The sequence below is a fragment of the Thamnophis sirtalis genome, unplaced genomic scaffold (genome assembly GCF_051295495.1).
Source record: "Thamnophis sirtalis isolate CommonGarterSnake01/CBP01778 unplaced genomic scaffold, rThaSir2_p1.2 scaffold_4, whole genome shotgun sequence".
Classification (NCBI taxonomy): domain Eukaryota; kingdom Metazoa; phylum Chordata; class Lepidosauria; order Squamata; family Natricidae; genus Thamnophis; species Thamnophis sirtalis.
Window position 1 is genome coordinate 133,990,340 of NW_028261384.1, and position 72,089 is coordinate 134,062,428.

Consider the following 72,089-nt stretch of genomic DNA (forward strand, 5'->3'; position numbering starts at 1 on the left):
CTGGAGTCACCGAATGCTCTTCAAGGGCAGCCCCATGTAGAGCACATTGCAATATTCCAGCCTGGAGGTCACAAGGGCACGAGTGACTGTTGTGAGGGCCTCCCGGTTCAGGTAGGGATGCAACTGGTGTACCAGGCGAACCTGGGCAAATGCCCCCCTGGTCACAGCTGACAAATGATGTTTGAAGGTCAGCTGTGGGTCCAGGAGGACTCCCAAGTTGCGAACCCTGTCTGAGGGGCGTATAATTTGACCCCCCAGCCTGAGAGATGGAGTACTTGGCCAATTCGTGGGAGGGAAACACAGCAGCCACTCAGTCTTTTCTGGATTGAGCACAAGCTTGTTGACCCCCATCCAGTCTTTAACAGCATCCAGCCCCTGGCTCATCACATCCATCGCTTCGTTGAGTTGGCACGGGGCAGACAGATACAACTGAGTATCGTCCGCATATTGATGGTACTTTATCCCATGCCGTCGAATGATCTCACCCAGCGGTTTCATGTAGATGTTGAAAAGAAGGGGGGACAGGACCGAACCCTGGGGCACCCCACACATTAGGGGCCTAGGGGTCGATCTCTGCTCCCCAACTAACACCGACTGCGGCCTGTCCGAGAGGTAAGAGGAGAACCACTGTAAAACAGCGCCTCCCACCCCCACCTCCCGCAGTCGTCGCAGAAGGATACCATGGTCGATGGTATCGAAAGCTGCCGAGAGGTCAAGGAGCACCAGGATGGAGGCGTGGCCTCCATCCCTGGCTCTCCAGAGATCATCGGTCAACGCGACCAAAGCGGTTTCTGTGCTGCAGCCAGGTCTGAAGCCAGACTGGAATGGATCGAGATAACTGGCTTCCTCCAAGGACCGCTGGAGCTGAAAGGCCACCACCTTCTCAACAACCTTCCCCACAAAGGGGAGTTTGGAGACTGGATGATAGTTGTTTAAAACAGCTGGATCCAAGGATGGTTTCTTCAGGAGGGGTCTCACCACCGCCGCCTTTAAAGCGGGGGGAAAGACCCCCTCCCGAAGAGAGGCGGTAACAACCGCCTGGATCCAGCCTCGTGTCACCTCCCTGCTGTTTACAACCAGCCAGGAGGGGCACGGGTCCACCACACATGTGGAGGCACCTACAGCTCTCATGGCCTTGTCCACATCCTCAGGGGTAACAGCTTGAAACTCAATCCAGCGATGGCTTACCAGATCATCCCTTAGTGCCTCGGCTGGTTCTGCAGAATTGGAGTCCAGGTCCGCCCGGAGGTGAGCAACCTTGTCTGCGAGAAATTGGACGTAGTCCTCAGCCCTGCTCTGCAGCGGATCGCCTGTATCCCTCCTATTTAGGAGGGAATGGGTTATCCTAAACAGGGCGGCTGGGCGCGACTCAGCAGACGCAACCAGAGAGGCAATGTGTGTTCTCTTAGCCGTCCTAATTGCCCAAACGTAATCTCTGGTGTAGGTTGTCAAAAATGCTCGGCTCGATTCGGATTTGCTGGACCTCCATAGGTGCTCTAGGCGTCTCCTTTGGCGCTTCATCTCCCGGAGTTCCTCAGTGAACCAAGGAGCCTTCCGGGATCCACTGCCTCGGAGCGGCCGTAGAGGCGCAATCCGGTTAAGAGACTTCGTCGCTGCCAAATCCCAGGCAGCAACCAGGGTCTCCGCCGGACTGCGGGAGAGAGTATCAGGAATAACCCCAAGCTCCGTCTGGAACCCCAAAGGGTCCATAAGTCGCCTGGGGCGGAACCACCTGGTCGGTTCCTTCTCCCTACAGTGGGGGTTTGGTCTCCGAAAGTCAAGCCTCAATAGGTAGTGGTCTGACCATGACAGGGGCAAGGTCTCGCTACCCCTCAGACCAAGATCACAATTCCACTGCTCCGAGAGGAATACGAGGTCAAGCGTGTGACCTGCTGAGTGGGTTGGTCCTCGGATTACTTGGGTCAAGCCCATGGTTGTCATGGAAGCCATGAACTCCTGTGCTCCATCAGAGTGTTCACCGAGCGAAGGCAGATTGAAATCCCCCAGAACCATAAGTCTGGGGAACTCAACTGCCAGCTCGGCTATCGACTCGAGGAGCGAGGGGAGGGCTGTTGCAATGCAGTTAGGAGGCAGGTATGTTAGCACCAAACCCACTTGACCCTTGAGGTCCAATTTACCAGCAGGGACTCATACCCAACAAGCTCCGGAGCAGGGATCCTACGAGGTGCTAGAGACTCTCGGATAACAATAGCCACACCCCCACCCCTTCTCTTAGCCCTCGGCTGATGGAGCACCTGAACACCCTCTGGGCACATCTCTACGAGGGGGACTCCTCCCTCCGGGCCCAGCCAGGTCTCAGTAATACATGCCAGGTCTGCCCTCTCGTCTAAAATTAAGTCCCGAACGAGAGGAGCTTTATGAACAACAGACCTGCCATTTAGCGACAGCAGCCTAAGGCCAGAGTCCTGATTACTCACACCACTTGGCCTTGGAGTGGGACTCGTAGGGCCAGAAGGAGGGATCTCTGTGACGTAGCGAGCCCTCCTTCCCCGGTAATGGCCTGCCCTAAAGTCCCCGCCATATCTGCCCCTCCCTGTTAAGACTGTAATGCTCCGGCCCACTCCCGTGTCCGTGGTCTCCCTATCCACCCCCACAACCCCCGCGTGCTCCGGCAGGCCCTTCGAAACAAGCATTCTGCGGCTGGGATTGACCCAGGTCCCTCCAGTACCTCTGCAGAGCACTCAGTATAGAGGGTGCCTGGGTGAGGCCCCAGCCTACTCAGACATACCCAATCACAACACCATTCATTCCCCACTGACAATTTAAAAAACACAGAGAAAATACAGCAATATAGGAGTTAAAAGTGGGCACATACACCAACAGTCACATCATTCACACCTCACTCATAAAATGCAGAGACTAAGTTGCGCAGTCTAGGATGGAACAAAGTGAGAAGGGGGGAGAGGGAGAGGTACTCCGCTCCTCTCCCTTCCTATGGCAGTTAGTTGATAAAATAGTTAATAAAATAATTAAGAGCCCAGCTCCAATCCATTGAGGGTATACAGGGGGGGGAGGGTGGCGTTTCCCCCCCTCTGGTAAGGTCGAAAAGTCCCAGAAGTCCAGATGGTTAAAAGGACCGCCAAAGATGTTGGATCCGGGTAGCCAAATGTGTAGCAGGACGTAGGGTCTGGATGGCCGGAGTGATGTCACTAGGGCAGCAAGAGGTAATGCTGATTGAGCCGGTATAGTTTGTTCGTGGATGTTAAACTCTGAGAGCTACAATTGTAGGCTGGGTGGATAAGTGCTAATTAAGAAGATGGTAAAAATGACACAGCAACAACAGAGAAGTAAGAAAGGCACCAGTAGTGGCCACTGGGGGGAGTCCAAGCTCCGAATACGCTGCCTCTCCGGAGTAATGGTGACTGATGTAAGGTGACTCAGTAAAAGGCAATAATACTGGTCAGCACAGCACTCCTGAGGCAGTGGTAACAGTTGATGGTATTGGTTGCCACAGAGGGCCTGTCGTTGAGTTTCTAAAGTTCCAGTCCCAGTCCCAGCAGGTAAATAGTCCGGCAATGTGAAGCCCAGCAGGAACAGTGGCGAGGTGGAAGAAAAACGCCGCACCAGGATGCAGGGGGGGGGAGTTATCGAAGCTGCAGTGGGGACAGGAAACTAGTTCCTCTGTCTCCCAGTCCAGTCTAGGCATCTCTCCTGGGCTACCCACCCCCTCTTCGGGGTGCAAACCAACCCCTCGGTGCTGCTTAATCCACAAAAGAGTTCGGCGTCTCTCAAAGCAGTGGGGCCGAAGCCACCGCCTCTCACACAGAGCCGCCGCCGCCGCTCCCCAGCTGTTCCAAAGGGCCGACGAGGGAAACCGCGCCGGAGGAGATAACGCCGTCTTGGAGCCGCTCAGAGGCAGCCCCCTCCTCAAACAGCCACCCCCCTGGACAGCCCGAACGTTGGAGCCCCACAGGAACCCCTCAATTACCATTTCAGGGGTCCTGGTCGCCAAAACCGGTCTTTCTCTTTCTTTCTCTTTCTTATAGCGATCGGAGCAACGAGGCTCGGCAGCCATTCCCGTTCTCACACAAGTTGGGGATTGACCAGACAAATATATGCGGATGAAGAAGGGAGAATATTAATGATGGAGATATCAATCAATCAGAAACAAATGCTCCTGATTGGAATCAGTGTTTCCTCTAAGCTGCGCGCATGAGCGGGCACGCAGGTAACAAAGAAACACCGCGCACAAATTTCAAAGTGCAGCGCAGTGTTTTTTAATGTCTTTAAATGTGACTGGAAATATCCCCCTTCCCTCCTTTGCAACTCTGAGTCTTTTGATTCTTAGTGTTACCAAATCTCCATGTTTCATTATTTTTAGAAATGTTTCTCCATTTTTATTCTTTCTATATCAATATATATCAATCTATATCAATATATATATATCAATATATCAATATATCAATATATCAATATATCAATATATCAATATATCAATCTATATCAATATATATCTATATCTATATCTATATCTATATCTATATCTATATCTATATCTATATCTATATCTATATCTATATCTATATCTATATCTATATCTATATCTATATCTATATCTATATCTATATCTATATCTATATCTATATCTATATCTATATCTATATCTATATCTATATCTATATCTATATCTATATCTATCTATCTCTATCTCTATCTCTATCTCTATCTCTATCTCTATCTCTATCTCTATCTCTCTATCTATCTATCTATCTATCTATCTATCTATCTATCTATCTATCTATCTATCTATCTATCTATCTATCTATCTATCTATCTACAGATATAGATATAGATATTTGAAACCTGAAGATAATATATATATTCAACCACCTCAATTCTGAACTTCTCTCCCTTCACTAGTAATCAGCCAAGGGAGGTAAACATTGGTCACTGGAAGCCTCCTTTCCCATATTTCCTCTGAGAATTCGTATTTTGGACTGTCTTCCTGCCTTTATGTGGTCGCTTGGTTGCTCCTGCTACAATTTCATATCGAAGAAATGGATGGGCTATGTTGACTTCCTCCCTAATAAGCTTTGGAGAGTGAATAAGACTTGAAGCCATTAATTATCTTCCTTAGCAGGGAAATTAAAGTGGAAACACAAATCCAATGGTCTCATTTTGTGCATCTTTAGTTTTTGACTGAATCAAAACAACAATATCCACGTAAATATTTAATGAAAAGCAACTCTTCCCGTTTTTCTCTGTACTAACAATTAAACATCTCTCTCTTGAGTTTCATATGGACTAGTCCCTAATCTCAAATTTGTTGCAAAGAGTTATATTGTGTCAATGAAGAGAACAGCGGTTGTATTAGGAAAAGAGGAATAGAGTTTGAAGAAATAAAGAAAAGTAACAGACAAGGAGCTACAATTATCATGCTATACTGATTTCCTGTCTGATCCTAGTCAATTCCACACTCACCCAATGGAAACAAAGGGGTTGAACAAGAGATGGGATGGAATAATTATCCTAGAAAATAAGTACAAAAGTGATACACAATCAATTTTGGTAAATGAAGCAGCTGTATCAATAGGAATAATGCTTATATATTGCTCTATAATGCTTACAGCAACCTCTAAGCTGTTTAATAAATATAAGTTTTATCAGCCAAAAACAATTAATGAATTAGGATTCACCACAATCCAGAGAGTTTTTTAGACTTTTTTGTGCTGGGAATCCAATTACAGAGTTTGTTGGGGAAAAAACAAAAAGTGGAAAAAAAAATAGCTTGAAAACTCCAATTTTACTTTCATTGTTTACAATGTGGTCTGGTTTTAGAAACAAACTGGAATTAAAAATAGTCCATTATTATCATGGTAGAAAAGAGGAAATGAAACTAGAGCATAATCTTTCTAAATATCCAAACTGCAATGAAGATGTTGAGGAAACATTAGAAAGATGCCTCCCCTCCTCACTTTGGACACTTGGGGGCAGTGTTGTCACATGAAACTCTGCACTCAGTGGGGGATGGGCTAGGGAATAAAACAAGTGTCATTAGATATTCTCTCATTTCTGAGACATGAATTTTTTTATTACTGTTTCCACAATAGTTCAATGAAATCTCTCAGGAAAATTTCACATGTCAGGAGGATATAATCCTCACCGTAAAGCCCAGAATTTTTGATAAAATGCTGTATTCATTGGTGTTTGGATCCAGAGGAAGTTTCTACAATGTATAACGGTGCCTCAGATCTTTGATGAAAATGAAAACTGCACGAAGGAACATTTTAACACACACACACACACACAAACACACACACACACACACACACACACACCAGGGATGGGTTCCAGCAGGCACTACTGCCAGTTTACTCATGGACATGCTTTGTACGCATTTGATGTGTGCTGTGCACGCATGTGCAGTACAATAAAAAGTGTTTTGCACATGAGAAGAAATGAAAAACAGGCTGGTGGCGCCTATGATGCTGCCCGGGTAACAACAGGTTCTAATATGAACCTGTTGTTTTTCCTATGAAATTATAGTTTAAAGAAAAGGAGTTTCCCTTTGCTTTTATTAAGAGTGGCATGCTATGTGAAAATCAGCTATAGAAACTGTGAGATTAATGCACTGAGGGGGCATCTTTATACCTAGAAATATGTAAATGAAGGCATTAATTTCCCCTTTAAAGGAGCCCCTTGGTTTCCCTTTTCAGGCTACACCCAAACACACAAAGTTTGTCCACTTTCCTCAATCCATTCCTATCCGTTCCTTTCATTGGTTACAGGGAGCAAAAAATGATCTTGTGGCTGAATTTGGTGTCCTTCTTAGCGTTCCTTCAAGGTAGTTTTTCCCCTCTATAAAGAATTTCTGTCCATATTCTCTTTTTGTATATAGAAGATTTCATAAAAATGTTTTTGGTTTTAGGAGTCCAGTCTCAAGTCCAATTGATGGAGTCTGGAGGGGATATGAGAAGACCTGGAGATTCCCTCCGTCTCTCCTGCCAAGCCTCTGGATTCACCTTCAGCAGCTATTGGATGACCTGGGCGAGACAGGCTCCAGGGAAAGGAGTGCAATGGGTGGCCAACATACGTACCGGCTCATCTCCTTCCACTCACTACTCAGACAAAGTCAAGGGACGCTTCACCATCTCTAGGGATGATTCTCGCAGCCAGCTGTATCTGCAAATATACAATCTGAAACCAGAGGACACAGCTGTCTATTACTGTGCGAGAAACACACAGTGAGAGGAAGGGAATCGGATGCCAAGCAAAAACCTTCTCTTCCTCTCAGTAGCTCTCCAAAGTTATTCAGTCAAAGTTGCGTATTTTAACTTAGAAGCAGAAGATAAATCTCCATGACATGTCTTGGACCTCAAATCTGATCTTTGAAGAAGTGAGAAACCTTGTTAGCACTTTCATTTTGAAAAAAGGTAATCTCTACATTGTGTTGTAGGAAGTTATCACCCAGCCCTCTCCCAGAAAAAATCAAATATCCTAGGAAATATAGAAAAGGCAGAATATTTCTCTGGATATGAAAAAGGAAGCAACATGTTTTAAAAGACAGAATAGCCGCCTGCAGGTTCCTGCCCTTCCCCCTTTGTCAATGAGCCATTAAAGCCTGAGCTAGTCCATTTTGCATAATGAGGAGTTCTCCCCTCAGCTCCAGAGTAATGGGATTAAGGCATGATTATATTGGCCCTTTACCAAACTCACCACATGGCATCTGAGAACTCAACCAAACCTGGATTCAAAACACAGCCTAGAGAGTTGCCCCTGCATGGCTCCATGGGAGTCTGACAACCAATCAGTACAGAAGCTCCAGATCAAAGGCCAAGGGGGGATGAAACCAGGGACTCAGCTTCTCTTCCTCCCTTGCCTTCCCTTCTTTTCTCTTCTCCACCAGCATTGAAGCATGTGATCACCTTTTCTGTTCAGGACTCAAGCCATGTGGTCCTGTCCACCATTAAAACCATCTTTCCAAGCAGCCTCCATGTTTCCAGTGTCTTTTTCCCTACTTGGAGCCCAACCCAGAAGGACATTTCTTCCAACAGTGGAATGAGAAATATGGATTGATGTCCCATAGATCTTGATATTTTTGCAACTCTGAGTCCCTTAAATTCTCAGGATTGCCAAATCGCTGTGTTTTATTATTTTTCTAGAAATTATTCTCCATTTTTATTCTATCTCTATCTCTATCTCTATCTCTATCTCTATCTCTATCTCTATCTCTATCTCTATCTCTATCTCTATCTCTATCTCTATCTCTATCATCTCTATCTCTATCTATCCATATCCATATCCATATCCATATCCATATCCATATCCATATCCATATCCCTATCCCTATCCCTATCCCTATCCCTATCCCTATCCCTATCCCTATCCCTATACCTATACCTATACCTATACCTATACCTATACCTATATCTATATCTATATATCTCTGTCTGTCTGTCTGTCTGTCTGTCTGTCTGTCTGTCTGTCTGTCTGTCTGTCTGTCTGTCTGTCTATCTATCTATCTATCTATCTATCTATCTATCTATCTATTTATCTATACATACATACATACATACATACATACATACATACATACATACATACATTCAACCACTCAATCCTGAATTCTCTCCCTTCACTAGTATTCATCCAAGGGAGGTAAACATTGGTCACTGGAAGCCTCCTTTCCCATATTTCCTCTGAGAATTCGTATTTTGGGCTGTCTTCCTGCCTTTATGTTGTCGCTTGGTTACTCCTGCTGAAATTTCATATGAAAGAAATGGATGGGCTATGTTGACTTCCTCCCTAATAACCTTTGTAGAGTGAATAAAACTTGATGTCTTCTTTAGCAGGGAATTTAAAGTGAAAATATAAATCCAACGGTCTCATTTTGTGCAGGTTTAGTTTTTGACTGAATCAGCCCTACAATGTTCATGTAAATATTTACTGAAAAGCAACCCTTCCCATTTTCCTCTCTGCTAATAATTAAACATCTCTCTGTCTTGACTATCGTAAGGACTTGCCCGTAATCTCAAATTTATTGCAAGGAATTCTATTATGCCAATGAAGAGAGCATCTGATATCTTAGGAAAAGAGGAATGGAGTTTGAAGAAATAAAAAAACTAACTGACAAGGAGCTACAACTATGATGCTATTGTGGCATCCTCTCTAATCCTCATGAAATCCACACTCACCCAATGGAAACGAAGCATTGGGGTGGAACAAGAGATGGGGTTGAAAGTTTATCCTAGAAAACGAGTACAAAACTGTTACACAATAAGTTTTGGTAAATGATGAGACAGTAACAAAAGGAATAACAGTTATATATTGCTCTATTATTCTTTACACTTCACTTTCAGCATATTGCCTCCAACAATCAGGGCCTTCATTTCACCCACCTCAGAAGGATGAAAGGCTGTGTCAACCTCGAACCTGTCAGAATCAAACTGCTGGCACTGGGCAGAGTTTTGCTGCAATATTGCATTCCAACCATTGTGTCACCAGGGAAATATTCATGCAATCCTCACTGGACAGAATAATATCAACAACTGTTGCTCTTTTTATATTTCTTCCATATAAATATATATTCAATGCCCTCAATACTGAAGCTCTGTCCACTCATTGATCCAGGGACAAGATTGGTCAAGAAGGAACTGTGTAGCTGATCTCCCAACTCTTGATGTAGTAAGGAGAATAAATTCTCTACTGCATTGATACCTTGTCTGAAGTTGTGGAATCATTCAAGACTTTATTATATCTATATATGAGAAGAAATGAAAAACAGGCCGGTGGTGCCTATGATGCTGCCTGGAGAACCAGTTCAGGGGCATGGCAGGCCTGGGTCACTGCCAGTTCCAGCCAAACCATTACCGCTTCAGCCAAACTGGTCAAAACCGGTGGGAAGCCATCAATGATACACCCTCACCGAGAGTATTTATTCTTCATTGTGAAGCCATGGCTGAGTTGAACATTAAATATGAGCCAACAGTGTCCGGTGGCAGCCAAAAAAGCCAATGAAATCCTAAATTGCATTAATAGAGGGCTACAATCAAGATCACATGAGGTAATAATACCACTCTATAAAGCCTTAGGGAACATTGCATCCAGTTTTGGTCACCACACTATAAAAAGATGCGGACACTCTAGAAAGAGTGCAGAGAAGAGCAACAAAGAGGATTAGGGGCCTGGAGGCTAAAATATATGAGGAACGGTTGCAGGAACTGGGTATGTCTCGTTTAATGAAAAGAAGGACTAGGGGAGACATGATAGCAGTCTTCCAATATCTCGGGGGCTGCCACAAAGAAGAGGGAGACAAACTATTCTCCAAAGCACCTAAACATAGAAGAAGAAGCAATGGGTGTAAACTAATCAAGGAGAGAAGCAACCTAGAAATAAGGAGAAAGTTCCTGACAGTGAGTGCAATCAACCCATGGAACAGAATTTGCCTTCAGAAGTCGTAGAAGCCCCATCACTGCAGGCTTTAAAGAAGAGACTGAATTGCCATCTGTCAGAAATGGTTTAGGGCATGTTCTATCTTAAAAATATCTACTTCCAAACTTTTTTATTCCACATTCACATCCTCTCCTTTTGAACCACTTTTGAGAATTTCTGAAATTTTGCAAGTCTTTGTTTTAATTACTCTAATATGATCCTGCTGTTTTTCCTATGAAATTATAGGTTAAAGAAAAGGAGTTTCCCTTCGTTTTTATTAAGAGTGGCATGCTATGTGAAAATCAGGCATATAAACTGTGAGATTAATGCACTGAGGGAACCTCTTTATAACCATAAATATGTAAATGAAGGCACAATTTCCCCTTTAAAGGAGCCGCTTGGTTTCCCTTTTCAGGCTACACCCAACCACACAAAGTTTGTGCACTTTCCTCAATCCATTCCTATCCATTCCTTTCATTGGTTACAGGGAGCAAAAAATGATCCTGTGCCTGAATTTGGTGCCCTTGTTAGTGTTCCTTCAAGGTAGTTTCCCCCCCCCCCCATCTTTAAAGAATTTCTGTCCATATTCTCTTTTTGTATATAGAAGATTTCATTGAAACACTTTTGATTTTAGGTGTCCAATGTGAGATCCAGTTGGTGGAGTCTGGAGGGGATGTGAGAAGACCTGGAGAGTTCCTCCGTCTCTCCTGCCAAGCCTCTGGATTCACCTTCAGCAGCTATGCCATGGGCTGGTTGAGACAGGCTCCAGGGAAAGGCCGGGAATGGGTGACCTTCATACGTACATCCTCAAGTCATATTTACTACTCAGACAAAGTCAAGGGACGGTTCATCATCTCCAGGGATGATTCCCAAAGCCAGCTTTATCTGCAAATGAACAATCTGAAACCAGAGGACACAGCTGTCTATTACTGTGCGACATGCACAGTGAGAGGAAGTGAATCTGATGCCAAGCAAAAACCTTCTCCTCCTCTGAGCAACTTTCGAAATTGATTCAGAATGTCAAATGTTTTTAAAGAGAGAAGCAGAAGGTAAATCTCCGAATACAATTTGGAACCTTAGGTCTGATCTTCTAAGAAGCCATGTAGAAGTTGAATGAGAAGAAAGAAATCTCTAGGCTGTGGAACAAAATGGCTAAGGTAGCTTGTAAAAATAGTTTCCTATCTAATCCTAATGCAATCAACACTTATCCAATGGAGACAAAACTTTGGTGTTGAACAAGAGCAAAAATTATTTATTACTGTTGCTCTTGCTACAATTTCATATCAAAGAAATGGATGTGCTGACTTGGATTACTCCTTAATAAACGTTAGAGAGTGAATAAGACTTGAAAGCCTCCACTGTCTTGTTTAACAGGGAATCTAAAGTGAAAATAAATATCCAACGGTCCCATTTTGTGCAAGTATGACGTAGGAGGATCAGCCCCAACGTGTCCACTTTGAAATGTACGAAAACATTTAGCGAAAAGCAACCCTTCCCATTTTCCTCTGCACTAATAATTAAATATCTCTGTCTTGACTATTGTAAGGACTTGCCCGTAATCTCAAATTTATTGCAAGGAATTCTATTAAGCCATATAAAGAGAGCATCTGATATATTAGGAAAAGAGGAATGGAGTTTGAAGAAATAAAGAAAACTTACTGACAAGGAGCTACAACTATGATGCTATAGTGGCATCCTGTCTAATCCTCATGAAATCCACACTCACCCAATGGAAAGGAAGCATTGGGGTGGAACAATAGATCGGGTGTAATGTTAATCCTAGAAAACGAGTACAAAACTGTTACACAATAAGTTTTGGTAAACGATGAGACAGTAACAAAAGGAATAACAGTTATATATTGCTTTATATAAATCCATAAATCCAACGGTCTCATTTTGTGCAGGTTTAGTTTTTGACTGAATCAGCCCTACAATGTTCATGTAAATATTTACTGAAAAGCAACCCTTCCCATTTTCCTCTCTGCTAATAATTAAACATCTCTCTGTCTTGACTATCGTAAGGACTTGCCCGTAATCTCAAATTTATTGCAAGGAATTCTATTATGCCAATGAAGAGAGCATCTGATATCTTAGGAAAAGAGGAATGGAGTTTGAAGAAATAAAAAAAAACTAACTGACAAGGAGCTACAACTATGATGCTATTGTGGCATCCTCTCTAATCCTCATGAAATCCACACTCACCCAATGGAAACGAAGCATTGGGGTGGAACAAGAGATGGGGTTGAAAGTTTATCCTAGAAAACGAGTACAAAACTGTTACACAATAAGTTTTGGTAAATGATGAGACAGTAACAAAAGGAATAACAGTTATATATTGCTTTATTATTCTTTACACTTCACTTTGAGCGTATTGCCTCCAACAATCAGGGTCTTCTTTTCACCAACCTCAGAAGGATGGAAGGCTGTGTCAACCTTGAACCCGTTAGGATCAAACTCCTGGCACTGGGCAGAGTTTGCCTGCAATATTGCATTCTAACCACTGTGTCAGCAGGGAAATATTCATGCAATCCTCACTGCACAGAGTAATATCAACCAATGTTGCTCCATTTGTATTTCTTCCCTATAAATATATATTCAATGCCCTCAATCCTGAAGCTCTGTCCCTCTCATTGATCCAGGGACAACATTGGTCAAGAAGGAACTGTGTAGCTGATCTCCCAACTCTTGATGTAGTAAGGAGAATAAATCCTCTACTGCATTGATACCTTGTCAGAAGTTGTGGAATCATTCATGACTTTATTAGACCTACCATAATAGAAATCTTTGCTTTCTCCTTTCAGTCCCAGGGAAGCAAGAACAGAGAATATCTGACATGAGTTTTCTTATAATTCAAAAATTATGTGAATATCACACATGTAAGTTCTGTCCAAAAAAGTCTGTAAGGCAATAAACTCAGAGGCTCTTTTATCCCAAGGAATATGTAAATCAGGGCCCATTGTTCCCTTTAAAGGAGCTGCATGGTTTCCTTTTTCAGGCTACACCAACCCACACAAAGTTTGTGCACTTTCTTTGCTATCGATTCCCTCGATTCATTACAGGGAGCAAAAATGATACCATGGCTGAATTGGGTGTCCTTGTTAGTGCTCCTTCAAGGTATTTTTCCCCTCATTAAAGTATTAGCTTCATTTTTTTTTCTTTTTGTATATAGAAGGTTTCATTGAAATGTTTTTGGTTTTAGGAGTCCAGTCTCAAGTCCAGCTGGTGGCGTCTGGAGGGGATGTGAGAAGACCTGGAGAATCCCTCCGTCTCTCCTGCCAAGCCTCTGGATTCACCTTCAGCAACCACTGGATGGACTGGGCGAGAAAGGCTCCAGGCAAAGGACTGGAATGGGTGGCCAACATACGTAAAGGTTCATCTCCTTCCACTCACTACTCAGACAAAGTCAAGCGACGCTTCACAATCTCTAGGGATGATTCTCGCAGCCAGCTGTATCTGCAAATGAACAGCCTCAAACTAGAGGATTCCGCAGTTTATTACTGTTTAGACACACAGTGAGAGGAAGTGAATCGGATGCCCAGCAAAAACCTTCTCTTCCTCTCAGCAGCTCTCCAAAATGATTCAGTGAAAGGAAGTTGTGTATTTGAACTTAGAAGCAGAAGATAAATCTCCATGACATGTCTTGGACCTCAGATCTGATCTTTGAAGAAGTGAGAAATCTTATTAGCACTTTGATGTTGAAAAAAAGGTAATCTCGACGTTGTGTAATGAGAAATATGGATTGATGTCCCATAGATCTTCCTCAATATCTTTGCAACTCTGAGTCTCTTAAATTCTTAGTATTGCCAAATCTCCGCCTCTTATTCTTTTTAGAAATGTTTCTCCATTTTTATTCTTTCTATATCAATAGATAGATAGATAGATAGATAGATAGATAGATAGATAGATAGATAGATAGATAGATAGATGATAGATTGAACTATCTCAATCCTGAATTTTCTCCCTTCATTAGGATTCCGCCAAGGAAAGGAAAGGAATCCCTTTCCGATATTTCCTCTGAGAATTCGTATTTTGGAATGTCTTCCTGCCTTTATGTGGTCGCTTGGTTACTCCTGCTACAATTTCATATCAAAGAAATGGATGGGCTATGTTGACTTCCTCCCTAATAACCTTTGGAGAGTGAATAAGACTTGAAGCCATCAACTATCTTCCTTAACAGGGAAATTAAAATGGAAACACAAATCGAACCGTCTCCTTTTGTGCAGGTTTAGTTTTTGTCTTAATCAGTCCTACAATGTCCATGTAAATATTTACCAAAAAGCATTTTTCTCTGTACTAATAATTAAGCATCTCTCTCAACTATCATATGGACTTGCCCTTAATCTCAAATTTCTGGCAGAGAGTCATATTATGTCAATGAAGAGAATAGCTGATGAATTAGGAGAAGTGGAATACAGGTTGAAAAAATAAAGAAAAGTTACAGACAAGGAGCTACAATTTTCACGCTATACTGATTTCCTGTCTGGTCCTAGTGAATTCCACAATCACCCAATGGAAACAAAGGGGATGAACAAGAGATGGGCTGGAATAATTATCCTAGAAAACAAATACAAAAGAGGTACACAATCAATTTTTGTAAATGAAGCAGCAAGAATAATCAATAGGAATAATGCTTATATATTGCTCTCTAATGCTTACAGCAACCTCTAAGCTGTTTACTAAATATAACATTTATCAGCCGAAAACAATTAATGAATTAGGATTCACCACAATCCAGAGAGTTTTTTAGACGTTTTTGTGCTGGGAATCCAATTACAGAGTTTGTTGGAAAAAAACAAAAAGTGGGGAAAAAAATAGCTTGAAAACTCCAATTTTACCTTCATTGTTTACAAGGTGGTCTGGTTTTAGAAACAAACTGGAATTAAAAACAGTCCATTATTATCATGGTAGAAAAGAGGAAATGAAACTATAGCATAATCTTTCTAAATATCCAAACTACAATAAAGATGTTGAGGAAATATTAGGAAGATGCTTCCCCTCCTCACTTTGGACACTGGGGGGCAGTGTTGTCACATGAAACTCCATGGCCTCTATTCTCAGTGGGGGATGGGAAAGGAATAAAACAAGTTTCATTAGATATTATCTCATTTCTGAGACATGCTTTTTTATTACTGTTTCCACAATAGTTCACTGAAATCTCTCAGGAAAATTTAACATCTCAGGAGGATATAATCCTCACCGTAAAGCCCAGAATTTTTGATAAAATGATGTATCATTTGTGTTTGTATCCAGAGGAAGTTTCTACAATGTATAACGGTTCCTCAGACCTTTGCTGAAAATGAAAACTACATTTTATTGACTTTTCAACACACACACACACACACACACACACACACACACACACACACACACGCAAACACAACCAGGGATGGGTTCCGGCAGGCACTACTGCCGGTTCACTCACGGACATGCTGTGTAAGCATTTGATGTGTGCTCTGCACACATGTGCGGTAGAATAAAAATTGTTTTGCACATGAAAAGAAATGAAAAACAGGCTGGTGGCACCTATGATGCTGCCCAGAGAACCGGTTCAGGGGCATGGATTCAAAGAGGGATTCAAACTATTCTCCAAAGCACCTAAACATAGAAGAAGAAGCAATGGGTGTAAACTAATCAAGGAGAGAAGCAACCTAGAAATAAGGAGAAAGTTCCTGACAGTGAGAGCAATAAACCCATGGAACAGAAGTTTCCTTCAGAAGTCGTAGGAGCCTCATCACTGATGGCTTCAAAGAAGAGACTGGACTGCCATCTGTCAGAAATGGTGTAGGGCATGTTCTATCTTAAAAATATCTCCTTCCAAACTTTTTATTGCACATTCACAACCTCTCCTTTTGAACCACTTTTGAGAACTTCTGACATTTTGCAAGTTTTTGTTTTAATTACTCTAATATAAAGCGGCTGTTTTTCCTATGAAATTGTAGTTTAAAGAAAAGGAGTTTTCCTTTGCTTTTATTAAGAGTGGCATGCTATGTGAAAATCAGCCATATAAACTATGAGATTAATGCACTGAGGGAACCTCTTTATAACCATAAATATGTAAATGAAGGCACAATTTCCCCTTTAAAGGAGCCGCTTGGTTTCCCTTTTCAGGCCACACCCAACCACACAAAGTTTGTGCACTTTCCTCAATCCATTCCTATCCGTTCCTTTCATTGGTTACAGGGAGCAAAAAATGATCCTGTGGCTGAATTTGGTGCCCTTCTTAGTGCTCCTTCAAGGTAGTTTTCTCTATTTAAATAATTTCCATCCATATTCTCTTTTTGTATATGGAAGATTTCATTGAAACACTTTTGTTTTTAGGAGTCCAGTCTCAAGTCCAGTTGGTGGAGTCTGGAGGGGATGTGAGAAGACCTGGGGAGTCCCTCCGTCTCTCCTGCCAGGCCTCTGGATTCACCTTCAGCAGCTATTGGATGAACTGGGCGAGACAGTCTCCAGGGAAAGGACTGGAATGGGTGGCCACCATACGTACCGGCTCATCTCCTTCCACTCACTACACAGACAAAGTCAAGGGACGCTTCACAATCTCCAGGGACAATTCTCGCAGCCAGCTGTATCTGCAAATGAACAGCCTCAAACTAGAGGATTCTGCAGTTTATTACTGTACTAGAGACACAGTGAGAGGAAGTGAATCGGATGCCAAGCAAAAACTATTTTTTCCTCTGAGCAGCTTTCTGAAATAAAATAGGAAAGTCAAATTTGCATATTTAAAGTGAGAAATGTAATGTATGTCCCCATATACAATATGGAACCTCAGATCTGATCTTTTTTTCTTTAATTAATTAATTATTTAGTTAAATTGTCAACAAGGAAACAAGTATGAAAACGCATAGAAAAAATAACACAAATGAATGGATATAAATAAGCAAAACATAGCCATAAACACACAGAAAGAGTACATGTAAATGGGGAGAGTAGGACAGGGACGGTAGGAACGCTGGAGTGTTTATGAACATCCTCATAGGGACCTCTTAATGAATGTGTAAGGTCCATGGTAGTCACTTTAAGGTAAATGCTATGTGGGTTAGATGAACTAACAACAGGAACAGGTTCGGTGTTCTCAGAAGCCGTGTGGAAGATGATTGACATTTTGATAGGTGAAAAGAAGGAAATCTCCAGGCTGTTTGAACAAATTGGGTAATTTGAAAATAAAATGGTTTCCTATCTAATCCTAACATAATCCACACTCATCCAATGGTAAAAAAATCATGGGTGTTGGAAAATAGACAGCAGGAATGATTATCTTAAAAAAAATGTTTATAAAAGTTATACAGAAAAGATTTTGAGGAATGAAGTAGCAAAAGCATTTTTATAGCACTTCATGGTAATTTTCCCTTTAATTAAGCTGCATGGTTTCCCTTTTCAGGCTGTACCCACCAACACAAAGTTTGCACGGTTCCCAAATTCTTTGGTTTGGATTCCCTCCATTCGATAAATGGAGCGAAAATGACCCCATGGCTGAATTTGGTGTCCTTGTTAGTGTTCATTCAAGGTAAATTTTCCTCCCTCTTTAAATAATTTCCTTCCATATTCTCATTTTTGCATATAGAAGGTTTCATTGAAATGTTTGTTCTTTTTAGGAAGCCAAGCTAAAGTCCAGTGGGTGGAGTCAGGAGGGGATGTGAGAGGTCCTGGAGAGTCCCTCCATCTTTCCTGCAAAGCCTTTGGATTCACCTTCAGCAACTGGGCTGGTTGAGACAGGCTCCATGGAGGGGACTTGAATGGGAGGCTGACATAAACTCTGGTTCCAGTAGGATATACTACTCAAACAAAGTCAAGGGGGGTTTCACCATCTCCAGAGACGATGCCAAAAGCCAACTGCATGATCAAATGAAGAGCCTCAAAGCTGAAGACACAGCTGTCTATTAATGGGCGAGAGACACAGTGAGGTGATGTGAATCTGAGGTGATGAAAGGACCTTCTTTTCCTCAGAGCAGCCCTTCAGCTACTTTTAGCCAAAAATTGTGGTTTAGTGAATTAGGATTCAACACCATCCAGAGAGAATTTTGGACTCTTTTGTTCTGGGAATCCAATGAGAGAGTTTGAAGAAAAATGAAAAGTGGAAAGTATAGTTTCTTTTAACATCACTGTTTACAACTTGATCTGGTTTTAGAAACAAACTGGAATTAAAAATAGTCCATTACTATCATTGTAGAAAAGAGGAAATGAAACTATAGCATAATCTTTCTAAATATCCAAACTGCCATATAGATATTGAGTAAATATTAGGAAGATTCCTCCCCTCCTCATTTTGGACACATGGGGGCAGTGTTGTCAATTGAAACTCTATGGCCTCTGCACTCAGTGGGGGATGGGGATGGAATAAAACAAGTGTCATTAGATATTATGTCATTTCTGAGATATGATTAGTTTATTCTTAATTCCATAATGGTTCATTGAAAACTGAGGATAGATGTGACTTTTCCTTCATGCTCTCTCTCCAGAGTAGCCCTTCCCAAAATTATAATTGCATGTTCCTTACCTCTCCCTTTGAATCACTTTGGAGAAGTGGTGAAATTTTGCAAGTCTACATTTTAATTACTCTAATATAAACCTGCCATTTCTGCTTTGAATTTACAGTAAGAGAAAAGAAAGAAATAGTTTGCCTTCACTGTTATGAAGACTGGAATATTTTGTGATAGTCCCCCATGTAAAGACAAGGAAAACTCTGAGATTCATGCACTGAGTGGCCCTTTTATCTGAAGCGATATGTAAATGAAGTAAAAATTTCACCTTTAAAGGATCCCCTTGATGTCTCTTTTCAGGCTACACCCACCCACGCAAAATTTGTGCACTTTCCTGAATTCTTTTCTCTCAATTCCCTCCATTCATTGCAGGGAGGCAAAATGATCCCATGGCTTAATTTGTTGTCCTCGTTAGTGCTCCTTCAAGGTATTTTTCCCAGTTTAAAGAATTAATTTCATTTTTTAATTTTTATTTTATTTTATTTTTATTTTTACGCATTAAAATCTAAGCTAATTGAAACCAAAGAACAGAAGAATCTAGCGGCGAATTGTTTTTTGTTTTTTTTTATGGGTTTATGGCCGGTGGTTACCCTATTTCTTAAATGTTTTGAATGCTGTTTACGTGGATAAAGGAAAGATTACTTTACTCCAACATTCCCTCTGACTCTCCTTAAGTGGGCTGTAAACCAATCTGCTATAATTTGGCTTCTTACAACTTGACACTTTTACTGCTTGGCTGTGTTGGTCTAAGATCAGATAAGATTGCACAGCTCCCAGCATGTTCTTACTTGCAAATATCTTAAAACTTCTAACTGCGTCACAACATGGCTTCTATACTTGCTTCAAATGATTCGTTTCAAATGATTTTCTCCGCATCTCAAAAGTTGTTTGACACATATGAAAAATCTGGAAAAAATCTGGACTATTTGTTGTTTTTAACATTAAAATATGAAGAAAAAAGTGAGAACGTTGAATGTTTGAATGCTCCTGAAATACAAATGAAGAATGTCAGAAATGAAGTCTCTCAACTTGCTGACACGCCGGGCGTCTGGTTTACTTCGGAGGGAGAAAGAGGTGCAACGCTTGAAAGGGGGGCAGCCATGCAGAAGATTTATTTCAAAAGACAGAGCGCAGGAGGAATGAGAAGCATTAAAGAATCTATACTTTATGAAACATTATTTGCAGAATTTTCGATACCACCCTTGAAAATTAAAGACAAACTGAAAAGTGCAACAAGTTGAGGACAACATTATTACATCAGAGGCATCCTAAGCAAAAAGGTGCGAAGATATTCCTGTTTGGACTTGCTTATAAAAACGTTTTGTGAACTTGTTCCAAGAATGGCAATAGGACTAAGGAAGTTTTGTTATTGGAGAGACATAGGCTGATAGATGGAAGAATACAATTGAAAATTAGCTAAATCTAATTTCTCTTATTTGTAATAGATATAGCTGAATAATAATTGATATTGATAGTAATGTATATAATGTGGAGTTGATATGATAAATAATAATTGGATATGAGAAGGGAAGGTTGGAAATATTTTTGGACTATATACAAAGGTTATTAATCACAATAATTATCACTATTAAAAATAAAATAAAATATATACAGTTAAATGTTAATTAATATGGGGAAAATGTTACGATATACGATATAATTACATAAAGAAGGGAGAATGATAATAAACTATACTGCATGGAAGTTGGAATTTTTGGTATTAAATATTATGGATGTTCAGCTAAAATAGGATATGAGGATTTGATGTTAATAGAGGATTTTAAAAACAAGTAAATGAAATGTCAGCATGTGGTTATGGATTAATTCTTTGGCATAGTTAAGGATGAAGGATGTTCAAATAACTGTAGTTAACTAAAAGTGGAGGTATAATGATGTCAATATGGTAAACATTTGAGTTAAGATATTTGGATTAATATGAATTAATGGAAGAGATGCACCAAAACATGTTGTAACAAGCTGATATACTTTTTTTTAATAATATATACCTGTGTTGTTTTTCTTTTTTTTTTTTTTGGTTTTTCTTTTGTTTTTCTTTTTTTCTCTTTTTTCTTCCCTGCCTTGTTTTTTGTTCTTTTTGTCTTCTTTGTCCCCCCCCCCCCACTGGTGTGGGCATGTATTGTCTAAGAAACAAAAATTATTATTATTATTATTATTATTATTATTATTATTATTATTATTATTAAATAACAATTATAGTCAAATGAAAATGGATATATGATGATGGTGACATGTATGAATATTTGAATTAAAATGCTCGAGTTAACATGAATTATGTTTGTTGATTGTGGAAGAGATGCACAAAAGTCTATTTGTAACCAACTGATACACTTTCTATAGCATGTAAAGAAAGATGTTGTATTTGTTTTAAATTAAAAATTTAAAAATTTTAATAAAAAAAAATATAAGCAAAATATAGCTACAAATACACAGAAAGAGTAAATATAAATGGGGAGAGTAGGACAGGGACGGTAGGCACGCTGGAGTGTGTATGAACATCCTCTTAGGGACCTCTTAATGAATGTGGAAGGTCCATGGTAGTCAGTTGAAGGTAAAAGCTATGGGGGGTTAGAGGAACTAACAACAGGAACAGGTTCGGTGTTCTAAGAAGCCGTGGGGAAGATGATTGACATTTTGATAGGTGAGAAGAAGGAAATCTCCAGGCTGTTTGAACAAACTGGGTATTTTTAAAATAAAATGGTTTCCTATCTAATCCTATCGTAATCAACACTCACCCAATGGAAACAAATCAGGGGTGTTTAACAAGAGACAGCAAGAATGGGAGGCTTCCTGGGAGGAGCTTACTGGTGGGGGCAGCAAAAAATCAGCTGCCTCCGAATTCCTGGCTACGTACCTATTTAGAGGATCTTCCATCTGACGTCTTATCAGGTTTTCTTATCCTTCAGGCAAGAGGGAAAGAAGAAACTGTTTTGCTGGCAAATGCTCTTCGATTTTTGCAGCTTTTGTGCTTGCAAGGAAAGGGGGGCTAGCCCAAGGCAGAACGGCTGTCCGTGCTGGGAACTTCAAACTGCCTTGTGCAGGACAAAGTAGGTCTCTCCCACTCTGCTCTAAGTTTTGTTTGATTTAATCTTATCACGAGCTGAATCCGTTTACTGCGAGGGCAATAATTGCTTATCAACATTTTAGCTTCTTCTCTTTTTCTCCTCCGAAAAATTATTTACTCAGAGGCTTTTAAAATGGCGCCGAGCAGGCTGGTTTCTCCGGTAATAACGAACACTTTTTGCTAATTCTCACAAGACTTCAAAAGAATTCAAAACAAAAGAGATAGCTTATCATATGTTTTGGTTTCACAATAGAAGAATTTTACTCCTTCATTAACTTTGCTTATTTGGAAGTTAAATGGTGATGAATCTGTTGAACGGTCTTGTTACAATGTTTACTCACTGAAAGTTTTGCCAAGCCTTAAACTTCAAAATAAAAGCCTCTTTACCTAAAGCTGCATATTTAGGTAATAGAGTTTTATTAACTGCAGGCAGACAAATTTTGAAATGGCCTCAAAACCAAATATTAACTTGAAGTCGTCACCCTCTACTTCCAGGGGCACATCCTCAGTGCCTGGCACAAAGCTGCAGCCTCCGCTTCCTACGCCCCCTGCTGGGGATGTGTTAACGAAAGAATTTTTTCTGAGTAATCTAAGCGAGGCTCTTAATGCACAGACAATTAAAATGGAAGATAAATTTAGAGATAATAGAGAGGAGAGAAAAGAGGAAATAAAAGAAATGAAAGAAGAAATTAAAAGTGAAATTAAAAGTGAAATAAAAGGACTTAAACAGGAGTTGTATGAGAAATTTGAGGCTAAGGCTAAAATTAGAGACGACATGCTGAGTCTTGTAACTGTATTAACAGAACATATTTCTGGAGTGGAAGATACTCTAGAGGTTCTTAATGATGCCAATGCTAACTTGACATTGAAAACAGAGGTGGTGGAACAAAAAGTGGAAAATGCTGAAAAAGTAATTATTATGATACAGTACCGACAAATGGAGTTCGCATTAAGAGTAAGGGGGCTGCGTGAGGAGAAACAGGAGAACCTGAAACAGATCCTATCGGAAGCTTTTGACCGCCTGATGGGAAGACCAGGGACCAACCAAGGCTGGCAAATTGACAAAGCTTACCACGTTAACTCCTGGCTGGCAAAGCAGAAGCAGCTTCCTCGAGACATCGTTATATATTTTACTACAAGAGAGTTCAGAAATATGGTACTGCAAGCGTCTTATAACACTAAGCTTCAAATTGGCGGTCAAGACCTGGCTGTTTTGAAAGAGATACCACCTCAAATGTTAAGAGCCAGAAGAGACTACGCTTTTTTGGTCGAAGAACTCAGAAATCGTCAGATACAGTATAGATGGGATGCACCATTCGGCATCATATTTACATTTGATAAGCAAAGGTACCGCCTCAACTGGAAAGCCCGAGATTTTTATTATAATATATTGAAGGCTGGATACCCTGCACCATCTGGACCTAGAGAAAGACCACAAGAAGGACAGGATAGACAGCAAACTACACAACCACCAGACAAGATGGAGCATCTCTCTTCTCTAGAAGTGCAAGGTGCTATGGAACCAAGACCTAGCCGCATGACTACTAGACGTATGGAGAAACAAGCTAAGAAGCAACAGCATCAACAATCATCGGCCATCGATCAAGGAACTACAACAACAAATCTGGAAGCAGTGGGAGGAGCTAGACCTAAGGTTAAACAGGCCGTGCAGGAAGCTCTAAAAATGCTTCAACCAACCAAAGATGACAACTAAGATTTTAACATGGAATGTCAACGGACTGAACTCTCCACAGAAGAGGAAGAAAATATTTCATTATCTTAAACAGTTTAAGAACGATGTAATTTGTTTGCAAGAAACTCATATCAAGTCAACTGATCAAAAATATTTGATCAACTCAAAACTTGGTCAACATTTTGCAGCTTCTGCTATGGAAAAGAAGAATGGTATAGTTGTATACTTAAGAAAAGATATGAAAGCTGAATTAATAGAAGCAGATCCCTTCGGAAGATATATTGCTTTAGACTTAATCTTAGAAGGGAAAAAGACATTACTTTTGGGAATTTATGCTCCTAATCAACAGCAAGATAGATTCTATAGAAATCTTCATGCTAAATTAGTACAGTGGGACTATAGTTCCTGTATACTATTGGGTGACTGGAATGGAGTGATAGACACTAAGAGAGATAAGAAGATTTCCCGCCTAAATACCAAGATGCGAGCAAAGTTACCCAAATCTTTCTTTGACATTATGGATGATTTTGAATTGAGAGATATCTGGCGAGAAAGAAATGCAGAGGAATATGACTTCACTTTCTTCTCGGACAGGCATCAATCCCTTTCAAGGATTGATTTTATTCTAACTACTAATGATTTGCTTTCTAGGGTCAAGAAAACAAAGATTGCAGCTAGAGTCCTTTCGGACCATAACCCAGTTTGGATGGAGTTGGGAAGGGTAGTGCAGGCAAGAAGGTTTTGGAGACTGAATGAAAATTTATTTAGATATGAAAACTATATTAATGATTGTAAAAAATTACTATCTGAATATTTTGTTTTGAATATGAATAAGGGTACATCTATGGAATTTGTATGGGATGTAAGCAAAGCGTATATGAGAGGAGTTTTGATGAATATAAATAAAACACATAGAAATAAGCAAGGGTTAAAACGAACAGAACTGGAAGAGGAAATTAAGAGAAAAGAGCTGGAGTTAACAAGGAAACCAGATGATACAAAGGTTAAGGAAGCTATTAACATATTAAAATCTCAATTTGACATGTTGATCTCTGACCAGGTAGCTACTAATTTATTATATGCAAAACACAATACTTTTTGTAATGCAAACAAACCTGGCAGATGGTTAGCTTATCAGATTAGGAAAAAAAGGAAAACTCGAAATATATCTAAACTGATTTACAGAGGGAAGGAGGTGTTCCAACAGGAAGAGATTCAAAAGGCTTTCTGGGAATTTTTTACAGAACTGTATAAAGGGGATAAAATTAATGGTTTAGACATAGACAAATATTTAGACAAGGAGAAAATACCTTCAGTTAGAGAAGAACACAGGCAAAAATTGAATCAACCAATAACCTCGGGGGAAATCCTGCAGGTAATTAAGCAATTAAAGCCAGGGAAAGCACCAGGTACAGATGGTTTGACAGCGGTTTACTATAAAAACTTACAGTTAGAAATGGTAGAACCTCTTAGAGAATTATTTAATATGATTCAAACGGAAGGTAAAGTCCCTCCATCTTGGAAGACAGCGTTTATATCTTTGATACCCAAAGAAGATCAAGATACTACTCAACCCAAAAATTATAGACCCATTTCATTACTGAATGTAGATTATAAAATTTTTACTAAAATATTAGCAAATAGGTTAATGTTGGTCATTCAACAATTGATACATACGGACCAAACAGGTTTTATACAAGGGAGACAGATGAAAAGTAATGTCAGATTAATTATTAATGCATTAGAATATTTGGGAAAGAACAACCAGATCCCTGCTGCGTTTATATTTTTGGATGCTGAGAAGGCCTTTGATCGAGTTAACTGGCAATTTCTGCTGAAGATATTGCAAAAAATGCAGATAGGAGATAATTTTTTACAGTCAATTAAAGCAATATACCAACAGCAAACAGCACAAATCATAGTCAATGGAAGTTTAACAGACTCTTTTCAAATTGGAAAAGGTACAAGACAGGGTTGTCCTTTGTCCCCATTATTGTTTATTATAACTTTGGAAGTATTGTTGAATAAAATACGGGGCTTGGATGGTTTAAAAGGGATCAAGATTAGGCAGCAAGAATATAGAGTCCGCGCTTTTGCGGATGATTTGGTCATAATATTGGAACAACCGCAGGAATCCAGTATGGTTTTAATGAATACGATTAATCAATATGGTCAAGTGTCTGGCTTTAAAATAAACTTAGGAAAAACCAAAATATTAGCTATAAATATGAATATTAAACAAAAGGAAGAATTAGGAGTGATGCTAGGATGTGAGGTAGTTAAAAAAGTCAAATATCTTGGAGTTAACATTTTAACTTCAAATGGGAAATTATATAAGCATAATTATGAACCACTTTGGCATAGCATACAGACAGAGATGAAAAAATGGGAGAAATTGCACTTATCTTTGCTGGGCAGGATAGCGGCAGTGAAAATGAACATTTTACCAAAATTTTTATTTCTTTTCCAAATGTTACCTATACTTAAAAAAGATGCGAACCTTTTAGAATGGCAGAAGGGTATCAACAAATTTGTGTGGGCAGGAAAGAAGCCGAGGGTAAAGATGAAAATAATGCAAGATGTACGTGAGAGAGGAGGATTGAAACTACCTAATTTAAAACTATATTATGATGCAGTGGCATTATCTGTAATTAGTGATTGGATTCATTTAACCAATGATAGAATATTGAACATTGAGGGACACGATCTGGTATTTGGTTGGCATGCTTACCTGTTATTCAACAAAAAATTGGATAAGAACTTTAAAAGTCATATTTTAAGAAATGCTTTATTGCGGGTTTGGAAGAAATATCAATATAAATTAAATGACAAGATACCCATGTGGGCAATTCCTAGACATGCAATTGAAAATATGAATACAGCACAAAAACAGGACAGATTTACTTACAGACAGCTTCTTACCTCGGAAAGGGGGGTATTACAATTAAAATCTTTAGAGGTATTAAAAGAGGAGAAGGTAGTTCAAACATGGTTCCAGTATGGGCAATTACAGGCTAGGTGGAAAATAGATCAAAAAATTGGTTTTATTCAAGTTGAGGATAATCTGTTTAAACAAATAAGAGATCAAAGCTTAATGCATATAAAGAGGATATATAATGTATTAATACAGATGGATTCGGAAACAGAATTAGTTAAAGATTGTATGATAAAATGGGCTCAAAATATTGAGGAACCAATAATGTTGGATACATGGGAAAGAATTTGGGTAAGAAATGTGAAATTTACACAAGCTCAAAATCTGAGAGAAAATTTTTACAAGATGTTCTATAGATGGCATTTAGATCCTAAAAAGTTGGCTTCTATGTATCCGAATGTACAGCCTAAATGTTGGAGGTGTGGTTCTCTCGATGCTACATATTATCATATATGGTGGACCTGCCAAAAGGTTAAGGCATTTTGGATAAAAATATGGTGGGTCATGCAAAATGTTTTTAAAAGAAGGATAAAGTTTATTCCTCAGTTATTTTTACTAGGTATATGTACTGATTTTACAGTGGTAGAGACCAATTTGATTCTGCACCTGATAACTGCAGCAAGACTGTTGGTGGCGCAATATTGGAAGAAGGAAGACTTGCCTACAATCCAAGAATGGACATTGAAAGTAACAAACTTAGCTGAAATGGCTAAAATATCGGCATATCTCAAAGATCATTCAAATGAGAGATATAAACGAGACTGGAAAAAATGGATTGACTATATACAAAATAAATACGGGACTAAGAAATTCCAGTTAGCCTATGCTTAAGATCAGAAATGATTTAAACTGTTAAAAGTCAGTTCAGTAAGAAGAAGCTAAGTTCAATCTAGAATGTCATTAATTTCTTTATTTCTTTTTTCTCAATAGATTTTAGACTGTGTTAGTTAAAAATCCATACCGTGTACGGGTTCTGGGAAGTCGGGGGGGGGGAAGGAGGAGGGGGGATGGGGGGGTGGAGGGAGGGAGGGGTACACACAACAAAAAAAATTGTACTTCAATGTCTTAATGATTGACAAATGATGACATATTTGTGTTTGTTTTTTTTTAAAGAAAAATAAAAAAGTTCTCTGTGAAGAAGAGACAGCAAGAATGATTATCCTAAAAAATAATGATTATAAAAGTTATACAGAAGAGATTCTGAGGAATGAAGTAGCAAAAATTTTTTATAGCACTTCATGGTGCTTTGCAGACCATTCTTAGCACTTAGAGAGTCAATATATTTCCCCCAACAATCTGGGTCCTGACTTTACCAACCTCGGAAGGATGGAAGACTAGGTGAACTTTGAAGCAGTCAGGATCGAACTCCTGGCAGTGGGAAGAATCAGCCTGCAATGTTGCATTCTAACCACTGTGCCACCAGGGAAATCCCCATGCAACCCTCATTGCATAGAGTAATATAAGCTATGTCTGACTTAGCTGTAGGGGTAATTTTCGAAATGTAGAGGAAACTGAATTATTCGTAGAATATAAAATTATTTCTTTGTAGAAGTAATTAATTTATAAGAGATTAATATCTTCTCCATCTATCTCATCTTTCATTCCAACTCTGACTTACTAATTGTGCCTCAAAAAGCATTTGGCTTTTGTAGTTCTTTTCAAAGGGCAATGGTAATGGGAGAGAATGTGAAAAGCTTCTACTGAATATACATGTGTGTTTCTCTTCATATCCTGTCCCCAGCGTAGCCCTTTCAAAAGTTATAATTGCATGTTCCTTCCCTCTCCCTTTGAATCACGGATAAGCCCTGAAACTTTGCAAGCCTTTGTTTAAATTACAATAATATAAATCTGCCATTTCTGCTAAAAAGAGAAAGAATCTGACTTCACTTTTATTAAGACTGGAATATTTTCTGAAAGTCCCCCATGTAAGGAGACTACAAAGAAAACTATGAGATTATTGCATTGAGGGACTCTTTTATCTGGAGCAATATGTAAATGAAGGCAAAATTTCCCCTTTGAAGGATCCACTTGATTTCTCTTTTCAGGCTACACCCACCCACACAAAGTCTATGCACTTTCCTGAATTCTTCCCTCTCAATTCCTTCCATTCATTAAAGGGAGCCAAAATGATCCCATGGCTGATTTTGTTCTCCTTGTTACTGTTATACTGCTATCATGCTATATTGATTTCCTGTCTGATCTTAGTGAACTCCACACTCACCCAATGGAAACGAAGGGATTGAACAAGAGATGGGATGGAATAATTATCCTAAAAAACAAGTACAAAAGTGATACACAATCAATTTTTGTAAATGAAGCAGCAGGAATAATCAATAGGAATAATGCTTATATATTGCTCTCTAATGCTTACAGCAACCTCTAAGCTGTTTACTAAATATAACTTTTATCAGCCGAAAACAATTAATGAATTTGGATTCACCACAATCCAGAGAGTATTTTAGACTTTTTTGTGCTGGGAATCCAATTACAGAGTTGTTGGGGGAAAAAAAGTTGGGAAAAAAAATAGCTTGAAAACTCCAATTTTACCTTCATTATTTACAACATGGTCTGGTTTAGTAGGATAAACTACTCAGACAAAGTCAAGGGGTGCTTCACCATCTCCAGAGACGATGCCAAAAGCCAACTGCATCCTCAAATGAACAGCCTCAAAGCTGAAGACACAGCCACCTGTTACTGGGTGAGAGACACAGTGAGGTGATGTGAATCTGAGGTGATGAAAGGACCTTCTTTTCCTCAGAGCAGCCCTTCAACTTATATTAGCCAAGAATGATTGATTAGTCAATTAGGATTCATCACAATCCAGAGAGAATTTTGGACTATTTTGTTCTGGGAATCCAGTGAGAGAGTTTGAAGAAAAGTGGGGGGGGGGGAACAGTTTGTCTTAACATCACTGTTTACAACGTGGTCTGGTTTTAGAAACAAACTGGAATCAAAAATAGTCCATTAGTATCATGGTAGAAAAGAGGAAATGAAACTATAGCATAATCTTTCTAAATATCCAAACTGCCATATAGATATTGAGGAAATATTAGGAAGGTCTCTCTCCTCCTCACTTTGGACACTGGGGGGGCAGTGTTGTCACATGAAACTCCTCTGCACTAAGTGGGGGATGGGCTGGGGAATAAAACAAGTGTCATTAGGTATTGTGTCATTTCTGAAACATGATTTTTTTTATTACTGTTTCCATAATAGTCACTGAAATCTCTCAGGAATATTTCACCTGTCCGGAGGTTATAATCCTCACCATAAAGCTCAGAAATTTTGGTAAAATGATGTATCATTGGTCTTTGTATCCAAAGGAAGTTTCTAGAATATATACTTCAGAACTTTGCTGAAAATGAGAACTACACAAAGGGACATTTTACCATACACAAACAGACCAAGAGTATATATTCCTCATTGTGAAGCCATATCTGAAGTGACAATTAAATATTAGCCAACAGTGTTCGTTGGCAGCCAAAAAAGCCGATGCAATCCTAAATGGCATTAACAAAGGGCTACAATCAAGATCACATGAGGTAATAATACCGCTCTATAAAGCCTTAGTAGGACCACACCTAGAAGACTTCAGTAAGTTTTAGTCACCATATTACATAAAGCGATTGAGACTCTAGAAAGAGTGGAGATTATTATTGATGAGTTAAAAATCAATCTAATATTCAAAGAACATTCCACAGGCTTGATCAATTTCTTCTGTCTGTGTCTTTTCTTTGATTCAATTCAAATTGTCTTACAAATTGATGCCTCATCGTTTGCTTTGCACTCATGTTTTGGGGTTTTTGTCAAGAGGACAGACTAAGAGGAGAAAATGTGGGGAGGAAAAATCTCATGAATTCAGATTTGATCTTGTTTTTCATGTTCCACCTCAAAATATCTCCTTCCAAACTTTTTATTGCACAATCCTCACCTGTCCTTTTGAATCACTTTTGAGAACTTCTGACATTTTTGCAAGTCTTTGTTTTAATTACTCTAATACAAACCGGATGTTTTTCTTATGAAATTATAGTTTAAAGAAAAAGAGTATTCCTTCACTTTTATTAGGAGTGGGATGTTATGTGAAAATCAGCCATAGAAACTGTGAGATTGATGCAGTGAAGGGCACCTTTATACCTAGAAATATGTAAATGAAGGCACAATTTCCCCTTTAAAGGAGCCGCTTGTTTTCCCTTTTCAGGCTACACCCAACCACACAAAGTTTGTGCACTTTCCTCAATCCATTCCTATCCATTCCTTTCATTGGTTACAGGGAGCAAAAAATGATCCTGTGGCTGAATTTGGTGCCCTTGTTAGTCTTCCTTCAAGGTAGTTTTTCCCCTATTTAAATAATTTCTGTCCATATTCTCTTTTTGTATATAGAAGATTTAATTGAAACACATCTGCTTTTAGGAGTCCGATCTCAGGTCCAGTTGGTGGAGTCTGGAGGGGATGAGAGAAGACCTGGGGAGTCCCTCCGTCTCTCCTGCCAAGCCTCTGGATTCACCTTCAGCAGCTATCCCATGGGCTGGTTGAGAGAGGCTCCAGGGAAAGGACTGGAATGGGTGGCTTACATAGGTACATCCTCATCTCCAATTCACCACTCAGACAAAGTCAAGGACCGCTTCACCATCTTCAGGGATGATTCTCGCAGCCAGATGTATCTGCAAATGAACAATCTGAAAGCAGAGGACACAGCTGTCTATTACTGTGCGAGACACACAGTGAGAGGAAGTGAATCTGATGCCAAGCAAAAACCTTCTCCTCCTCCGAGCAACTTTCCAAATTGAATCAGAAAGTCAAGTTTGGGCATTTAAACTGAGGAGCAGAAGTCAAATTCCCATCTACAGTTTGGAATGTTAGATCTGATCTTCTAAGAAGCCATGTGGAAGATGACTGACATTTTGATAGGTGAGAAGAAGGAAATCTCCAGGCTGTGGAAAAAACTGGATAGATTGTAAAAAGTGGCATCTCTGTCTTGACTGTCCTAAGGACTTGCCTGTAATCTCAAATTTGTTGCAAAGATTTTTATTATGTCAATGAAGCAGTTATCTGATATATTAGGAAAGATTTTGAAGAAATAAAGAAAAGTAACTGACAAAGAGCTACAAAAATGATGCTATAGTGACTTCCTGCCTAATCCTATAGAGATCCACACTCACCCAATGGAAACGAAGGGGTTGAACAAGAGATGGTGTGGAATAATTACCCTTGAAAACGAGTCCAAAAGTGGTACACAAGAGCTTTTGGTAAATGCAGCATCATTAGCAATTGGAATAGCACTTATATGTTGCTCTGTATTGTTTTACAGCATTCTCTAAGGTGTTTACTAAATATTACTTTTTTCAGCCGAAAACGATGGTTTAGTGAATTAGGATCCACAATCCAGAGAGAAGTTTGGACACTTTTTTGCTCTGAATCCAATTACAGATTTTGTTGGAAGAAAATGAAAAGTGGGGGAGGGGGGAAATAGCTTGAAAACTCCCGTTTTACCTTCATTGTTTGCAACGTGGTCTGGTTTTAGAAACAAACTGGAATTTAAAATAATCCGTTACTATCATGGTAGAAAAGAGGAAATGAAACTATAGCATAATGGTTCTAAATATCCAAACTGCCATATAGATATTGAGCAAACATTAGGAAGGTGTCTCCCCTCCTCACTTTGTTTTTTTTATATTTTTAATAAACATTTTTTTTTATTTTTACTAAACAAACAACACACAAAAATGATCATCTTACATTACATATTGTAGAAAGTGTGTCAATTGGTTACAATTAGCTTTCGTGCATCTCTTCCAGAATCATTACTTACATTCATATCGAATATCAAAGTTCTTAAGGAGTCTTACTTTCAACTTATCATAGTTCTCATTTAGCTGAAATTGTTTTAATGTCCTTTTGCCTAGAATAATCCATAGTTAAAATAAAAAAAACAACAGCCACCTAATGGCATTTCATTAATTATTACAACGTCATCCATGGATACTGGGGGGCAACGTTGTCACATGAAACTCCATGGACTCTATACTCATTGAGGGATGGGCTAGGGAATAAAACAAGTGTCATTAGATATTTTCTCATTTCTGGTATATGATTAGTTTATTATTATTTCCATAATGGTTCACTGAACGCTCTCAGTAAAAATTCACATCTCAGGAAATTATAGCTATAGCAATAGCAATAGAAATAGCAGTTAGACTTATATACCGCTTCATAGGGCTTTCAGCCCTCTCTAAGTGGTTTACAGAGTCAGCATATTGCCCCCAACACCAATCCAGGTCCTCATTTTACCCACCTCGGAAGGATGGAAGGCTGAGTCAACCCTGAGCCGGTGAGATTTGAACAGCCGAACTACAGATAACAGTCAGCTGAAGTGGCTGCAGTACAGCACTCTAACCACTGCACCACCTCGGCTCTTTTTTATAATCCCAATTGTGCCTCATCAAGCATTCAGGTTTGGGGTCCTTTTCAAAAGTCCATGGTAATGAGAGGAAATGTGAAAAGATTTTCCTGAATATCGATGTCTCCTTCCCTTCATGTTCTGTCTCCATCGGAGCCCTTCTGGAAGTGGGCAGAGTTCCCTTGCAATACTTCACTCTAACCACTGGGCCACCAGGGAATTACTCATACAATCCTCACTGTACAGAGTAATATAAACCAATGTTGCTCCATTTACATTTCTTCCTTATAAATATATATTCAGTATCCTCAATCCTTCAGCTCTGTCCCCTCATTGAGCCAGGGACAACATTGGTCAAAAGAAATTGTGCAGCTAATCTCCTAACTCAGATGTAGTAAGGAAAATAAATTCTCTACTGCATTGATAAAGGTGTCAGAAGTTGTGGAATGATTCAAGACTTTATTTTACTTACTGTAAAATAAATCTTCCTTTTCTCCATTCAGTGACAGGAAAGCAGGAACAAAGAACAAAGATGAGTTTCTTAGGACTCCAAAATTATGTGAAAATCACGCATGTGAGTTCTGTCCAAAAGAATTTCTAAATGAATGAACTCAAGGGCCCTTTTATCCCAAGCATTATGTAAATCAGGGACCAATGTCTCCTTTAAAGGAGCTGCATGGTTTCACTCTTCAGGCTACACCCACCAACACAAAGTTTGTGCACTTTCCTAACTTCTTTCCTATCGATTCCCTCCATTCGTTACAGGGAGTGAAAATGACCCCTTGGCTGAATTTGGTGTCCATATTAGTGTTCATTCAAGGTAGTTGTTTTCTCTTTTTCTAGAATTTCCTTCCATATTCTCTTTTTATATATAGAAGATTTCATTTAAATACTTTTGTTTTTAGGAGTCCAATCTCAAGTCCAGTTGGTGGAGTCTGGAGGGGATGTGAGAAGACCTGGGGAGTCCCTCCGTATCTCCTGCCAAGCCTCTGGATTCACCTTCAGCAGCTACTGCATGGACTGGGTGAGACAGGCTCCAGGGAAAGGCCTGGAATGGGTGGCCCGCATATGTACAGGATCATCTCCTTCCATTTACTACCCAGATAAAGTCAAAGGACGCTTCACCATCTCTAGGGATGATTCTCGCAGCCAGCTGTATCTGCAAATGAACAGCCTCAAACTGGAGGATTCTGCAGTTTATTATTGTGCGAGAGACACAGTGAGAGGAAGTGAATCGGATGCCAAGCAAAAACCGTTTTTCCCTCTATGCAGTTTTCCAAATAGAATCAGAAAGTCGAATTTGCATATTAAAGGTGAGAAATGGAATATATATTTCCATATATAATATGGAAGCTCAGATATGATCCCTTTTTTTGTTTTATTTATTTATTTGTCAACAAGTACAAGGAAATAAGTATGAAAATACATGAAACAATCGCACAAATAAATGGATATCAATAAGCAAAGCATAGCCATAAACACACAGAAAGAGTACATATGAATGTGGACAGTAGGATAGGGACGGTAGGCACTCTGGTGCGCTTATGCATGTTCCCTTAGGGACCTCTTAATAAATGTGTAAGATCCACAGTAGTCAGTTGAAGGTAAAAGGTATGGGGGTTAGAGGAACTAACAACAGGATCAGGTAGGGTGTTCTAAGTAGCCATGTGGAAGATGATTGACATTTTGATAGGAGAGAGGAAAGAAATTTCCAGGCTGTGGAACAAACTGGGGAGTTTGTAAATAGAATTGTTTCCTATCTAATCTTAATATTATCCACACTCACCCAATGGAAATAAATCAAGGGTGTTGAACAAGAGACAGCACGAATGATTATCCTAAAAAAACTATAAAATTTGTACAGAAGAGATTTTGAAAAATGGAGTAGCAAAAGCATTTTTATAGCACTTCATGGTACTTTGCAGACCTCTCTGAGTAGTTTGGAGAGCCAGCACATTTCCCCCCTATAATCTGGGTCCTCATTTTACCAACCTTGGAAGGATGGAAGACAAGGTCAATGTTGAGCCAGTAAGGATCGAACTTCTTGCAGTGGGCAGAGTCAGCCTGCAATTCTGCATTCTAATGACTGTGCCACCAGAGAAATACCCATGCAACCCTCAATGCAGAGAGTACCCTAAGTCATGTCTGATTTAGCAGTAGACTTGTTTGTGAAATATACAGGAATCTTAATTATTTTTAGAACTTACAGTTATTTATTTCTAGAAGTAATTAATTTATAGTCGATGAATATCATCTCTGTAGTTTGTTTTAACATCACTGTTTACAACTTGATCTGGTTTTAGAAACAAACTGGAATTAAAAATAGTCCATTACTATTATAATAGAAAAGAGGAAATGAAACTATAGCATAATCTTTTTAAATATCCAAACTGCCATATGGATATTGAGGGAATATTAGGAAGGTGCCTCCCCTCCTCACTGTGGACACTGAGGGGAAGTGTTGTCAAATGAAACTCCATGGAGTCTACACTCTGTGAGGGATGGGGAGGAATAAAACAAAATGGTCACTAAGTGTGAAAAATTGTCATCAGTCACTTTTTTCAATGCCATTGTAACTTTGGTCACTATGCCACCTTTCTTGCCACAGTTCTTAAGTGAATAACTGCAGCTGGTATTTTGTATTTTGGATAGAATCTTTTTTAAAATAGTTTAAGACAATTTAAAAAAAGATTCTATCCAAAATACAAAATACCAGCTGCAGTTATTCACTTAAGAACTGTGGCAAGAAAGGTGGCATAGTGACCAAAGTTACAATGGCATTGAAAAAAGTGACTGATGACCATTTTTCACACTTAGCGACCATTTTCACACTTAGCGACCATTGCAGCATGCTCATGGTCACGCGATCAAAATTTTGATGTTTGGCAACAGATTCATATTTATGATGATTTCAGTGTCCTGGGGTCATATAATCACCTTTTGACAAAGTCAAATGGGGAAAACAGATTCACTTATGTTACTAACTTATCACCTGCAGTTATTCACTTAAGAACTGTGGCAAGAAAGGTGATATAATGGGCTTAGTGACCAAAGTTACAATGGCATTGAAAAAAGTGACTGATGACCATTTTTCACACTTAGCAACCATTTTCACACTTAGCGACCGTTGCAGCATCTTCATGGTCATGTGATCAAAATTTTGATGTTTGGCAACAGTTACAATTTATATTTGTAAATTGTAGTTATGTTGAAATAAAAAAAAATATTACCATACTATTTTTGCGTTGTATGAAAATTTTTGTTGCTCCGTATAAAATTTTTAATGAAGCCCCCACCCCCAGTCAAAGGTGTCCCTCTTTACTGAAAATCTGGTCACCTTGCTTTTTAGGATGCTGTCTAGATTTGCCATAGCTTTCCTTCCCAGGAGCAAGCATCTTTTAATTCCTTGGAATTGGGTATGTCTAGTTTAATGAAAAGAAGGACCGAGGTATTGTATTCTGGTTGCTGCAATTAATATACTTAATAACTCCATTTTTATTCTTTATTTTTTAATAATAATTTTCATAACAGTTGCTCCTGTTTTTGTAATTACTGTTTTATATTATTATTTTAGTGGATTGTTGTCACCCCTGAGAGTCATTTCTATTGAGATGTACACATTTGAACAATAAATGTATTTATTTTCATATTTAAGGAAAGGCATCATCTATAAACTAAGCAAAGGTGTAGCTTCCAAGATGTGCCCTTGGGATCTTGAAGTTGGTGGGAATCTACTCAGAGATTAATTGAGGAAAGCTTAATAACAGGGAGTTCTTAACTTAAATCCACACAAAATAAAACTGTTTTAATAAATCCTATGCACAATAAATAAAATATTATTTTAGAATACATTAAAAAATAAAAGAAAAAACCCACTAACCAGCAGGCTTGCACTCCAAGTAAACCCAGAATGATGTAGATGTTAATACAAAGAACTGAGCAAATTGAAATGGGGAAAAATGCCACCATTTTTCGGAGCAGAGCTCCAACCTCTGTGCCCCTACCCTCCGGAAAATCCAGGAAGTAACCTCTCTAGCCATTTCCTGCAGCTCTATGGTACTAGATCATTTTTTTTTCTTATAAAATGAGGTAAAAAGGGGGCGCGCGGGGGGGAGGTCCGTTTTGTTGCTTTAACGTTTTAATATCTTCAATGAAAGTACTGAGACAGAGAGAGAGAGGGAATTTAGACAGATATCTTTTGTCTTGCCCCGGTTAAGACTTCTTAAAGAAATCCACTGGGCTTTCAACATGAAGCCAGAAAATGATCGGGACTTTTTTAAAACGGGGCGGGAAACGGGAAAAATTGTTATAAAGCATGTTTGTCACGCTGAAATCGGTACATCTGGTCACCTTATACAATGTATAATGGTACCTCAGACTTTTGCCGAGGTGGCGCAGTGGTTAAATGCAGCACTGCAGGCTACTGCTAGATCAGCAGTTCAGCGGTTCAAATCTCACCGGCTCAGGGTTGACTCAGCCTTCCATCCTTCCGAGGTGGGTAAAATGAGGACCCAGATTGTTGGGGGCAATATGCTGACTCTCTGTAAACCGCTTAGAGAGGGCTGAAAGCCCTATGAAGCGGTATATAAGTCTACTGCTATTGCTATTGCTGAATATGAAAACTACACGAAGGGACATTTTATCTATACACACACACACACACACACACACACACACACACACACAGAGACACAGACACACACACACACCGAGAGTATATATCCCTCATTGTAAAGCCATGTCTGAGTTGACAACTAAATATTACCCAACAGTCTATGGTGGCAGCCAAAAAGATCACGTCAGTTAATAAAACCACTCTATAAAGCCTAGGTAGGACCACATCTAGAATACTGCACCTCGTTTTAGTCACCACATTATAAAAAGAGGTTGAGACTCTAGAAAGAGTGCAGAGAACAGCAACAAAGATTATTAGGGGATCGGAGGGTAAAACATATGAAGAACAGTTGTAAGAATCGGGTATGCCTACTTTAATGAAAAGAAGGACCAGGGGAGACATGATAGCAGTGTTCCAAAATCTCAGGGGCCTCCACAAAGAAGAGGGAGTCAAGCTATTCTCCAAAGCACCTGAGGGTAGAAAAAGAACCAATGTGTGGAAACTAATCAAGGAGAGAAGCAACCTAAGAATAAGGAGAAAGTTCCTGCCAGTGAGAGCAATAAACCCATGGAACAGAAGTAGCCTTCAGAAGTTGTGGACTAGATACCAATCTGTAGACAACTCCGAGCAAAGAATAATTGATGAATAGCAACCCCAAACAAGCAATATATAAAAAGAATATTATTGATGAGTTAAAACCCAATCTAATAAGCAAAGAACATCCCATAGGTTTGATCAATTTCTTCTGTCTGTCTCTTTTCTTCGATTCAACTCAAATTGTCTTACAAAGTGATGCCTCATCATTTGCTTTGCACTGATGTTTTGGGGTTTTCTTCAAGGGGACATACTAAGGGGAGAAAATGTGGAGAGGAAAAATCTCATGAATTCAGATTTGAATTTGTTTTTCATGTTCCACCTCAAAATATCTCCTTCCAAACTTTTTATTGCACATTCCTCACCTGTCCTTTTAAATCACTTTTGAGAACTTCTGAAATTTTGCAAGTCTTTGTTTTAATTACTCTAATATAAACCAGTTGTTTTTTTCCCCTACATAATTTAAAGAAAAGGAGTATCCCTTTACTTTTATAAGGAGTGGCATGTTATGTGAAAATCAGCCATATAAACTGTGAGATTAATGCACTGAGGAAACCTCTTTATAACCAGAAATATGTAAATGAAGGCACAATTTCCACTTTAAAGGAGCCACTTGGTTTCCCTTTTGAGGCCACACCCAACCACACAAAGTTTGTCCACTTTCCTCAATCCATTCCTATCCATTCCTTTCATTGGTTACAGGGAGCAAAAATGATCCTGTGGCTGAATTTGGTGCCCTTGTTAGTGCTCCCTCGAGGTAATTTTTTCTCCTCCCTAAAGAATTTCCATCCATATTCTCTTTTTGTATATAGAAGATTTCATTGAAACACTTTTGTTTTTAGGAGTTCGATCTGAGGTCCAGTTAGTGGAGTCTGGAGGGGATGTGAGAAGACCTGGGGAGTCCCTCCGTCTCTCCTTTCAAGCTTCTGGATTCACCTTCAGCGACTATGGGATGCACTGGGTGAGACAGGCTCCTGGGAAAGGACTGGAATGGGTAGCCACCATACGTACAGGATCATCTCCTTTAACTCACTACCCAGACAAATTCAAGGAACGCTTCACAATCTCCAGGGACGATTCTCGCAGCCAGCTGTATCTGCAAATGAACAGCCTCAAACTAGAGGATTCTGCAGTTTATTACTGTGTGAGACACACACAGTGAGAGGAAGCCAAGCAAAAACTGTTTTTTTTTCCCCTCTGAGCAGCTTTCTGAATTAAATCAGAAAGTCGAATTTGCATATTTAAAGTGAGAAATGTAATGTATGTCTCCGTATACAATATGGAACCTCAGATCTGATCTTTTTTTGTGTGATTAATTAATTAAATTGCCAACAAGTACAAGGAAACAAGTATGAAAAGACCTGAAAAAATCACACAAATGAATGGACATAAATAAGCAAAACATAGCCATAAACACACAGAAAGAGTACATATAAATTGGGAGAGTAGGACAGGGACGGTAGGCACGCTGGAGTCTTTATGCACGTCCTCTAAAGGACCTCTTAATGAATGTGTAAGGTCCATGGTAGTCAGTTTAAGGTAAAAGCTTTGGGGGTTAGAGGAACTAACAACAGGAACAGGTTCGGTGTTCTAAGAAGCCGTGGGGAAGATGATTGACATTTTGATAGGTGAGAGGAAGGAAATCTCCTGGCTGTTTGAACAAACTGGGTATTTTTAAAATAAAATGGTTTTTAATGTAATCCACACTCACCCAACGGAAAAAAATTCAGAGGTGTTGAACAAGAGACAGCAGGAATGATTATACTAAAAAAAAAAAAAAATGATTATAAAAGTTATACAGAAGAGATTTTGAGGAATGGAGTAGCAGAATCATTTTTACAGCACTTCATGGTACTTTCCAGACCTCTCCGAGCAGTTTAGAGAGTCAGTATATTCCCCCCAACAACCTGGGTCCTCACTTTACGAACCTATGGTGGATGGAAGAGTAGGTCAACTTTGAGCCAGTCAGGATCGAACTCCTGGCAGTGAGCAGAGTCAGCCTCCAATGCTGCATTCTAGCTGCCGCATCACCAGGAAAATACCCATGCAACCCTCACTGCACAGAATAATGTAAGCCATGTCTGATTTAGCAGTAGGTGTACTTTTCGAAATATAGAGGAAACTGAATTATTCGTAGAATATAAAGTTATTTCTTTGTAGAAGTAATTAATTTATAAGAGATGAATATCTTCTCCATTTATCATTTCTTTCATTCCAACTCTGACTTACTAATTGTGCCTCAAAATGCATTTGGGTTTTGTGGTTCTTTTCAAGGGTAAGTGGGGAGAATGTGAAAAGCTTCTACTGAATATACATGTGTGTTTACCTTCATGTCCTGTCCCCAGCGTAGCCCTTTCAAAAGTTATAATTGCATGTTCCTTGCCTCTCCCTTTGAATCATGGAAAAGCCCCGAAACTTTGCAAGCCTTTGTTTTAATTACAATAATATAAACCTGCCATTTCTGCCAAAAAGGGAAAGCATCTGACTTCACTTATAGCAATAGCAATAGCAGTAGACTTATATACCGCTTCATAGGCCTTTCAGGCCTCTCTAAGCGGTTTACAGAGAGTCAGCATATTGCCCCCAACAATCTGGGTCCTCATTTTACCCACCTCGGAAGGATGGAAGGCTGAGTCAACCCTGAGCCGGTGGGATTTGAACCGCTGACCTGCTGATCTAGCAGTAGCCTGCAGTGCTGCATTTTAACCACTGCGCCACCTTGGCTCTTATTAAGACTGGAATATTTTCTGAAAGTCCCCCATGTAAGGAGACTAGAAGGAAAACTGTGAGATTATTGCATTGAGGGACACTTTTATCTGGAGCGATATGTAAATGAAGGCAAAATTTCCCCTTTAAATGATCCACTTGATTTCTCTTTTCAGGCTACACCCACCCACACAAAGTTTGTGCACTTTCCTGAATTCTTCCCTTTCAATTCCCTCCATTCATTACAACGAGTCGAAATGACCCCATGGCTGAATTGGGTGTTCTTGTTAGTGCTCCTTCAAGGTAGTTTTTCTCCTCTTTAAAGAATTAAGTTCATTTTTCCCATTTTGTATATAGAAGATTTCATTGAAAAACTCTTGGTTTCAGGAGTCCAGTCTCAAGCCCAGTTGGTGGAGTCTGGAGGGGATGTGAGAAGACCTGGGGAGTCCCTCCGTCTCTCCTGCCAAGCCTCTGGATTCACCTTCAGCAGTTACTGGATGAACTGGGCGAGAAAGGCTCCAGGGAAAGGTCTGGAATGGGTGGCCACCATACGTACCGGCTCATCTCCTTCCACTCACTACTCAGACAAAGTCAAGGGACGCTTCACAATCTCCAGGGATGATTCTCGCAGCCAGCTGTATCTGCAAATGAACAGCCTCAAACTAGAGGATTCTGCCGTTTATTACTGTGCAAGAGTCACAGTGAGAGGAAGTGAATCTGATGCCAAGCAAAAACCTTCTCTTCCTCTCAGCAGCTCTTCAAAATGATTCAGTCTAAGGAAGTTGTGTATTTGAACTTAGAAGCTGAAGATAAATCTCCATGATATTTCGTGGAACCTCAAATCTGATCTTTGTAGAAGCAGTGTGGAACCTTGTTAACACTTTGATGTTGGGAAAAAGGGAGTTTCCAGGTTATGTAATAAGAAATACGGATTGATGTCCCACAGATCTTCCCTGATATCTTTGAAACGCTGAATCCCTTGATTCTCAGTTTTACCAAATCCCCATGTTTTATTTTTTTAGACATGTTCCTCCATTTTAATTCTTTCTATATCAATATATGTATTCAACCTCCTCAATCCTGAAGATCTCTCCCCTCAGTAGTATTGAGCCAAGGGATGTAAACATTGGTCACTGGAAGCCTCTTCTCCCTGAATCCCTCTGAGACTCCATATTGTTAAACTGCCTTCCCGCCTTGATATAGTCTCTTGATTACTCCTTCCGCAATTTCACATCAAAGAAATGGATGGGTTTACCTGACTTACTCCCTAATAACCTTTGGAGAGTAAATGAAACTTGGAGCCACCCATCAACTATCTTGCTTAAGAGCAGAATGATTTGAAATTCACAAGTGTAAATTCTGTCTGAAAAATCTCTAAAAAATGGACTTTTTTATCCTAATCAATATGTAAATCAGAACATGATTTCCCTTTAAAGGAGGTGCATGGTTTCCCTTTTCAGGCTTCACCCACCAACACAAAGTTTGAACGGTTCCTAAATTCTTTGCTTTCGATTCCCTCCATTCGATAAATGGAGTGAAAATGACCCACTGGCTGAATTTGGTATCCTTGTTAGTGTTCATTCAAGGTAAAGTTTTCCCCCTTTTTAAATAATTTCCTTCCATATTCTCATTTTTGCATATAGAAGGCTTCAGTGAAATGTTTCTCTTTTTAGGAGGCCAATCTCAAGTCCAGTTGGTGGAGTCAGGAGGGGATGTGAGAAGTCCTGGAGATTCCCTCCATCTCTCCTGCAAAGCCTTTGGATTCACCTTCAGCAATTATAGCATGGGCTGGTTGAGACAGGCTCCATGGAAGGGACTTGAATGGGTGGCTGACATAAACTCTGGTTCCAGTAGGATAAACTACTCAGACAAAGTCAAGGGGAGCTTCACTATCTCCAGAGACGATGCCAAAAGCCAACTGCATCCTCAAATGAACAGCCTCAAAGCTGAAGACACAGCCGTCTATTACTGGGCGAGAGACACAGTGAGGTGATGTGAATCTGAGGTGATGAAAGGACCTTCTTTTCCTCAGAGCAGCAATTCAACCTATATTAGCCAAGAATGATTAATTAGTGAATTAGGATTCATCACCATCCAGAGAGAATTTTGGACTATTTTGTTCTGGGAATCCAATGAGAGAGTTTGAAGAAAAGTGGAAAAAAAACAGTTTGTCTTAACATCACTATTTACAAGGTTCTCTGGTTTTAGAAACAAACTGGAATTAAAAATAGTCCATTACTATCATGGTAGAAAAGAGGAAATGAAACTATAGCATAATCTTTCCAAATATTTAAACTGCCATATGGATATTGAGGAAACATTAGGAAGATTCCTCCCTTCCTCACTTTGGACACTGGGGGGCAGTGTTATTAATTGAAACTCCATGGACTCTGCCCTCAGTGGGGGATGGGCTAGGGAATAAAACAAGTGTAATTAGATATTCTCTCATTTCTGAGACATGATTTTTTTTTATTACTGTTTCCACAATAGTTCACTGAATTCTCTCAGGAAAATTTCACATGTCAGGAGGTTATAATCTTCACCATAAAGCCCAGATTTTTTGATAAAATGCTGTATTCATTGGTGTTTGTATCCAGAGGAAGTTTCTACAATGTATAATGGTACCTCAGATCTTTGCTGAAAATGAAAACTACACGAAGGGACATTTTAACACACACACACACACACACAGACACACACACAGACACACACACAGACACACACACACACACACACAGACACACACACACCAGGGATGGGTTCCGGCAGGCTCTACTGCCGGTTTACTCATGGACATGCTGTGTGCGCATTTGATGTGTCCTGTGCACGCATGTGCAGTACAATAAAAATTGTTTTTGCACATGAGAAGAAATGAAAAACAGGCTGGTGGCATCTATGATGCTGCCTGGAGAAGCGGTTCAGGGGCATGGCAGGCCTGGGTCACTGCCAGTTCCAGCCAAACCATTAACACTTCAGCCAAACCGGTCAAAACCAGTAGGAAGCCATCACTGATACACACTCACCAAGAGTATTTATTCCTCATTGTGAAGCCATGGCTGAGTCGAACATTAAATATGAGCCAACAGTGTGCGGTGGCAGCCAAAAAAGCCAACACAATCCTAAATTGCATTAACAGAGGGCTACAATCAAGATCACATGAGGTAATAATACCACTCTATAAAGAATTAGGGAACTCTGCATCCAGTTTTGGTCACCACACTATAAAAAGATGTGGGGACTCTAGAAAGAGTGCAGAGAAGAGCAACAAAGAGTATTAGGGGACTGGAGGCTAAAACATATGAGGAACAGTTGTAGGAACTAGGTATGTCTAGTTTAATGAAAAGAAGGACCAGGGGAGACATGATAGCAGTGTTCCAATATCCCAGGGGTTGCCACAAAGAAGAGGGAGTCAAACTATTCTCCCAAGGACCTGACCGTAGAACAAGAAGCAAAGGGTGTAAACTAATCAAGGAGAGAAGCAACCTAGAAATAAGGAGAAAGTTCCTGACAGTGAGAGCAATCAACCCATGGAACAGAAGTTGCCTTCAGAAGTCGTAGGAGCCTCATCACTGAAGGCTTTAAAGAAGAGACTGGACTGCAATCTGTCAGAAATGGTGTATGGTATATTCTATCTTGAAAATATCTCCTTCCAAACTTTTTATTGCACTTTCACAATCTCTCCTTTTGAGAATTTCTGAAATTTTGCAAGTCTTTGTTTTAATTACTCTAATATGAACCTGCTGTATTTCCTATGAAATCATAGGTTGCTTTTATTAAGAGTGGCATGTGATGTGAAAATCAACCATATAAACTGTGAGATTAATGCACTGAGGAAACCTCTTTATAACCATAAATATGTAAATGAAGGCAAAATTTCCCCTTTAAAGGAGCCGCTTGGTTTCCCTTTTCAGGCTACACCCAACCACACAAAGTTTGTGCACTTTCCTCAATCCATTCCTATCCATTCCTTTCATTGGTTACAGGGAGCAAAATATGATCCTGTGGCTGAATTTGGTGTCCTTCTTAGGGTTCCTTCAAGGTAGTTTTTTCCACTCTATAAAGAATTTCTGTCCATATTCTCTTTTTGTATATAGAAGATTTCATTGAAACACTTTTGTTTTTAGGAGTTCGATCTGAGGCCCATTTAGTGGAGTCTGGAGGGGATGTGAGAAGACCTGGAGAGTCCCTCCGTCTCTCCTGCCAAGCCTCCGGATTCACCTTCAGCAGCTATGCCATGAACTGGGTGAGACAGGCTCCAGGGAAAGGCCTGGAATGGGTGGCCTATATAGGTAGAGGATCATCTCCTTCCACTTACTACCCAGACAAAGTCAAGGGACGCTTCACCATCTCCAGGGATGATTCTCGCAGCCAGCTGTATCTGCAAATGAACAGCCTCAAACTAGAGGATTCTGCAGTTTATTACTGTGTGAGAGAGACACAGTGAGAGGAAGTGAATCTGATGCCAAACATAAAACCTTCTCTTTCTCTAAGAAGCTCTCCAAAATGATTCAGTCTAAGGAAGTTGTGTATCTGAAAGCTGAAGATAAATCTCCCTGAAATCTCTTGGACCTCAAATATGATCTTTGTAGAAGCAGTGTGAAACCTTGTTAGCACTTTCATGTTGAAAAAAAGGTAATCTCCACATTGTGTAATGAGAAATATGGATTGATGTCCCATAGATGTTCCTCAATATCTTTGCAACTCCGAGTCCCTTAAATTCTCAGTATTGCTAAATCTCTGTGTTTTATTATTTTTAGAAACATTTCTCCATTTTTATTCTTTCTATATCAATATATATATTCAACCACGTCAATCCAGAACTTCTCTCCCTTCACTAGTAATCAGCCAAGGGAGGTAAACATTGCTCACTGGAAGCCTCCTTTCCCATATTTCCTCTGAGAATTTGTATTTTGGAATGTCTTCCTGCCTTTATGTGGTCGCTTGGTTACTCCTGCTACAATTTCATATCAAAGAAATGGATGGGCTATGTTGACTTCCTCCCTAATAACCTTTGGAGAATAAATAAAACTTGAAGCCATCAACTTTCTTCCTTAGCAGGGAAATTAAACCGGAAGTACAAATCCAATGGTCTCATTTTGTGCAGGTTTAGCTTTTGACTTGATCAGCCCCACAATATCCACGTAAATATTTAACGAAAAGCAATCCTTCCCGTTTTGCTCTGTACTAATAATTAAGCATCTCTCTCTTGATTTTCATATGGACTTGCCCCTTATCTCAAATTTGTTGCAAAGAGTTATTTTATGTCAATGAAGAGATTAGCTGATGTATTAGGAAAAGTGGAATAGAGTTTGAAGAAATAAAGAAAAGTAACTGACAAGGAGCTACAATTTTCATGTTATACTGATTTCCTGTCTGATCCTAGTGAATTCCACACTCACCCAAAGGAAACGAAGGGGTTGAACAAGAGTGGGATGGAATAATTATCCTAGAAAACAAGTAAAAAAATGATACACAATCAATTTTTGTAAATGAAGCAGCTGTATGAATAGGAATAATGCTTATATATTTCTCTATAATGCTTACACCAACCTCTAAGCTGTTTACTAAATATAACATTTATCAGCCAAAAACAATTAATGAATTAGGATGTACCACAATCCAGAGACTATTTTAGACTTTTTTGTGCTGGGAATCAAATTACAGAGTTTGTTGGAAAAAAAAAACATTTAAAAAATAGCTTGAAAACTCCAATTTTATCTTCATTGTTTACAAGGTGGTGTGGTTTTAGAAACGAACTGGAATTAAAAATAGTCCATTACTATCATGGTAGAAAAGAGGAAATGAAACTATAGCATAATCTTTCTAAATATCCAAACTGCCATATAGATATTGAGGAAATATTAGGAAGATGCCTCCCCTCCTCACTTTGGACACTGGGGGGCAGTGTTGTCAATTGAAACTCTATGGCCTCTGCACTCAGTGCGGGATGGGCTAGGTAATAAAACAAGTGTCATTAGATATTGTGTCATTTCTGAGACATGATTTTTTTTTATTACTGTTTCCACAATAGTTCACTGAAATCTCTCAGGAAAATTTCACATGTCAGGAGGTTATAATCCTCACCGTAAAGCCCATATTTTTTGATAAAAGGATGTATCATTTGTGTTTGTATGCAGAGCAAGTTTCTAGAATGTACAGCGGTGCCTCAGACCTTTGCTGAAAATGAAAACTACACGAAGGGACATTTTAACACACACAGACACACACACAGACACACACACAGACACACACACACACACACCAGGGATGGGTTCCGGCAGGCTCTACTGCCGGTTTACTCATGGACATGCTGTGTGCGCATTTGATGTGTCCTGTGCACGCATGTGCAGTACAATAAAAATTGTTTTTGCACATGAGAAGAAATGAAAAACAGGCTGGTGGCATCTATGATGCTGCCTGGAGAAGCGGTTCAGGGGCATGGCAGGCCTGGGTCACTGCCAGTTCCAGCCAAACCATTAACACTTCAGCCAAACCGGTCAAAACCAGTAGGAAGCCATCACTGATACACACTCACCAAGAGTATTTATTCCTCATTGTGAAGCCATGGCTGAGTCGAACATTAAATATGAGCCAACAGTGTGCGGTGGCAGCCAAAAAAGCCAACACAATCCTAAATTGCATTAACAGAGGGCTACAATCAAGATCACATGAGGTAATAATACCACTCTATAAAGAATTAGGGAACTCTGCATCCAGTTTTGGTCACCACACTATAAAAAGATGTGGGGACTCTAGAAAGAGTGCAGAGAAGAGCAACAAAGAGTATTAGGGGACTGGAGGCTAAAACATATGAGGAACAGTTGTAGGAACTAGGTATGTCTAGTTTAATGAAAAGAAGGACCAGGGGAGACATGATAGCAGTGTTCCAATATCCCAGGGGTTGCCACAAAGAAGAGGGAGTCAAACTATTCTCCCAAGGACCTGACCGTAGAACAAGAAGCAAAGGGTGTAAACTAATCAAGGAGAGAAGCAACCTAGAAATAAGGAGAAAGTTCCTGACAGTGAGAGCAATCAACCCATGGAACAGAAGTTGCCTTCAGAAGTCGTAGGAGCCTCATCACTGAAGGCTTTAAAGAAGAGACTGGACTGCAATCTGTCAGAAATGGTGTATGGTATATTCTATCTTGAAAATATCTCCTTCCAAACTTTTTATTGCACTTTCACAATCTCTCCTTTTGAGAATTTCTGAAATTTTGCAAGTCTTTGTTTTAATTACTCTAATATGAATCTGCTGTTTTTCCTATTAAATTATAGTTTAAAGAAAAGGAGTTTCCCTTTGCTTTTATTAAGAGTGGCATCTTATGTGAAAATCAGCCATATAAACTGTGAGATCAATGCACTGAGGGGGCATCTTTATACCTAGAAATATGTAAATGAAGGGACAATTTCCCCTTTAAAGGAGCCGCTTGGTTTCCCTTTTCAGGCTACACCCAACCACACAAAGTTTGTTCACTTTCCTCAATCCATTCCTATCCATTCCTTTCATTGGTTACAGGGAGCAAAAAATGATCCTGTGGCTGAATTTGGTGTCCTTCTTAGGGTTCCTTCAAGGTAGTTTTTTCCACTCTATAAAGAATTTCTGTCCATATTCTCTTTTTGTATACAGAATATTTCATTGAAACACTTTTGTTTTTAGGAGTTCGAACTGAGGTCCAGTTGGTGGAGTCTGGAGGGGATGTGAGAAGACCTGGGGAGTCTCTTCGTCTCTCCTGCCAAGCCTCTGGATTCTCCTTCAGCAGCTACTGGATGTACTGGGTGAGATAGGCTCCTGGGAAAGGACTGGAATGGGTGGCATCAATAGCTACAGGATCATCTCCTTCCACTTATTACCCAGACAAAGTCAAAGGACGCTTCACCATCTCCAGGGATGATTCTCGCAGCCAGCTGTATCTGCAAATGAACAGCCTCAAAGTAGAGGATTCTGCGGTTTATTACTGTACTACAAACACAGTGAGAGGAAGTTAATCGGATGCCAAGCAAAAACCTTCACTTCCTCTCAGCAGCTCTTCAAAATGATTCAGTCAAAGGAAGTTGTGTATTTGAAAGCTGAAGATAAATCTCCATGATATTTCGTGGAACCTCAAACCTGATCTTTGAAGAAGCAGTGAGAAACCTTGTTAGTGCTTTGATGTTGGGGGAAAAAAGGGAGTTTCCAGGTTGTGTAATACGAAATAGGGGTTGATGTCCCACAGATCTTCCTCCATATGTTTGCAACACTGAGTCCCTTGATTCTCAGTATTACCAAATCTCCATGTTTTATTCTTTTTAGAAATGTTTCTTCATTTTTATTCTTTCTATATCAATATATATATATATTCAACCAGGGACGTGCAGTCACTAGAGGCAAGGGAGGCAGAGCCTCCCCAGTCTCCTGAGAGAAAGGAAAGAGTTTTAAATATATATTTTTTAATGAATTTAAGCCAGGATAGTTGCTACCAGATTTCAAGTCACAGTGGCTTGGTGTCTGCTCTCAGTGTTAACTAGGAGGAGGCCAGAGAACTCGGGGCCTCTTTTGCTTAAGGAATTTTTCGCCTTTTAAAAGTTAAGGCGGAGTTAAAAAGCAAAAGATTTAATATGCAAAAGAGGCACTGATTCTCCCGCCTCCTGATCTGGGAACAGCGAATCATGTCTTGCACTTGAGCGACTGCGCAAGTGCAAGGGTGATTCTGGAGAGGTTTTTCTTTGACCACTAGCCACCATTTCTTCAGCAGCCAGCCCAGCACCGAGCGGGGGGGGGGGAGGACGAGGAGGAGGACGAGGAGGAGGAGGAGGAGGAGGAGGAGGAGAAGAGCGGTGAGCCCTTGTCGGGTGGTGGTGGGTGGCTGGCTGGCTGGGAGGAGAAGAGCGGTGAGTCTTTGTGCCAGCCGGCTGGCCTGCCAAGCAGGGAGCAGGTCGGGTGGGAGTGAGTGGCTGGCTGGCTGGGAGAAGAGCGGTGAGTCCCTCCCCAGCCAGCCAGCCACTCACCCCCACACAACCTGCTTGGCCAGCCGGCTGGCCGGCACAAAGACTCACCGCTCTTCTCCTCCCAGCCAGCCAGCCACCCACCCCCACCCGACCTGCTCCCTGCCTGGCCGGCCAGCCGGCACAAAGACTCACCGCTCTTCTCCTCCCAGCCAGCCAGCCAGCCACCCCCACCCGACCTGCTCCCTGCCTGGCCGGCCAGCCGGCACAAAGACTCACTGCTCTTCTCCTCCCAGCCAGCCAGCCACCCACCCCCACCCGACCTGCTCCCTGCCTGGCCGGCCAGCCGGCACAAAGACTCACCGCTCTTCTCCTCCCAGCCAGCCAGCCAGCCACCCCCACCTGACCTGCTCCCTGCCTGGCCGGCCAGCCGGCACAAAGACTCACTGCTCTTCTCCTCCCAGCCAGCCAGCCACCCACCCCCACCCGACCTGCTCCCTGCCTGGCCGGCCAGCCGGCACAAAGACTCACCGCTCTTCTCCTCCCAGCCAGCCAGCCAGCCACCCCCACCCAACCTGCTCCCTGCCTGGCCGGCCAGCCGGCACAAAGACTCACTGCTCTTCTCCTCCCAGCCAGCCAGCCACCCACCCCCACCCGACCTGCTCCCTGCCTGGCCGGCCAGCCGGCACAAAGACTCACCGCTCTTCTCCTCCCAGCCAGCCAGCCAGCCACCCCCACCCGACCTGCTCCCTGCCTGGCCGGCCAGCCGGCACAAAGACTCACTGCTCTTCTCCTCCCAGCCAGCCAGCCACCTGACCTGCTCCCAAGAATATCAGCGGGGATGGAGGAGGCGGGGGGCGATGCGGCAGAGTGTGGCAGCGGCGAGAAGCAACACCCCCGCCGCTGTGTCTGACAGGCATCTCGCGTTTATGTCCATCATAAACGAGAGACGCCTGTCGGACACAGCGGCGGGGACGTTGCTTCTCGCCGCTGCCGTGCTCTTGCCTCACCAACGGTATCCCTCACCGCACGTCACTGTATTCAACCGCCTCAATCCTGAACTTCTCTGCGTTCACTAGGATTCAGCCAAGGGAGGTAAACATTGGTCACTGGAAGCCTCCTTTCCCATATTTCCTCTGAGAATTCATATTTTGGACTTTCTTCCTGCCTTTATGTGGTCGCTTGGTTACTCCTGCTACAATTTCATATCAAAGAAATAGATGGGCTATGTTGACTTCCTCCCTAATAACCTTTGGAGAATGAATAAAACTTGAAGCCATCAACTATCTTCCTTAGTAGGGAGATTAAAGTGGAAACACAAATCCAATGGTCTCATTTTGTGCAGTTTTAGTTTTTGACTGAATCAACGCCACAACATCCACGTAAATATTTAACGAAAAGCAACCCTTCCCATTTTCCTCTGTGCTAATAATTAAACATCTCTCTCTTGACTTTCATATGGACTTGCCCCTAATCTCAAATTTCTTGCAAAGAGTTATATTATGTCAATGAAGAGATTAGCTGATGTATTAGGAAAAGAGGAATAGAGTTTGAAGAAATAAAGAAAAGTAACAGACAAGGAGCTACAATTATCATGCTATACTGATTTCCTGTCTGATCCTAGTCAATTCCACACTCACCCAATGGAAACAAAGGGGTTGAACAAGAGATGGGATGGAATAATTATCCTAGAAAACAAGTACAAAAGTGGTACACAATAGGTTTTGGTAAATGAAGCAGCAGTAACAATAGGAATAGCAATGATATACAATGCTCTTTAATGCTTATGGAAATCTTTTTTTTAAAATAGTTTTTATTAAACATTATTACCTTTAAAAACAGAAAGAAAAATACAACAACATAAGAAAAGACAAAACATACATAACAATATAAAGTAAATATACAGCCTTTTGTATCGGCATTCATTAGTTATACATTTTTTTAAGCGTAAAACCTACAGATACAAATACAGTTTTAAACACATAATCCCCATCCCCCCCCCCCCCGCGGTGACAGTCATTCACAGCCCAACTTTTTTCTTTCCTTCCTGCTTATGGAAATCTTTAAGCTGCTTACTTAATATTACATTTTTCAGGCAAAAACGATGGATTAGATAATCAGGATTCATCCCAATCCAGAGAGAATTTTGGAATCTTTTGTGATGGGAATCCAATTACAGAGTTTTTTGGAAGAAAACGAAAAGTGAAAAAAAAGCTTGAAAACTCCAGTTTCACCTTCACTGATTACAAGGTGGTCTGGTTTTAGAAAGAAACTGGAATTAAAAATAGTCCATTACTATCATGGTGGAAAAGAGGAAATGAAACTATAGCATAATCTTTCTAAATATCCAAACTGCCATATAGATATTGAGGAAACATTAGGAAGGTCTCTCCCCTCCTCACTTTCGACACTGGGGGGCAGTGTTGTCCCATGAAACTCCTCTGCAGTCAGTGGGGGATGGGCTAGGGAATAAAACAAGTGTCATTAGATATTGTGTCATTTCTGAGACATGATTTTTTTTTATTACTGTTTCCACAATAGTTCACTGAAAATTCTCAGTAATTTCACATGTCAGGAGGTTATAATCCTCAGCGGAAAGCCCAGAATTTTTGATAAAATGATGTATTCATTGGTGTTTGTATCCATAGGAAGTTTCTAGAATGTATAAAGGTACTTAAGAACTTTGCTGAAAATGAAAACTACACAAAGGGACATTTTAAAACACACACACACACACACACACACACACACACACACACACCGTGAGTATATATCCCTCACTGTGAAGCTACGTCTGAGTTGACAATTAAATATTACCCAAGAGTATATGGTGGTAGCCAAAAGGATCACGCCAGTTAATAAAACCACTCTATAAAGCCTACGTAGGACCACACCTAAAAGACTGGATCTAGTTTTAGTCACCACATTATAAAAAGATTTTGAGACTCTAGAAAGAGTGCAGAGAAGAGCAACAAAGATGACTTAGGGGACTGGAGGCTAAAACATAGGAAGAACGGTTGCATGAACTGGGTATGTCTAGTTTAATGAAAAGAAGGACTAGGGGAGACATGATAGCAGTGTTCCAATATCTCAGGGGTTGCCACAAAGAAGAGGGAGTCAAACTGTTCTCCAAAACATCTGAAGGTAGAACAAGAAGCAATGGGTGGAAACTAATCAAGGAGAGAAGCAAGCTAGAAATAAGGAGAAAGTTCCTGACAGTGAGAGCAATCAACCCATGGAACAGAAGTTTCCTTCAGAAGTTGTGGGAGCCTCATCACTGAAGGCTTTCAAGAAGAGAGTGGACTGCCATCTGTCAGAAGTGCTGTACCGTCTCTTGCTTAGAGGGATTGGACTAGATGACCTACAAGGTACTTCCAACTCATTTAATCTGTTATTACTTAACACCTCAATCTTTGCATCACCTGATATTGCAATATTAATAAACCAGACCCCCCATCTTTTCCATAAAAGTAATATCAGGCATGTTGTGGACCAGATGACAATCTGTACTACTATTATTTCCATTTTTATCCATCTTGGTGAATCAACACTCAGCAATGAATAACTGATCCATAGCAACCCTGAACAAGCAATATATAAGAAGAATATTATTGACGAGTTAAAACCCAATCTAATAAGCAAAGAACATCCCACAGGCTTGATCAATATCTTCTGTCTGTCTCTTTTCTTTGATTCAACTCAAATTGTCTTACAAATTGATGCCTCATCATTTGGTTGGCATTCATGTTTTGGGGCTTTCTTCAAGGGGACATACTAAGGGGAGAAAATGTGGGGAGGAGTGGCATGTTATGTGAAAATCAGCCATAGAAACTGTGAGATTAATGCACTGAGGGCCATCTTTATACCTAGCAATATGTAAATGAAGGCACAATTTCCCCTTTAAAGGAGCCCCTTAGTTTCCCTTTTCAGGCTACACACAACCACACAAAGTTTGTCCACTTTCCTCAATCCATTCCTATCCTTTCATTGGTTACAGGGAGCAAAAAATGATCCTTTGGCTGAATTTGGTGCCCTTGTTAGTGTTCCTTCAAGGTAGTTTTTTCTCCACTTTAAAGAATTTCTTTCCATATTCTCTTTTTGTATATAGAAGGTTTCATTGATCCACTTTTGTTTTAGGTGTCCGATGTGAGGTCCAGTTAGTGGAGTCTGGAGGGGATGTGAGAAGACCTGGGGAATCCCTCCATCTCTCCTGCCAAGCCTCTGGATTCACCTTCAGCAGCTATTATATGGCCTGGATGAGAGAGGCTCCAGGGAAAGGCCTGGAATGGGTGGCTTACATAGGTACATCCTCATCTCCAATTTACTACTCAGACAAAGTCAAGGGCCGCTTCACCATCTTCAGGGATGATTCTCGCAGCCAGATGTATCTGCAAATATACAATCTGAAAGCAGAGGACACAGCTGTCTATTACTGTGCGAGACGCACAGTGAGAGGAAGTGAATCTGATGCCAAGCAAAAACCTTCTCCTCCTCTGAGCAACTTTCCAAATTGAATCAGAAAGTCAAGTTTGGGCATTTAAAGTGAGGAACAGAAGGCAAATTCCCATCTACAGTTTGGAATGTTAGATTTGATCTTCTAAGAAGCCATGTGGAAGATGACTGACATTTTGATAGGTGAGAAGAAGGAAATCTCCAGGCTGTGGAAGAACCTGGATAGATTGTAAAAAGTGGCATCTCTGTCTTGACTATCCTAAGGACTTGCCTGTAATCTCATAATTGTTGCAAAGATTTTTATTATGTCAATGAAGCAGTTATCTGATATATTAGGAAAGATTTTGAAGAAAAGTAACTGACAAAGAACTACAAAAATGATGCTATAGTGACTTCCTGCCTAATCCTATGGAGATCCACACTCATCCAATGGAAACGAAGGGGTTGAACAAGAGATGGGGTGGAGTAATTATCCTTGAAAACGAGTCCAAAAGTGGTACACAATACGTTTTGATAAATGAAGCATCATTAGCAATTGGAATAGCACTTATATATTGCTCTGTAATGCTTTACAGCATTCTCTAAGGTGTTTAATAAATATTACTTTTTTCAGCCGAAAACGATGGTTTAGTGAATTAGGATTCACAATCTAGAGAGAAGTTTGGACACTTTTCTGCTCCAAATCCAATTACAGATTTTGATGGAAGAAAATGAAAAGTGGGGGAGGGGGGAAATAGCTTGAAAACTCCTGTTTTATCTTTACTGTTTACAAGGTGGTCTGGTTTTAGAAACAAACTGGAATTAAAAATAGTCCATTACTATCATGGTAGAAAAGAGGAAATGAAACTATAGATCCTACAACACTCAGTGTGACAAATGATCATAAGTCTCTTATTTCATTGATGTTGTAACTTTTTATGGTTTCTAAATGAACTGTTGTGAGTCGAAGTCTACCTGGATTTTCCTTTAGTGCCATGCAGAAGTCTGAAAATGAATCATGAGGACGATCTTTCTAAATATCCAAACTGCCACACAGATATTGAGGAAACATCTGTACCTAAAGAATCTCCTCAGAGAATTAGAAAAATGTGTCCTCTCAGGGGGCAATGTTGAACCGCGAAACTCCATGTCTTATGAGTGACGGGGGGTATAAATTAATTCTAAATAGATATTGTCTAATTTTGGAAGTCTGACAGTTGTTATTTCTTTATTTGTTCCTTGAAAAATCTCTGAAGAAAAGTCCCAGGAGGCTACAATCCCCCTTATGAAGCAGAGAATTGTTATATATAAAAGAGATTTGTATCATTTCTGGCTTTGTCATCAGAAAAACTGTCCATTTAGTTCAAATCTCTGACGGGAATGAAAACAAGATAGAGGTATGTTTAGTCAGGTTTGGTGGCCATGCAGAAAAGCCCAAAAAAATAAATAGCAGTAGACTTATATACCGCTTCATAGGCCTTTCAGGCCTCTCTAAGCGGTTTACAGAGAGTCAGCATATTGCCCCCAACAATCTGGGTCCTCATTTTACCCACCTCGGAAGGATGGAAGGCTGAGTCAACCCTGAGCCGGTGAGATTTGAACCGCTGACCTGCTGATCTAGCAGTAGCCTGCAGTGCTGCATTTAACCACTGCGCCACCTTGGCTCTTTAATAAAATATCCATAAAATATGGATATTGATATGTACACTAATCCAGAAGATTTTATGGGTTAAACTAGAATGGAAAGCATAAAGAGAGTTTTCTTTTTGGACTAAGTGGCAGGGAAATAAATAAATAAATAAATAACCACGAAGGTTTCTTTTTATATATAACAACTGCAGGGAGATTATTATAGGCCCAACATGGAAAGACTTGACACCCTCATTTCACAGGTGAGATGATGGGATCTGCGGTTAAACTGAAGTCTTTGACTAGAAAAACTTTCATAGACATTTTGCATATAATGGGAAAACATTAATCCACCTTCAATCTACATTACATTCTTTCTATATTAATTTACCTTCCCTCATCTGATATCCCAAGTGCTTCCCCCACAGCTGGGTAGCACCAAAGCTGCCAAATCTTATAAATAGAGAATGGCCTCCCAGAAACCTTCTTGGTCTATAGAGATTTGATCGTCTTCATGTTTTATTGTCACTGCCCAGTAGTAACATATTTGATTAGGAAAAGAAACCTTAATAAACATTTTGCAAACAAGAGAAAAACATGGGGTTTTTTGTTTTGTTTTTATTGTTAGAAAGAATGGATAAATAAAAATATGAGCTCGTTTTTTTTTTAATAACTGCAACATTAACACTTCATGTTATAAATATACTTATATAGTGAAATTAGTACATATAAAAATAAGGAAGCTTCGGGTTGTTGTTTTTTTTCATTCTCTCTTCAACCTTCCTTCCTCCCTCCCTTCCTGGTGGTTTATTATTATTTTTTCAAAATGCAGTGAGTGATTTGATAATTTTTTAATCGCAATGAAAAACAATTCCTCTTGACAATGTTATGAAATCTCTTTTATCTTAACTAATCATGTACAGATATGATTTTGGTTTGCATTTGGCTGTGTGGGGCTTCTTCAAAAGGTCATATTAAAGGATAAAAGCAGAAAACATTTTCTGAACGCAAATGTGCTACCTTTTTTAAAAAAATGAATTTCTAATGTGTCTCCTTCAAATATTCTTCCTGCTTCTTCATCCTTGGTTACCCTGAATCACTTTTGAAAAGTAGTGAAATTTTACAGGTCTTTGTTTCAATTACTCATCTATAAAGTCTGCTTCAGTTTTGTATGGACAGCTATGAAAATCCTGCTCTGAGGAAGTCTTTTATCTCAAGCAATATGCAAATCAAGTCCCAATTTCCCCTTTAAAGGCCACACAGTTGGTTTCCTTTCCCAGGGACAACACATCAACACAAAGTTTGTGCATTTTCTCAGCTCTTCTCCTTTCAATTGCCACCCATTCATTGCTGAAAGAGCAATAATGATACTGTGGTTGAACTTGGTGTCCTTACTTGTATCCCTTGGAGGTAATGCTTCCCCCTGTGTAGATATTTTTCCACCTGCTGTTCTTATGTACAGGAGAACTCATGGAAACATCTTTCTTCTTAGGTGTCAGATCTGATGTCCAAGTGGTGGAGTCCGGAGGGGATGTGAGGAGACCTGGAGAGTCCCTCCGTCTCTCCTGCCAAGCCTCTGGATTCACCTTCAGCAGCTATGTTATGCACTGGGTGAGACAGGCTCCAGGGAAAGGACTGGAATGGGTGGCCGCCATATGGCCAGACTCATCTAGCATTTACTACTCTGACAAAGTCAAGGGACGCTTCACCATCTCCAGGGACAATGCCAAAAGCCAGCTGTATCTGCAAATGAACAATCTGAAAGAAGAGGACACAGCTGTCTATTACTGTGCAAAACACACAGTGAGAGGAAGTTTATCTGAAGCCTGTCAAGAACCTTCTCTGCCTCTGAAGAGCTTACACTTATTTACACTCAGTCCTTTTATTTCCTTCCTTGCTGAATTTCCTCGGTCTCATACTTTCCTACATATTATTCCTTTTCCATTCCTTCCCCATTTATTTATACTCCGTATGCTTAAACCCGAGACTCTGTCATTCTTAAATCTGTATCTCCTTGGCAGTGCCAGGAATGAAACATACTGGCAATTGAAAATCTCTACTGTCATGAAGCCTTCTGGCTTTGTTTATTTTGGACTCCTTGCCAATATTGTCACTGCATGATGGCTATTCTTACCTTGATATTTATCAGGACATTTCCCTATTCATGTGTTTGTGTGCATGTTAGGGTGTGTGTCTGTGTGTGTATGTATTTGTTTTCGTAAATTTTTACGGTTGTAGGTATCCTGGTCTTGTTGTATTCGGGTCTTTTCCCGTGTAAGATTGAGATTGTCTTGGCAACGTTTCATCGAGGTCTCACTCGCCATCTTCAGGCTGGTGTTTTCGGCTTCGTCCTTGTGCGACGTATATATATATGTCAGTGACGTGTAATGAGGTTTATGGCTGGTGAGGCAGCATTTTTTTTAGACTTGTGGACTTCAACTCCCAGAATTCCGCAGCCAGGCATACTCAGTTCCGATTTAAAGCGACAGCCTTTGTTTTTCTAAACTTATTTGCTAAATAAGTTTCCTTCTTTCTTTTTCTTTTTCTTCTCCCTTCCCCTCCTTCTTCCCTCTCTCTCTGCCTCCCCCTCTCTCAAACACACACACACACACACACACAGAGTTACACCAAGATTCAGAAAATGTTGGTTTTCCTCATCAGCCCACGTTAGCAATACCACTAGCAGCATTTTGGCTGGGAGGTGTAAGTAGAAGTGGGAATTCATTCTACTGAAAGCATTGGATAATTAAAATTTCTCATTATATAATCACATATATAATGTGAAAGTGGAGGTGACATTTTTAATCCAGAAACATCCACCAATTAAAGGGCAGAAGACAATTGTTCCTTACTTGATATGTGTCTGTGCTGTGGCAATCCAAACCATTGTATACAAAGTCTCTCATTTATCTTTCTTGTTCATTTAATGAATATCACATGAACATGTATCGAATCAACAGGCCGTAGCTTAAGAAGAAGCATTCATGCACACACATATTTCTTGCCACAATGCTGCAGTGAATTGTTGAAGTGGTTAAGTTAGTAATTCAGTTTTAAGGGAATATGGGTTCCCTGGTGACTTTGCTTGTCAGAAGGACGTAAAACATGATCGCAAGATCACAAGGGACCTCATAAGATCCTAAATATGAGTCGGTTGCCAAGTGTCTGAATTTGAGCGTGTGGCCATGGAGATGCTGCAACACTCATCAGTCATAAGTCACTTTTTTCTTCGACGTTGTAACTTTGTGTGGTTTCTAAATGAACTGTTGTGAGTCGAGATCTACCAGTATTTTTCTTTAGTGCCATGCAGAAATGTGAAAATGAAACTTCCAGATGATCTTTCTAAATGTCCAAACTGCCATTCTCCTATTGAGGAAACATCTGGACCTAAAGAATCTCCTCAGAGAATTTGAAAAACGTGTCCCCTCCTCTCTCTGGACACCATGGGGCAATGTTGACAGACGAAACTCCATGGCTTATGATTGTGGGTGGGGGAGGGAATAAATCCATTCAAAATAGATATTGTCTAATTTTTGAAGTGTGACAGTTGTTATTTCTTTAATTGCTCCCTTGAAAGTCTCTGAACAACTCCTTCCTTCCTTCCTTCCCTCCCTCCTTCGTTCCTTCCTTCCTTCCCTCCCTCCTTCATTATTATTTTAATTTGTATTGTTGCCCCCCTTGAGGAATCAACTCTGGGCAATTAAGAAGTGAAAATAAGATCATACCAAAAAAATATTTTGGTCTGTCTTCAGTTCTTTTGGGCTTCTTCAAATTATCATGTCAAAGGGGAGGGGGAAAATATGAAACCTTTCTTGAACTCAGATGTGCTGCTGTTTTCATGCTGTTTAACATGCCTCTTTCCAATATTCTTAGTTCTTGTTCACGGTGTGTTACTTCGAATCACTTTTAAGAAATGGTGAAATTTGTCAGGACTTTGTCTTAATTATTCTTCTGTAGAGCCAGCCTTCAATATTCTTTGGACTGGAAACCTGTATAAAAATCAATTGTGTGGGAGTATGCAAGGATAACTATGAAACCCCTGCTCTGAGGAAATATTTTAGCAATAGCAATAGCAGTTAGACTTATATACCGCTTCATAGGGCTTTCAGCCCTCTCTAAGCGGTTTACAGAGTCAGCATATTGCCCCCACAGTCTGGGTCCTCATTTCACCCACCTCGGAAGGATGGAAGGCTGAGTCAACCTTGAGCCGGTGAGATTTGAACCGCTGAACTGCAGATAACAGTCAGCTGAAGTGGCCTGCAGTACTGCACCCTAATCACTGTGCCACCTCGGCTCTTTTATCTCAACCAATATGTAAATGAAGGCACAATTTCCTCTTTAAAGGCAACAGTTGGTTTCCCTTTTCCAGAGACAGCCACCAACACAAAGTTTGTGCATTTCCTAAAAATTCTCTCCTTTCAATTTCTCTCCATTCATTAGAGGGAGCCAAAATGACTCCCTGGCTGAAATTGGTATTTTTTCTTGCATCCCTTGGAGGTAATGTTTCATTTTATTTAGAAGCTTCTTCCATTTGCAGTTCCTGTATATAGGAGATCTCATTGAACCATCTTTCTGTTTAGGTGTCCGATCTGAGGTTCAATTGGTGGAGTCCGGAGGGGATGTGAGAAGACCTGGGGAGTCCCTCCGTCTCTCCTGCCAAGCCTCTGGATTCACCTTCAGCAGCTATTACATGTGCTGGGTGAGACAGGCTTCTGGGGAAGGACTCGAATGGGTTGCAGGCATGGGTACATCCTCCACTTACTACTCAGACAAAGTCAAGGGTCGCTTCACCATCTCCAGGGACGATGCCAAAAGCCAGCTGTATCTGCAAATGAACAGCGTCAAAACAGAGGACACGGCAGTCTATTACTGTGCGAGATGCACAGTGAGATGAAGTGAATCTGAAGCCCGTCAAGAACTTTGTCTGCTCTTGAATTATTTACACTCAGTCTCTTTATTTCCTTCAGTATCACCAAATTTCCTCAGTGTCCTTCTTTTCTACATTATTCATTTTTCATTATCCTTCGATTAATTTATACCAGTGATGTGCAGTCAGCTTTAGGCCTGGTCAGGCACTTTTTAGACTTGTGGACTTCAACTCCCAGAATTCCACAGCCAGGCATGCTCAGTTCTGATTTAAAGCGACAGCATTTTCCCCCTTGCAAAATAAGTTTTCCCATTTTTTTTCTTCTCCCTCCCACTCCTTCCTCCCTCTCTCCCTCCCTCACTCACTCTCAAACAAACACAGAAGTTGGATTGGATATATTTTCCAAAGGCTTGAAAGCAGCTCCTCTGCCATACCCCCCACTTCCCCTGCTGCCTTGCGATCAAACTTTTTGAATTCCTTCCCCCCTCCCCACACACGTACCTTTTCCAGCTGTTTCAGAGACGATTTCAACTCTGCTTCTCCTTGCCCTGCCCTGCCCTCCCCTCATGAAAGGCCAGAGCTCTGTCAGACTGAGCTAGTTGCTCCCAGAGAACTCTAAAAAGCCTCTAAAAATGCCCTCTACATGAGGCGAGAGAATACGTGCCTCATTTGCATAAGAAATTCTTCGCATTTTATATGGTTATCTCTTAAAAGGCGAAAAAATTCCTTATGCACAGGAGGCCTCTATTTCTCTGGCCTCCTCCTATGGTTAACACAAAGCACTGTTCCAAGTCACTGTGAATCTGGTAGCAACTACCTTGGCTTTAATTATTTTTAAAAAATTCTTTAAAATTCATTTTCCTCATGACTGGTGAGGCCACTCCTCCCCTGCCTCTAGTGACTGCACGTCCCTGATTTATACCCAGTGTGCTTACACATCATCCTTCATAAGTCTTTCTCCATTAATCTATATAAAATCCCCAGATGCCCGAAGCTCCTTCCCCTCAGTTGCGCAGGGCCAAGACTGCCAGATATTTGCAATTGCAAATCTTCATTCCCATGAAGCCTTTTGGGTCTGGATCTTTTTCCAAAATTAGGAAGATCTCTGCCTTCCTTATTTTTAACACCAGAGAGTAATGTTGTCCCTAGAAACACCATTTCCTATGCACCAAGTGGGAGTTTGATGGGGAACAAAACTGGACTCCTCAGATGTTGCCTCCCTTACAGTATTTTGACCATGTCATGGAAGGTTGAAAATGTTAGCAGTTAAAGGAAACTAGGACGTATGTTGTTTTTTTAAAGTGTAGATTAGATTAGATCAGTGGTTCCCAAACTTGGCAACTTTAAGACTTGTGGACTTCAACTACCAGAATTCTCCAGCTAGCTCTTCTGGCTGGAGAACTCTGGGAGTTGAAGTCCACAAGTCTTAAAGTTGCCAAGTTTGGGAACCACTGGATTAGATTAACAGAATTGGAAGGAATTTTGCAGATAATCTAATCCTACCTGCTTGGGCAGGCGGTAGGATTAGATTATCTGCAAGGTTCCTTCCAATTCTGTTAATCTAATCTAATCCAATATTGACAGTATCAAAGTGGACACCAGCCAGAGCATAGAGAAACTCAAAAGAATATAGCAATAGCAATAGCAGTTAGTCTTATATACCGCTTCATAGGGCTTTCAGCCCTCTCTAAGCAGTTTACAGAGTCAGCATATCACCCCCACAGTCTGGGTCATTATTTCACCCACCTCGGAAGGATGGAAGGCTGAGTCAACCTTGAGCCGGTGAGATTTGAACCACTGAACTGCAGATAACAGTCAGCTGAAGTGGCCTGCAGTACTGCACCCTAACCACTGTGCCACCTCGGCTCTGTCGAGTGTGATATCAGAAGATGTGGAGGAAACTGGCTCAGAGAAACCCCAAGAGTGGCATCAACAGAAAGGATAAGATCATCACCATATGACATAGTCTAATTTTGGAGGAAGTATAATTGGTTGCTTGTTCTGTTTTTATTTCCTCAAAATCTCTCCAGAAATTTCAATCAATCACTTCGTTAAAAATGAATTGGAAATCTTACTGTGTGGTAGTGATGAACATATTACTGCTAAGGCAGTGGTGGGTTTCAAAAATTGTTTGAACCTACTCTGTGGGTGTGGCCTCCTTTGTGGAAGTGGCTTGCCATCCATGTGACTGGATGGGAGTGGTTTGCCGCCCATGTGACCGGATATGAAGATGCCGACGACATTTGTCAGAACCACCTTAAATTACCTCACACACAGCACTGGCATGCATAAGAATATGATGTAAACTTGTTTTTTAAAAGGCATCTTTGGTTTGCGTTAAAACAACTTCAACACACGCAATGTTCTGATTGCACCACAAACGCAGTAGTCATCCTTACCTTTCACAGAGGCACTGAGTTTTATAAATATGAGCATGATAGTGTAGAATAATCATATCCAAGGACCAGAAATTTTTTGAAATCTCTTCTGTAGGTGTGGCCTGCTTTCCGGGTCCACTGGTGGAACCTCTTCTAACCGGTTCGGTAGATTTGACGAAGCGGTTCTACCGAATAGGTGCGAACTGGTAGGAACCCACCTCTGTGCTAAGGTTTATAAAACGTTATTGAAATTGGATTTGAAAAGTGAACATATAAATCATTGTATTATTCCGTGGGCAAGGGATTTTGGATGTAATCTAATGCTTCAACAATGGTAGAATAGGTGAAAGGTTTAAAACTTACATTAAATTATAATCTAAAAGAAAATTTCTATAGGATGATATATCGCTGGTATTCAACTCCAGACAAGTTATCCTGTAGGTATCGGGAAATTTGAAACGGATATTGCAAATGTAAATGTCAAGAAAGGATCTTTTTCCATTTATGGTGAATTTTTGATAAAGAAAAGAAATATTGGAGTAGAGTTCAAACTCTAATATAGAAAAGGGAACCTTAAAGTGAATATAAAGATAAAAAGACAAACGTTTCTTTTGAGCTTAATGGAACTAAGTTTGGAAATAAAATTTGGAACTTTGATGTGATATATGTTGACAGCAGGAAGAGTATTTTGCACGCATGGAGATGCACAAAAAAAATTCTAAAATATGTTGGAAACAGATATGTCCATTAATACAGAGTATTTTGAGGATTAAGCTACCGTTGAAAGCAGAGAGTTTTCTTTTGGGACTATCAGACAGGCAACTAGGAAAAAAAAAACTGTTATTAAACTCTCTTTTTATATGTGATAAGTGCAAGGAGATTGTTGTATGATCAAAAATGGAAATGCTCTACACAAGCCACATTGGAGGGATGGGCAGTGAAGAAGTAGAAACCTGAAGGAAAGCTTCAACTAACTTCTTTCAGTCTTTGTTTTGATAACTCTTCTGTAAAGGCTGCTTCATTTATGTTTGGGCTGCAAATTGTGTAAAAATCAGTTGTGCGGGGCCTGTGCAAAGACAACTATGAAAATCCTGGGCACCTCTTTTATCTGAAGCAATATGTAAATGAAGGCACACCAACTCCTTCAAAGGCAACAGTTGACATCCACCAACACAAAGTTTGGGTATTTCCCCAAATCCTATTCTATCATATATCCCCCGTTTATTAGAGAGAGGCAGAAATGATACTGTGCCTAAACTTCTTATCCTTACTTGTACTCCTTGGAGGCAAATGTTTCACTCTCGATAGAGTCAAATATTTCCTTTTAATTTCTGTTCTTACATACAGGAAATCTCATCTTTCTGTTTAGGTCTCCGATCTGAAGTCCAGTTGGTGGAGTCTGGAGGGGATGTGAGAAGACCTGGGGAGTCCCTCCGTCTCTCCTGCCAGGCCTCTGGATTCACCTTCAGCAGCTCTTACATGCGTTGGGTGAGACAGGCTCCTGGGAAAGGCCTGGAATGGGTGGCCAGCATACATCCAAGCTCAACTTACATTGATTACTCAGACAAAGTCAAGGGCCGCTTCACCATCTCCAGGGACAATGCCAAAAGCCAGCTCTATCTGCAAATGAACAGCCTCAAACCAGAAGACACAGCTGTCTATTACTGTGCAAGAGGCACACAGTGAGAGGAAGTGAATCTGAAGCCCGTCAAGAACTTTCTCTCCTTCTGAGCAGCTTACACTTATTCACACTCAGTCCTTTTATTTCTTTCCTTGCTGAATTTCCTCAGTCTCATACTTTCCTACAAGTTATTCATTTTTTCATTCCTTCTCCATTCATTTATACTCCGTATGCTTAAACCCGAGTCTCTGTCCTTCTTAAATCTTGATAAAACACCTGATGGCTGAAGGTTTCTCCCCTCAACTGGGCTGTGTGTTAAGACTGACAGATATTGGCAATTACAAATCTCTACTGTCATGAAGCCTTGTAGATCTGTCTTCTTGCCTTTTTGTCACTGATTGATGGTTATTCTTACCACCAATTATATAATTGATGGTTATTCTTACCAATTATATAATTGATGGTTATTCTTACCACCAATTATAAATCAGGAGAAGTTTTGACATAATGTGATCCATATAGAAGGAAAAGAAACAAATCCGTTGGTCTCATTTTGTAGACTTCTAGATTTTGATGTGTCTACAGCAGTTGTGGGATTCAGCCAGTTCGCATCTATTCGGGAGAACAGGTTGTTAACTTTCTAAGCAGTTCGGAGAACCGGTTGTTGGAAGAAATCTTGTTTTTTCCCCACTTTACAGGGCTAATCCTGTAAGGAAGGCAGGAAGGAAACATTCTGGTGTTGTTTCTACCCTCAGCTTTATTGTCCTCGCTTACAGAAACTGCCTCTCCGGTTAATTTCCTTTGGATGGCTTGGATGAGACAGGTCCCAGGCAGGGACGTGCAGTCACTAGAGGCAGGGGAGGCGGGGCCTCACCAGTCTCCTGAGGAAAAGAAAGAATTTTAAATATTTTTTTTTAAATAATTAAAGCCAGGGTAGTTGCTACCAGATTCAAAGTCACAGTGGCTTGGTGTCTGCTCTCAGTGTTAACTATGGGAGGAGGCGAGAGAACTCGGAGCCTCTTTTGCCTAAGGAATTGTTTGCCTTTTAAAAGTTAAGGCGGAGTTAACAAGCAAACACTTTCATATGCAAAAGAGGCACTGATTCTCCCGCCTCCTGATCGGGGAGCAGCGAATCATGCCTTAAGAGCTTACGTTGAGCACGCTTACGTTAGCCGGACAAGAGGAGAGTTGAGAGAGTTTCCACAGCTGGAAAAGGTGGATCAGACGGAGGGAGGGGGGGTTCAAATTTATTGTAATTTAATTTGTAATTTGTAATTTAACAAAAAAAATATTTTTTTATTGTGAGGTTTGTGTGTGTGTGTTTTTTTTCTTTCTTCACAGCGGTGGGGTCGGAGGAGGCAGGGGGGCGAGGCGGCGGAGCATGGAAGCGGCAGGGACATTCTCGCCGCTGTGTTTCAACAGGCCAGGCGTCTCACATTTATGTCCGCCATAAATGCGAGATGCCTGGCGGACACAGTGAAGGGGACGTTGCTTCTCGCCGCTGCTGCACTCTTGCCTCAACAACGGTAACCGTCACCGCACATCACTGGTCCCAGGGAAAAGCCTGGAATGGCTTTGCCATATACATCCAACTTCATCTAACATTTACTATGCAGACAAAGTCAAGGGCCGCTTCACCATCTCCAGGGACAATGCCCAAAGCCTGCTGTATCTGCAAATGAACAGCCTCAAAACAGAAGACACGGCTGTCTATTACTGGACAAGGGAGAGAGACAGTGAGAGGAAACTGAACAAAAACCTTCCTTTTTTTCAATGAAAAATGAGGAAAATGGTTTCAGAATTCCAATTTTACCTTCCCTGTTTGCAAGGTGATGTGAGACAAAATAAAACTGGAGTGGAATTACAGTAGTCCTTGATTTACGAACCACAAATGAGCTCAAACTCTTGTTGTTAAGCAAGACCTTTTTTAAATTAGTGTTTCCCCATTTTATGACATTTTGTGCCACAATGTTTAAGGGAATTACTGCATTTGTTAAGTTAGTAATTCGGTTCTGAAGCGAATCTGGATTCCCCAGTGTTGTGACCCAACAGTGGCTGGCTGAGCTGTTGGTGGAATCTGACAGCAATGAATATTATGGGACTGCCCTGGAGGCTGAGGAAGACTCCTGGGGGGTGTCCAGAGTCAGAGCAGGGACTAGAGAGGTCTGTTGGCCACTAGGTGGCGTATGAGTCAGGGAACAGCGAGGAGGAACAGAGGGAGGCTGTCCCTGACATGTGTATGCGTAGGGCTGAGAGGAGGAGGGAGCAGCTTTGGAAAAAGGCTCACAGAAGGAAATAGGAACAGGTGGCTACTGATTGGCCCTTCCCAGAGAGCTTATAGGTGGGACGATGGGAGGGGAATTTTGCAGGAAACAACAGTTTACTAATCCAGGTGTAGAGAAAGTTTGGAGAATTTCGTGAGTTCAAGCCTTGTTTTCATAGAGATAATTTTCTGGGCTTCAACCAGGGGGTTGCTTATCTCCCTCCTTAGTTGTGGCAGACAGCCAAGCCGGCATCAGTATATATTAGAGGCTTGGGACAAAACACCCATTGACTTTGCTTCTCAGAAGGACATAAAAGGTCATCACAAGATCCCAAGTCACTGAAAGGTCATAAATATGAGTCGGTTGCCAAATGTCTGAATTTTGAGCATGTTACCATGGAGATCCTGCAACACTCAGTGTGACAAATGGCACATGCAGAAGTCTGAAAATGAAACATGGGGACGATCTTTCTAAATATCCAAACTTCCACACAGACATTGAGGAAACATCTGGATCTAAAGAATCTCCTCAGCGAATTAGAAAAATGTGTCTTCTCAGGGGGCAATGTTGACCCGCAAACCTCCATGGCTTATGGGTGATGGGGAGGGCGGGATAAATTTAATTCTAAATAGATATTGTCTAATTTTGGAAGTGTGACAGTTTTTATTTCTTTAATTGTTCCCTTGAATGTCTCTGAACAACTCCTTCCTTCCTTCCTTCCTTCCCTCCTTCCCTCCCTCCATTATTATTTTAATTTTTATTGTTGCTTCTTTCCTCTAAACGGACATGAAACAAATCCTGTGGTTACATCTTGTTACATCATGGTTTTTTTAATGTTTTTCATTGTGAGAAAAAAAAATGATAAATAAAAATATGAGCTGGTCTTTTCTTATAACTGCAACATTAACAGTTCCTGTTATAAATATACTTATATAGTGAAATTAGTACCTATAAAAATAAGGAAGATTTTGGTTTTTTTCCCCAATCTCTCTTCAACCTCCCTCCCTCCCTCCCTCCCTTCCTGGTTTTTTATTATTATTTTTCAAAATGCAGTGAGTGATTTGATAATTTTTTAATTGCAATGAAAAACAATTCCTCTTGACAATGTTATGAAATCTCTTTTATCTTAACTAATAATGTACAAATATGATCTTGGTTTGCATTTGGCTCTGTGAGGCTTCTTCAAAAAGTCCTATTAAAGGGAAAAAGCAGAAAACATTTTCTGAACTCAAATGTGCTACTTTTTAAAAAAAGAATTTCTAATGTGTCTCCTTCAAATATTCTTCCCGCTTCTTCATCCTTTGATACCCTGAATCACTTTTGAAAAGTGGTGAAATTTTACAGGTCTTTGTTTCAATTACTCATCTATAAAGGCTACTTCAGTTTTGTATGGACAGCTATGAAAATCCTGCTCTGAGGAAGTCTTTTATCTCAAGCAATATGCAAATCAAGGCCCAATTTCCCCTTTAAAACCACACAGTTGATTTCCTTTCACAGGGACAACACATCAACACAAAGTTTGTGCATTTTCTCCACTCCTCTCCTTTCAATTGCCACCCATTCATTGCTGACAGAGCAATAATGATACTGTGGTTGAACTTGGTGTCCTTACTAGTATCCCTTGGAGGTAATGTTTCCCCCTGTGTAGATATTTTTCCATCTGCTGTTCTTATGTACAGGAGAACTCATGGAAACATCTTTCTTCTTAGGTGTCAGATCTGATGTCCAGTTGGTGGAGTCTGGAGGAGATGTGAGGAGACCTGGAGAGTCCCTCCGTCTCTCCTGCCAAGCCTCTGGATTCACTTTCAGTGACTATTCCATGCGCTGGGTGAGACAGGCTCCAGGGAAAGGACTGGAATGGGTGGCCAGCATATATCCAGACTCATCTAGCATTTACTACTCTGACAAAGTCAAGGGCCGCTTCACCATCTCCAGGGACAATGCCAAAAGCCAAGTGTATATGCAAATGAACAATCTGAAAGAAGAAGACACAGCTGTCTATTACTGTGCAAGAGGCACAGTGAGCGGAAGTGAATCTGATGCCTTTCAAGAACTTTCTCTCCTTCTGAGCATCTTACGCTTATTTATACTGTTGGAAGAAATGTCCTTCTGGGTTCCGCTCCAAGTGGGGAAAAAGACACTGGAGACATGGAGGCTGCTTGGAAAGATGGTTTATTGGTGGACAGGATCACATGGCTTGAGTCCTGAACATAAAAGGTGATTACATGCGTCAAAGTTGGTGGAGAAAAGAGAAGGGAGGACTGAGATGCTGAGTCCCTGGTTTGATGCCCTCTCTGGCCTTTGATCTTGAGCTTGTATTCTGATTGGTTGTCAGACTCCCATGGGGCCATGCAGGGGCAACTCCCTAGGCTGCATTTTGAATCCAAGTTTGGTTGAGTTCTCAGATGCCATATGGTGAGTTGGGTAAAGTGCCAATATTATCATGCCTTAATCCTATGCCCCAGGAGCTGAAGGGGAGAACTCTTTATTATGTAAAGGGACTAGCTTGGCCTTATTAATGGCCCATTGACAAAGTGGGGATGGGCAGGAAGCTACAGGCAGCTATTCTGTCTTTTAAAACATGTTTCATTCTTTTCACATCCAGAGAAATAATCTGCCTTTTCAATATTTCCTAGGATATTTCATTTTTCTGGGAGAGGACATGTTATTCATTTTCCATTTCTTCCCCATTAATTTATCCTCATCTTGTACACCTCTAGATTTTGTTTTGACTACAGAATAGAAATTCAGCTCCACAGCTTCCACATTGCAATGCAAGAATTTTACTTAATCAAATGCAAGCCTAGTCATTATATGAAATATTAGAAATATTTGTCTTATATTTATGATATCCCACTTTTGATGTGTTTATGTGAATGTTAGGCTATGATTATGTATGTGTGTGCATGTGTGTTTGTGTGTGTGTGCGTGTGTGTGCAATATTTTTATGGTTTCTGTCGTGATGGTCTCTTGTGACGAGCCGATGGACAGAGAATGGAAGCAGTTAGCTTCCTCCCATAATTGGGGCATACCAGGGGTTGTGACACTAAATATATACCTACTTCCCTGGCTCAGCTGATAAGGAGGAGGACCTGTGGCCTAATGGCTAAGACATCTGCCTAAGATGTAATACAGCAGAGGTTCGAATCCCAGTAAGGGTATGGCTAACTGATGAGAGCTAAATAGCTTGAAATAGATCTATACTAGTCTCCCTTTATTTATTTAACAGCACAAATATAACACAAAATGTGTAACAAAGGCAACAGTAAAAATATTGGGTTTCTGTCGTGATGATCTCTTGTGACGAGCCGATTGACAGATAATGGAAGCTGTTAGCTTCCTCCCATAATTGGGGCTTACCAGGGGTGACACTATATATATAGTTCTCTGTAGCTCAAATGGTTAACTCCCTGCCTGGGAGGCAATGGAGCACAGGTTCGATTCCCAAACATGGGTATGGCTAGCTGATGAGAGCTAAATAGCTTGAAATAGATCTATACTAGTCTCCCTTTATTTATTTATCAGCATAAATATAACAAATGTAACAAAAAGGCAACAGTAAAAAATATTGGGTTTCTGTCTGGATGGTCTCTTGTGACGAGCCTAATGACAGAGTGGAAGTGTGACCTTCCTCCCATACTTGGGCATACGAGGGGTTGTGACTTTAAGTATATACCTCCCACTCTGGCTGGCTGATAAGGAGTCATTCTCTGTAGCTCAAATGGTTAACTCCCTGCCTGGGAGGCAATGGAGCACAGGTTCGATTCCCAAACATGGGTATGGCTAGCTGATGAGAGCTAAATAGCTTGAAATAGATCTATACTAGTCTCCCTTTATTTATTTACCAGCATATATATATATATATATATATATATATATATATATATATATATATATGTGTGTGTGTGTGTGTGTGTGTGTGTGTGTGTGTGTGTGTGTGTGTGTGTGTGTGTGTGTGTGTGTGTGTGTGTGTGTGTGTGTGTGTGTGTGTGTGTGTGTGTGTGTCTAGACGTTTCAACGAAGTCTCATTCGTCATCTTCAGGCTACTTCAGGCTTGCTGTTTCCAGGAGTAGTGTGAGATCTCGGCTGTTTCTTCCTTTTAACTGCCAGTGGGGGTTTGAACTGATTGGGTGGGGGCTTGGGCTTGGCTGTGTCCTGAATTGGTGGAGGTGTGTCCTGAATTGGTGGAGGTGTGTTCTGTTCTGATTGTTTGAGGGGTGGTGTTTCATGTAAGGGTAGGAGGGGTTTTAAAGAGGCTGATTGTGCATTTGCAGTCTGGCTTCTGGTTCTGGGTCGTGCCTCCTCATCAGTTTGTGTTTTTGTCTGTTTTCTTTGTGGATGTTTAGTGGTGATATTCTGTGTTGCTCTTGTGAGTGTGGGCCTGGTGTCATTCATCATGTTCGGGACTCGTTTGTCAATAAGGGCAGGCTTCCAAAAGGCTGGCAGGCGGGAGGTATCGTCCCGCCTGTTCATGCTGTGTGGGCGTTTTTCTATTTCAATTGCTTCTCTGATTATTCGGTTGTTGAAATGTTCGACCTTGGCGATAGTTCTAGTCTTATTGAAATCAATTTTATGTCCTGTGGCTTTAAGGTGTTGGAGCAGGGAAGAAGTTGGTTCCTCTTTTTTGATTGCGTTTTTGTGTTCTTCAATGCGTGCACTTATTCTTCTGTTGGTTTGTCCGATGTATGTGGTGGGGCAGGTGGTGCATGGGATTTCATATACTCCTTGATTTTCTAACTCAATTTTGTCTTTGGGGTTTCTTAGGATGGTGGATATTTTTTGGTCTGTGCAGAATGCTGTCTTGATGTTGTGTTTGCGGAGAATTTTGCTGATTCTGTCTGTGGTGCCTTTTATGTATGGGAGGAGGGCTTTTCTGTTTTCTTGTTCTCTGTCCTGGACTTTAGTGGGGGTTTCTTTTTGGATTAGGTTGGTGATCTTATTTCTTTGGAATCCATTTGATGTCAGTACGTTAGTGAGAGTGTGTAGTTCGGTTTTTAGGTGTTGTTCATCAGCTAGGCGTTTTGTTCTGAAGATGAGTGTCTTGGCTACGGAATTGATCTGGGCTGGGTGGTGGTGTGAGAGTGCG